Source organism: Rhinoraja longicauda, chromosome 12 (genome assembly GCF_053455715.1).
Source record: "Rhinoraja longicauda isolate Sanriku21f chromosome 12, sRhiLon1.1, whole genome shotgun sequence".
Lineage (NCBI taxonomy): Eukaryota > Metazoa > Chordata > Chondrichthyes > Rajiformes > Arhynchobatidae > Rhinoraja > Rhinoraja longicauda.
The window spans coordinates 2,644,589-2,716,677 of NC_135964.1; the positions used below are offsets into that span (position 1 = coordinate 2,644,589).

The 72,089-nt window shown below is 45.3% G+C and overlaps 1 protein-coding gene across 1 annotated transcript; it reads right to left on the bottom strand.

Moving 5' to 3' along the window:
* Window positions 1-33,702: 33,702 nt before the first annotated feature.
* tmem47 (transmembrane protein 47) lies at window positions 33,703-58,633 on the bottom strand. Its single transcript, XM_078408881.1, has 2 exons — window positions 58,450-58,633; window positions 33,703-34,840 (listed from the first exon to the last, which is right to left on the bottom strand). The coding sequence occupies exons 1-2, from the start codon at window positions 58,616-58,618 to the stop codon at window positions 34,662-34,664; spliced, it is 348 nt and encodes a 115-aa protein (XP_078265007.1). The 5' UTR covers window positions 58,619-58,633; the 3' UTR covers window positions 33,703-34,661.
* Between the last annotated feature and the right edge of the window lie 13,456 nt (window positions 58,634-72,089).

Consider the following 72,089-nt stretch of genomic DNA (forward strand, 5'->3'; position numbering starts at 1 on the left):
CGAGGGCCAATTTCCACAATGTTTGACTCTATGACTCTATGACATCCATCACCAGACAAACATTAAAGCACAATGCAAAAGTTCATTCTTGCACCAATCTAAGCCATCCGCTAATGCCATCATCTTCTCACCCCATGCCACCCTTTCTCACTTCACAGTTTTATACACAAGACATTATATTCCTCTTTGGCCTCATGTCATCTTGCATCTTCTCATCTTCCATTACGTGCAAGAGGTTCAATAGCCTTACAGATGTTTTCTGAATGTTCACTCAGTAAATCTCAACATGTTCCTGAAGGACTGAAATTGTGAAATGCAAAGAAGAAAAAAAAGGCAATGAAGAATATTTGCAGCAGTAGTATTCTCACCAAAGGAGAGCCAAGGGCATGATTTGTCCAAACAGAACTTTGAGGAAGAAGCTGGAGTCTGATCTTGGTGTGAAATCTGATGTTACTCATCCCTCGGCCTTATAAGCATTGCTTTTTTGTAGACAAAAAGGTACTGGTACACATGTAATAATTCAGGTGATACTGTTGGCTGTTGTTCATTTAACCTTTTAGAGGTGCCAGTGTAGCTTTCTGGTGTGCAATGCCAAAAGAACAGCACTGCCGATAGTTCACATTCACAAATAGGACATCAGATAGGGTATTAAAGAATGGATGACTTCCATCTGTTAACATGGTACTGTACACCTTTTCCCATCTTTAGTTGGTGCTTCAGAAGTGGACACTCGCCTAAAGGTGCACCATTGTGCTTTCCATCAGGAAGCAGTCACCAGATGAGTCAAAGTGATCATGCCCTTCATGGGGTAGTCAACTAGAGGAGTGAAAATACATCACCAGTGTGCAACAACAGGTAATGCCGTCCACTTCTGGCCAACTTGCACAATCCTCATTTTAATCATTCCACCAACGCAGTTATGCCTTCATCAGTCTAGAAAATGAAAGCTGGAAAATGTAGGTATTGACCAAATTCGTGTTCACCGGATCAAGTCAACATCAGTAAGTTTTGATAATATTCTTGAGATTCACTTTGGAATGCAAAAGATGTATGATGTAAGTATTACAGCCACAATTATTGTGGCTGTAATACTTATACACGCTGAACTGCTCTTTCTTTACTTGCTTACATCAAATGTAGGACATTCAAACAATAACATTTAACATTTTGGGGTGGGGTGGGGTGGGGTGGGGTGGGGTGGGGTGGGGTGGGGTGCGGTGGGATGGGGTGGGGTGGGCGGGGGGAAAAGGTAAGAGAACAGAAGTGGATCTTTTTCCCTGGGGACAATCCTGAGATGCAAACTCAATCCAGCAACTGGGGACAATCCTGAGATGCAAACTCAACCTAGCTACTGTGCTGAGATGGATTTCTTCAAACTGAAAGAACGTGTGGAACTGCCCAAATCACCAGGACCTGGATTCAATGCAAAGAAAGAGTGACACACGCACCCTACTGGCTTCTTTTGTTTTTGTCTCTCATTGGCAGTTTAGTTTAGTTTAGTTAATTAAGAGATACAGCACGGAAACAGGCCCTTCGGCCCACCAAGTCCGCACCAACCAACGATCCCCGCACCTTAACACACACCAGGGGCAATTTTCACTTATACCAAGCCAATTAACCTACAAACCTGTATGTCTTTGGAATGTGGGAGGAAACCGAAGATCTTGGAGAAAACCCATGCAGGTCATGGGGAGAATGTGCAAACTCCATACAGATAGCACCCGTAGTCAGGATCAAACCTGGGTCTCTGGTGCTGTAAGGCAGCAACTCTACCGCAGCGCCACCATTCCCCCCCTACCGCTGCGCCACCGTGCCACCCAAGTTTCTTGGAACTCTGCTGCCAAAGTTGGCATGATCCATTCCCCATGCTGTAAGCTAGGCAAGAAGCTTTCCTTCATGGAATCACCAGGCACTCACCTGCTGCTAATGTTCTCATAGCAAATGAAAACAGGAATCTTAGTTTATCTGCTGGCAGGTGGAAGACCTTGCACTTGCCTCTTCAGTACTCCAGATTTTTTTCACATTGGCAGTTCTCTTGTAAACTGATGCTTCCTCATCCATTTCCAAGCATGCTGTCTGTCTCTCCCCTTCTGCTTAGAAAAGTCTTGGCTAAAAAATAAACCAAATAATATCTTAAAACATCTTTGAAATTCATCATGTCTGTTTCTAGTCTGTAACCAATGGCAATGCTATGAAATTATTCTTAATGTAATATATATTTAAATATGTGAGGAAGTGTTTTGAACAGAATATTTCCATGAAGCTCCTATTTCTCTGTGCACTGTTCTTTTATCACATTCATGATCTCCAACAACACATTTGTCTTGTACTATCACAATGTTCCCAGAATCTGAATAATTAGCACCAGTAGAACAAATTATCATGATGTCTAACATTTTAACAGCGATTTTAATTAATTTTAAAAATATGTTTTGGCATGATTTTACATAAAGCGTGAATTATTCCCAACATTCATCGACTTAGATCAATACTCCAGCTTTGATATCTAAGTTCTTGTGCAATGTCGGGTAAGAATGTTCATAATATTTCTCTTGGTGTCAAAATATTCCCAAAACGAATGTAATCATCAGCTTTCTCCTTGGATGCAGAGGAAGTGAACACTGGCAGTGGGATTTGCACTTATTTGTTTAATCAGTTCTTGTCTCCAAAGTTGCGGGAAGTACAAGCTAGCAAACAACAGAGCAGCAAGGACAACATGACCACTTGCATCTTGGCAAGCAACCTACAGACAGTGAATCTCTTTAATCATTAAAAACAGAAGTCTGAGAAATTACCAAGAAGAAACTCTGAGGAGAGAATATGAGCACATTGAAAGCAGTAAAGAAAAGGACGGATTGAGTTGACAGAGAAAAAGCAGCCCATAAAACTTTAAATCTGGCAAATGTCCTAATTATATATTTGTGTGGAATATAAAGGGACACATTCTTCCCTTGCACGAGATTACAGAGAAGTCATTAAGAGCATTTATTCACAAAGTGCTGGAGTAACTCAGCAGGTCGGGCAGCATCTCGGGAGAGAAGGAATGGGTGACATTTCGGGTCCTTGCCCCGGGGAAACGTCACCCATTCCTTCTCTCCCGAGATGCTACCTGACCTGCTGAGTTACTCCAGCACTTTGTGAATAAATACCTTCAATTTGTACCAGCATCTGCAGTTATTTTCTTATACTACTTATGTCATTAAGAGCACATTGCCACTGATTTTTTTGTTGATATTAATGGAAAATTGGTGTATAAAAACCGAAAGCTCATGGAAACTCATCAATGAAGAGAAAATGTTAGATGTGTTGTATAGCATAATGGTGAATAATGGTGGATAAGAGCTGGGTGAGATACAGCCCAGAATGATGCAGGGAACAAGGAAGGAGATAGCAGGGGCCCTCATGGAGATTTTGTATCTCAGCCACAGGTGAGGTGCCAGAAGACTGGAGGATAGTCCCTTTATTTAAGAAAGACAGTAGGGATAAGCCAGGTAACAACAGCCTGCAATCCTTACACCAATGGTAAGGAAATTATTGGAAAAAAACTCTAAGTGACAGGATTGATGTACATTTGGTATTGATAAAGGTTTATTATTGGCATGAGTAATGTGATACAGTGAAACATTTTGTATGCTGCTATCCAGTAATATTTGTACTATGTGTTAGTGCAGTCAAGCCATACATAAGTACAAGGGATAGTACAAGGAGAATAATACCAGAGAGCAGTGCCATGGCATTACAGGTGCTCCTCAACTTATGATGGGGTCACGTTCCGAGAAACCCATCAGAAAATGAAAATATCGTAAGTGGAAATGCATTTAATACACCTGATCACGTGGCCGGAAGTGAGTGGCGGCTCGCTACGGGTCGCTGCCGTTTGCACCATCGCAAGTCGAAATATCGTAAGTTGAAGCATCGTAAGCCGCGGAGCATCTGTATAGCGTTACAGTTGCAGAGAGACATTACAGTTACCGTGAAAGCACAGAGAAAAAAACAGTGCAAGGTTAGAAATGAGGCAGGCAGGAAGATCAGGACAACACCCAAAGTTACGAGGGGAGCATTCAGTACTACGAAAACAGCGGGAAACAAATTATTCCCGAATCTAAAAGGCTGAGATCATCAGCATGACTGTAGGCAGGGGAAATCCTGTCTCATTAATCTGATTGGGTTTTTTTGAGGAGGTAACAGAGAAGACTGATGAAGGAAGGCTAGTAGACAGTATCTTTATGGATTTTAGTAAGGCACCAGACAAGGTCTCGCATGGTCGGCTGGTCTATAACTTAAGGCACATGGGATCTGAGGTGAGCTGACACATTGGACCTACTGAGCCAGTTCATCTTGGATCTCATGTGAGAGGAGGCAGAGGATAGTGGTGGAAGGCTATTTTTATGATTGGAAGTCTGTGTCCAGTGGTATACTGCAGAGGTTGGCACTATGACTCGGCTGTTAATGTCGGAGGCAAGTTTAGTACATTTTTTGATGATGTTAAACTGGTGGTGTTGTAGAGAGCAAGGAAAATTGACTAAGGCTACAGCAGGATATATATGAGCTAGAAAATAGGAGAACATTGGAAGATGGAATTTAGTCCCAATATACATGGAATTTACCCCCAACAAAAGTGAACTAATCATTTTGATATGTAAAATAGGAGTTATACAGTATATAAAGAATAATGAGTTTTGAGGCATTTGTTTGAACTTGAGCAGATAGGATGTGTCTATACACTTCAGAATCCATTATGCTACTACCATCAGCAGTTCTATCATCAATGAAGATAAGTGAGCCAGTACCTTCAGCAGCCATACATGCCCAGGCCATAACACCCCCACCACCGTGTTTCACAGATAAGGTGGTATGCATTGGATCTTGGGCTGTTCCTTCTCTCCTCCATACTTTGCTCTTGCCAAGGAGGATAGTAAAAGCTTCTTTAGGTATATGAAGAGGGAAAAAAATAGTTAAGACAAATGTGGGTCCCTTAAAGACAGAAGCAGGTAATTTTATTATGGGGAACAAGGAAATGGCAGACGAGTTGAACAGGTACTTTGGATCTGTCTTCACTAAGGAAGACACCAACAATCTCCCAGATGTACTAGTGGACAGAGGTCCTAGGGTGTCGGAGAAACTGAAGGAAATTCACATTAGGCAGGAAATGGTGTTGGGTAGACTGATGGGACTGAAGGCTGATAAATCCCCAGGGCCTGATGGTCTGCATCCCTGGGTACTTAAGGAAGTGGCTCTAGAAACCGTGGATGCATTGGTGATAATTTTCCAATGTTCTATAGATTCATGATCAGTTCCTGTGGATTAGAGGGTAGCTAATGTTATCCCATTTTTTAAGCAAGGAGGGAGAGAGAAGATTATAGACCAGTTAGCCTGACATCAGTGGTGGGGAATGAATATGAATGAATGAATGAATGAATTATAAGTTTATTGGCCAAATATGCATTTACAAGGAATGTGCCTTGGTGCTCCGCTCACAAATGACAACACAGACAGTTAACATACAGTTAACAATTAAGAATAAGGGATGCTGGAGCTATGATCACATGATCACGTTGAATGGCGGTGCTGGCTCGAAGGGCCGAATGGCCTACTCCTGCACCTATTGTCTATTGGCTATTGTCTATCACTCTGATATAAATTAATCTTCGTCTCAACTGCCCACAAGACCTTTTTCCAGAACTGTGGTTGCTCTTTTAAGTACTTCTTGGCAAACTGTAACCTGGCCATCCTATTTTTGAAGCTAACCAGTGGTTTGCATCTTGCAGTGTAGCCTCTATATTTCTGTTCATGGTCTTCTGCGGACAGTGGTCATTGACAAATCCACGCCTGACTCCTGAAGAATGTTTCTGATCTGTCGGACAGGTGTTTGGGGATTTTTCTTTATTATAGAGAGAATTATTCTGTCATCAGCTGCAGAGGTCTTCCTTGGCCAAAGGCCCCGTTTCTGTCTTCTACAATTCTCTGACTCAATGACGCTCTGAAAGTCACAGAGAGATTCGGCACAGAGTAACATTTTCGCAAAGCTTTCGGCAAAACAGGAGTACATAATAATAAAAAAATAAAATGCTGGAAACCCTCAACAGGTCAGACAGCATCTAGAGAAAGAGGAACAGAATCAGAGTTTCCGATCAACAAGCCATTAAGATAACTAATCTTTTATCTTTGCATAGCAACATGACAGTTCACAAGTATCACAGGAGCTCGTCTTCAGAGTTCCTGAATGATTTACACATACTCTGGGCTCCAGCCCCTGCCACTTTCCCCCCGTGAACAGAATACACAGTGTTTGCACATGCATTAATTTTTCAGAGTCCTCTGGGCAGCTAAGATCCATGACAGGAGATGTAGACAGTGGTAGCAAGGATGCATGCTTCATTGGCTATATACTTTCCATGTTAAGCAACAAAAAACTTCCCAAAAGCCCAAACTGTCTGTGATTTTGTCTGCAGGGCACTCAGACCTTTCACCGATGCTGTCTTGAGTGCATTGTACCTCTGGGGAGGCAAGTGGTTCATAGCTTCCATCCATAAAGATGTGCCCTAGTAACACAAACTATCCTTCAGAAGGGTTGGCATCTTTCCCCTTGAGCATCTTGTACACAGTGTGCATATCGCAACAATACATAAAAGCTCTGAGCCCCGCATTGATGCAGACAGAACAGAATAACAACAGGTAAAAGGCTTGCAAGTTTTTGAAAAAAAAGACCTGCTGTCAATGACACAGTGCATCAAAAGATAAAAGATTAGGGACGTGGAATGAGCAGTTTTCTGTACGTCAAAGAGTTTCAGTTATTATTCATAAGGATTGCACTGCCTGAAAAGGTGGTGGAAGCGCATACAGGAACAATACTCAAAAGGGAATTGGAGAATTGCTTTAGGGGAAAAGATTCATGAGACGATGTAGAAAGAGGAAGGGAAAGGCCAATTGTACGGCTCTCTGAAGGAGATGGCCCTCATGGCTCGGAACCCAGCTATGTAGTTGCTTAGTGTAGGAGAGTGAGCGATCTCATTTATGAATGGGTTACAGGCTGTGGAAAATCTTTGGAGAGTTGGTGGTCCTGCACCAAAGGCAAGTAGCCCAGTTCAGGGTTGAAGATGAGTAAAATGACAGGCTTGAATTGAATGGGGAGATCGGATTTGAATGATTGTATTTACCAAGCCTCCTTTAACTGGGTTCATATGAGGAAGAGGTCTTTTGAGATTGGCACCATTGTTAAGATGCACGCATTAAATGTGATGCCCAGAAAGCCAACATAAATCGAGGGTAACCCGTGGTCAACATAGACCAGTTGTGCTGAAGGGCCTCTTATAGAGTCACAGAGTCAGAGAGTGATACAGTGTGGAAACAGGCTCTTCGGCCCAACTTGCGCACACCGGCCAACATGTCCCAGGTACACTAGACCCACCTCAAGCGTTTGGTCCATATCCCTCCAAACCTGTCCTATCCATGTACCAAATGTTAGCACTATGCTGTCACTATGATGTATCTTTAAAATCAATCAATCAATAAGCCAACATGAACGAAGAATACATGTGTAATCAAACACTGAAATTAATAGCCTGACTACTCTGGGTGGCCAATAGCTTAGTACTCTTGTCAAGGCGTCTGAAACAAATAGCACTGCTAACAAATGCTGGATTTGTTCGTCAGTATTTTCTCCTGTAACTTCTACAATATTATATGTTTTAAAGAACATAGTGAATAATTCCAGGGAAATGATAAACAAGAATGAAAAAAGGAAGGAAAAAGGGGGACCCTTAGCAGATTATTCCTTATCCCACAAGATTGTACAACTACACTGACAAAATAAAAGGGCAATGGGTAATGTAGGGAGAGAGTAGTTGCCATGCTGTGGGGAAATAAAAACTCTTTAGACAATGAGTACCAAGGGTAATATGTCTGATTTTTGTAACATTTGGGACTCAACTGAACCAGTAGCTTGGTTAATGCTATGTTGTTATAGTCAATCACAACATAATTTTTGCACCAAGCTGAAAGTAATACTCACCCCTCACAGTAATATATCACAAAAACCACCTTGCCATGTCATTGCAAGTGAAATTGGCCTATAAATCAGATGGTCGAACATCAGTCCACTTTTCACTAAAGTTAGAGCAGATGTAAAAACCTATTTCAAATCTGTTACAGTTGAAGGCCACTTTCAACCCATTATTTGCCCTTACTTTGTACGAAAAAATCTTAATTGTGTAAATCCAAAAATAAAAATATGACATTCAGAGATTAACATAGAAACATAGAAACATAGAAAATAGGAGGAGGCCATTCGGCCCTTCGAGCCACCACCGCCATTCATTGTGATCATGGCTGATCATCTACAGTCAATAACCCGTGCCTGCCTTCTCCCCATATCCCTTCATTCCACTAGCCCCTAGAGCTCCATCTAACTCTTTTTTTAAATCCATCCAATGCATTGGCTTCCACTGCCCTCTGTGGCAGAGAATTCCACAAATTCACATCTCTCTGGGTGAAAAAGTTTCTTCTCACCTCAGTTTTAAATGGCCTACCCTTTATTCTTAGACTGTGGCCCCTGGTTCTGGACTCCCCCAACATTGGGAACATTTCTCCTGCATCTAGTTTGTCTAGTCCTTTTATAATTTTATACGTCTCTATAAGATCCCCTCTCATCCTTCTAAACTCCAGTGAATACAAGTTTAGTCTTTCCAATAATTCCTCATACGACAATCCCTCCATCCCAGGGATTAACCTCATGAACCTACGCTGTACTGCCTCAATAGCAAGGACGTCCTTCCTCAAATTAGGAGACCAAAATTACAAACAATACTCCAGATGTGGTCTCACCAGGGCCCTGTACAACTGTATTGATGTTACTTGTTCATACAAAGACATTTGGGAATGTATTTCTCCAATTCAAACTTTACAATGAAAACTGCATTTCCTTTCATTACACTGCCATTCACAATAAAGCCTGAATCAGTCTGTCTTTATGTTGCAAAGTATTAATTTCTGTCGTCAAAAATCTCACAAAAAGAGAAGAGCGGTCAATACATCTGTGACAAACTTTCCATCAATGAGTTAATGTAGCTTTACTGTGAATGATGGTTATAAATAAAATGATTTATTCATAAAATGCAAATTGCACATTTTATTAATTCTATTTTAAGGGGTTGGAGACGTTAGAGGCAGGAAGCATGTTCCCAATGTTGGGGGAGTCCAGAACCAGGGGCCACAGTTTAAGAATAAGGTGTAGGCCATTTAGAACGGAGATGAGGAAAAACCTTTTTAGTCAGAGAGTTGTAAATCTGTGTAATTCTCTGCCTCAGAAGGCAGTGGAGGCCAATTCTCTGCATGCATTCGAGAGTGAGCTAGATAGAGCTCTTAAAGATAGCAGAGTCAGGGGGTATGGGGAGAAAGCAGGAACGGGGTACTGATTGAGAATGATCAGCCATGATCACATTGAATGGTGGTGTTGGCTCGAAGGGCTGAATGGCCTCCTCCTGCACCTATTGTCTATTAAAACATGCAGCTTGCAGGTACTATCACGTATTCAAAGATTTTAAAGGAATTCAGTTCTACTTTTTCAAACAAGAAATGCTTTCCAGCAATGCTGATTGCTCTTCATGAATATTGATGCAGGTGATGTGGGTATTGTAGGCATGGCAGTAGCTTACTACCTATAGTAAACTTGCGTCTTGGAGCTATAGAGAGTTGTAGAATTAGACAATGTGGAAACAGGCCTTCAGCCCACTGAGTCACATTGACCATTTGGCACCCACTTGCATTAATCTGTATCTTTCCCATTTTATTAATCCCGCATTTCCATCACTCCCACCACCTCAGATTCTACCACTCACCTGCACTCGAGGGAGAGTTACTATGGCCAATTCACCCACCAGCCTGCATGTTTTTAGGATGTGTTAGGAAACTAGAGAACCTGGAAGAAAGCCATGAGATCACTGAGATAATGTGCAACCTGCATACAGACAGTGCCGGAGGTCAGGATTGAACCTTGGTCACTGGAGTCATGAGGTAGAAGCTACACTAGCTGTGCCACTGTGGTGCCACTTCATAGTGCTCCAGTACGTGGTACTGGATGGTTCCCTCAGTTTTATACTCATTGGACTGAATCAAGTTGGCGGACAGATATGGATTGCAAAGGTTAGTGCTGAATGACAGGTTTCTAACTCTGTCGCTCGACTCACCATTGAGCAGAGACTTGCTGAAGAGGAGGTTCCGATGCACTTTGTGGCTGACCCTCAATACAAGGGCGGCACGGTGGCACAGCAGTAGAGTTCCTGCCTTACAGTGCTTGCAGCGCCGGAGACCCGGGTTCGATCCCAACTACGGGTGCTGTTTGTACGGTTTGTACGTTCTACCCACGACCACGTGGGTTTTCTCTGAGATCTTCTGTTTCCTCCCACATTCCAAAGACGTACAGGGTTGAGGCTAATTGGCTTGGTGTATGTGTAAATTGTGTAGGATAGTGTTAATGTGCGGGGGTCGCTGGTGGGTGCGGTCTCGGTGGAACACAGGGCCTGTTTCCGCGCTGTATCTCTCAAACTAAAACTAAATAACACCTGCATGGACTGGCAGGTGAAAGGCAATCCTTTCAGTGGGAGTCGCTGACTCTGTGAGGAAGATACGGGCAGGGAAGGTCTTCACTTTACCAGATTGATCCCTGGGATGGCAGGACTTTCATATGAAGAAAGACTGGATAGACTCGGCTTGTACTCGCTGGAATTTAGAAGATTGAGGGGGGATCTTATAGAAACTTATAAAATTCTTAAGGGGTTGGACAGGCTAGATGCAGGAAGATTGTTCTCGATGTTGGGGAAGTCCAGAACAAGGGGTCACAGTTTAAGGATAAGGGGGAAGTCTTTTAGGACCGAGATGAGAACGTTTTTTTTTCACACAGAGAGTGGTGAATCTGTGGAATTCTCTGCCACAGAAGGTAGTTGAGGTCAGTTCATTGGCTATATTTAAGAGGGAGTTAGATGTGGCCCTTGTGGCTAAAGGGATCAGGGGGTATGGAGAGAAGGCAGGTACGGGATACTGAGTTGGATGATCAGCCATGATCATATTGAATGGCGGTGCAGGCTCGAAGGGCCGAATGGCCTACTCCTGCACCTATTTTCTATGTTTCTATGTTTCTACTTATTCTGTTCAATTTTTCAATATGTTTTTAATTTGTCAGTTTTAATTCATTTTGAATTAATTCATGATATTTATGTTTTTGAATATTTGAAATGTCTATTTTTAAATTTTTATAAATATATTTGATTGCCTCTAAGTGTGAAATTCACAAAATGGTTAAACTATCTTTGATGTGTGGTCCTTTGCAACTGGACACGATGTGAGTGAGTGTTTGTCGACTCTGGGGAAGTATTCTCTGAGGTTCCAGTATCTGTTTAAGATTCAAACGCATTGTTATTGATCTGGAGTCGCAGACTGGGTAAGGGTGACATGATCGCCTCCACATCCCCCCCCAGGACATTGTGTGAATCAGTGGGGTTTCATGACGATCTGGTAGTTTCATGGGCATGGTGGTGAGTACTAGTTCCATGTTCAGCAGCAATCCAGCCCAACTTAATTGAACAAATCTAACTCTCCCAGATGGTTGGAGGGAATTTGAACACTCGCATCACTCCATCAATAGTCCAGGAACATAACCACACAGTTAGTTGTAACAGAGTCTCAGTGAGAACAGAATATTTCAGGCTTTCGAAGATCATTCTCATTGTAGCAGGGGATGGGGTTCCATTACTTTATCTCCCTTTTAGGCTTTTCTGCGTGATATTGACTCACTGGTATGCAATAAGGCACCCTTCATGAATATAACAATAAGAACTTGTGACAATTATTTTAAATGCAATTGTACCTGCAGCTTAGTTTAGTTTAGTTGAGGAATACAGGCCCTTCGATCCACCGGGTCCGCACCGACCAGCGGTCCCTGCACATTCACGCTATCCTACACACACTAGGGACAATTTACACTTATACCAATCCAAATAACCCACAAACCTGCACGTCTTTAGTGTGTGGGAGAAAACCGGAGATCTCGGAGAAAACCCACGTGGTCATGGGGAGAACGTACAAACTCCGTACAGACAGCACCCGTAGTCGGGACAGGGTGCAAGCACTGTAAGGCAGCAACTCTACTGCTGCTCCAAATATATATATTTTGCAGTTATTTTACTTTTTAATCTTACATCCAATTAAAACAATATTTCACTCTATTGGCCGAGCTGGTTTAAAATGCTGGCATCCATAACAAACTTCCTTCCTTTCTTAACTGAGAGATGCATAGGAGCATGGTTTTTCAGTTCAAGAATATGTGTCAGTGGAGCCTATCAGCTTGACTGAAAAGTCACAAAATGAATTTATTTTAGCTGGAGCAGGAAACTGTTAATTTGTAGTGAGTCCAAACGAGCGGTATTATCCAAATACTTTATTGGTATAAAATCCATGACAAACGCAACGCACTTCTTCTTGGACTACACTAACTTCGCTCACTAATCTAATCTCTATCTACAGTTTGGCGCCAGGCATTTAAATACCCCGCGCTCCCTCACCCCGTGACCGTAAACCAATCCGAGGGTTCTACTACCTGGCCAATCCCTATGTCCCTACATGACCCCCCCCAGAACCCTCGAAACCATACCTCACGGGCGCCCGAACCTCCCGCCCAGAACGTGTACGGAGGGGGGAAACCGATACCCCCAGCGTGACAGGAGGCGGGGTGGACGCTGCCGCTGGAGGCGATGGGGGGTCCACTGGAGCGGAGGGTGTAGGTGACAGGGGCACTTGATCAACAACGGCAGCCCGGGCCCAACCATAGGCGGCGGAGGCCCAAGAGGTGGTAAACTGGGCGCCGCTGGCGGGACCAGTCGAGCAGCCACAGGCCGGCCCCGGCGCGGCGGCTGAGCCACCGACACGGGGAGGTCCTGGTCCAAATGGGCCGGCTTGAGACGGGACACTGAAACAAGCTCCTGACGATTTCCTACCTGCAAGGTGAAGGTTACAGTCCCTCTTTTGAGCACCTGGAACGGGCCCTGGTAAACCGGCTGGAGAGGGGGACGGTGGCAATCTTTCCGAAGAAACACGAAATCACAGCTCCGCAATTCCGACGGAACGTGAACTGCTGTGCTTCCGTGACTGGAGGTCGGGACTGGAGCCAGAGAACCCACCCGTTCCCGGAGGGAGCCCAATACTGACGTGACGGATGGCGGCAAGGCGGGAGTGGAAGGGAGAATGTCACCCGGCACCCGCAGGGGCGAACCGTAGACGAGCTCGGCCGAAGATGTGCCCAGCTCAGCCCGCGGGGCCGTACGAATGCCGAGGAGGACCCACGGCAGCTGGTCAGCCCAATCGTAGCCAGTCAGGCGGGCACAGAGGGACGGCCTTCAGCTGCCGATGGCTTGGGGATGATAGGCGGTGGTCTGCTGTAATCAAGAACCATACAGCTGTGCCAGCGCGGCCCAGAGGGACGAGGTGAACTGGGCCCCCCGATCCGTAGTGATGATAGCCGGGACCCCGAAACGGGCCACCCAATGCCAGGGGTCGCCGTGCACAGGAGGCCGCCGAGGTGTCCGACAACGGGAGCGCCTCCGGCCAACGAGTGAACCGATCAACCACCGTCAGTAGGTGAGTGTAACCCCTAGAATAGGGCAATGGACCCACCAAATCCACATGAATGTGGAAAAAACGGACGGGGGGAACCTCAAATCTCTGGTATGGTGGCTGGACATGACAATGGACTTTGGAGGTCTGGCACGGAATGCAGGCGCGTGCCCAGGCTGCCACCTGCTTCCGCAGGCCATGCCAGATAAACCGGTCAGCCACCATGGCTGAAGTTGCCCTGATGGACGGATGTGCCAGGCCATGAATGGCCTCAAAAACCTTACGCCGCAGAGCAGCAGGCACCACCGGGCGAGGGCGTGGGAGGGAAACGTCACACCACAACTTGGTACCTGTGGGGCCACACGCCACCTGCTCTAAACGCAGTCCCGAGGTTGTGGAGGCGTACACCGCGGCAGTCCCTTCTAGGCGCTGAGCCTCCGCTAGCTCCTGGAAATCCACCTGTTTACCAACCACGGCTATGGAGGGAATGGCCGGCCGGGACAGGGCATCAGCAACGGCATTCAGCCTACCCGCAATATGACGGACATCGGTCGTAAACTCCGAAATCAGGGTTAGGTGCCGCTGCTGGCGAGCCGACCACGGATCAGAAACCTTAGCAAAAGCGAATGTCAGAGGTTTGTGATCCGTGTAGGCCACGAAAGAACGGCCTTCTAAAAAATAACGGAAGTGGCGGACTGCTAAATAAAGGGCCAGGAGCTCCCTATCGAATGCACTGTACTTGAGCTCCGCTCGAGAGAGCTGCCTGCTGAAAAATGCCAGAGGCTGCCAATTACCGTCGACCTGCTGCTCCAAAACCCCACCCACCGCCACGTCTGAGGCATCCACCGTCAGAGCTGTGGGGGCGGAGGAGCGCGGGTGCACCAGCATGGTGGCGTTGGCGAGGGCCTGTTTGACCGCAACAAAAGCCGTCTCCGCAGCTACGGACCATACCAACTCAGCGGGGTTACCCGCGAGACATTGAAAAAGGAGGCGCATAACCCGAGCTGCTGCAGGCACGAACCGATGATAGAAATTGACCATGCCCACGAATTCCTGCAAGCCCTTGATGGTAGTCGGGCGGGGGAAAGAGCGGACCGCGTCCACCTTAGCTGGTAAAGGAGTGGCACCGGCCGGAGTAACCCGGTGACCCAAAAAATCCACCGCGGACAGGCCGAATTGGCACTTGTCCGGATGGAGAATCAGGCCATGGTCTTGCAGCCTCTGGAACACCGTGCGGAGGTGGACCAAGTGCTCCTGGACCGAACGGCTGGCAATCAAAATATCGTCAAGATAAATAAAGACAAACGGCAACCCTCGACCCACCCGGTCCATCAGACTCTGGAATGCCTGAGCTGCATTTTTAAGGCCGAAAGGCATACGCAACCACTCAAACAGTCCGAACGGGGTGATGGTCACTGTTTTTGGAATGTCCGGCGGGTGGACCGGGATCTGATGGTATCCTCGCACCAAATCAATTTTTGAAAATATTGTCGCCCCCTCCAGGCTAGCTGAAAAGTCCTGAATGTGTGGAATCGGATAGCGGTCCGGCCGTGTTGCCGCGTTGAGTCGACGGAAGTCACCACATGGTCTCCACCCCCCAGACGCTTTGGAAACCATGTGCAAAGGGGAGGCCCACGGACTACTCGAAGGCCGAATAATTCCCAACCTCTCCAAGTTTAGGAACTCCTCTCGCGCCCTGGCCAGCTTGTCGGGTGGGAGGCGCCGTGCCCGGGCAAAAACCGGCGGCCCCTCGGTTGGGATGAAATGGACGACCCCGTGCTTCTCCGAAGGTGAATCAAAACGCTGGACGAGGAGCTGCGGGAAGTCGGCTAGGACCGCATCGAACTGACCGGGAGCCGTGGTAATGGATTGGATAACTAGGCTGGGTGGGGCGGCGCTTGTAGAAGCCTCTGGTCCAGTACCCCGAGGCCGTACATCAGCCGAGGGCTGCAGGCCCCTCCCTCGGACGTCTGCGACCAAAGAAAACGCCCATAGAAAATCTGCACCCAATATGGCCTGGCCCACATCCGCAACGATGAATTCCCAACGGTAAGTCCTGGACTCGAAGGACAGGGACATAGTCCTTTTACCGTATGTACGGATGGTGCTACCATTCACTGCAATTAGGGGCGGGCCCTTTTCCCCCACTCGAACTTCACAGTCATAGGGGGGCACAATACTTACGACCGCTCCCGTATCCACTAGGAAAACGATCCCGGTACTCTGATCCGTAGCGTAGAGGCGGTGGTTACGGCCAACCGAGACTGCCTCTACAGTCGATCGGCCCAGGCGTTTCCCGGAAACGAACATGGGGATCTACAGCTTCGTGCCTCGCTGCCCCCCCGCCGATGGAAAGAGCACCAGCCACGCCTATCCGGCTCTGTTGGTCGAGCCCGGCGGGCCGACTGCGAAATAGCGGCCGATGCGTCGCTCTCCCGGCCGCACCCCCGACTGCCGCTGGGCCTCGAGACCCAGTTAACGGAGCCGTCTCGGGCGTTGCGTTCCCTAACGAGCGTGTCGGCCTTCTCGGCGAACGCTACCGGATCTTCAAAAGGGACGTCCGCCAACACCAACCTGACGTCCCCAGGTAGCTTCTCCCGAAAGGCCGCTTCAAATATCATGCACGGCTGATGGTCGCCCGCCAAAGTCAGCATCTCGGACATTAACTCCGACGGCAGCCGCTGCCCCAGGTCCGGCAAATGGAGGAGCTTCAGAGCCCGCTGGCTCTGGGCCCAGCCGAAGGTCCGCAGCAGGAGCTTCTTGAGCCCCACGTACTGGTTCGTTTGGGGTGGACTGGTCAGGTATCGGCTGACCCGCGCAGCCACCTCCGCCTGCAGACAGCTCACCAGGTGGTGGAACTTCTCCTGGTCTTCCTCCACCTTTTTAAGATGGAACTGTGATTCTGCCTGCACAAACCACAGGTGCGGCTGATGGGCCCAGAACGGCGGTAGATGAATCTCGCCCGCGCTCGCTCCCGCCTGCGACATGCTGCTGCTTGCTTCTTACGTTCGAGGTCACCAATGTAGTGAGTCCAAACGAGTGGTATTATCCAAATACTTTATTGGTATAAAACCCGTGACAAACGCAACGCACTTCTTCTTGGACTACACTAACTTCGCTCACTAATCTAATCTCTATCTACAGTTTGGCGCCAGGCATTTAAATACCCCGCGCTCCCTCACCCCGTGACCGTAAACCAATCCGAGGGTTCTACTACCTGGCCAATCCCTATGTCCCTACAAATTCATCATAAACACACAGAGATGAAAATCCATAAAGACTGTCATGAAGATGTTTGTAAATCAGAAGAATGAAAAATTTGTCTGCAGGAAATATCATAAGACCATAAGATCGTGACAGGAGTAGAATTAGGCCATTCGACCCATCAAGTCTACTCTGCCATTCAATCATGGCTGACCTATTACTCCCACCTAACCCCATTCTCCTGCCTTCTCTCCATAACCTCTGAAAACTGGACTAATCAAGAATCTATCTATCTCTACCTTAAATATATCCATTGACTTGGCCTCCACAGCCTTCTGTGGCGAACAATTCCACAGAGCCACCACCCTCTGATTCAAGAAATTTCTCCTCATCTCCTTCCTAGAAGAACATCCTTTAATTCTGAGGCTATGACTTCTAGTCCTAGACTCTCCCACTGGTGGAAACATCCTCTCCGGGCTTTTCACTATTCTGTACGTTTCAATGAGGTCCCCCTCCCCCCCCTCATTCTTCTAAATTCCAACGAGTATAGGCCCAGTGCCATCAAACTCTCAATTTAAAGAAAAGTATGAATTAATTAATTTATCTGATTCCCCTGGGAGCAGAGCAGTTGTGAATGCTTGGTAATAAGAGGAGCAGGAGCAGTGGCTCGGCAAGCATTCAGAAGCTGCCACAGAACTATAGACAATAGACAATAGGTGCAGGAGTAGGCCATTCGGCCCTTCGAGCCAGCACTGCCATTCACCATGATCAAGGCTGATCATTCACAATCAGTACGCCGTTTCTGCCTTCTCCCCATATCCCCTGACTCCGCTATCATAAAGAGCTCTATCTAACTCTCTCTTGAAAGCATTCAGAGAATTGGCCTCCACTGCCTTCTGAGGCAGAGAATTCCACAGCTTCACAATTCTCTGAGTGAAAAAGCTCCGGCCTACCCCTTATTCTTAAACTGTGGCCCCTGGTTTGGGACTCCCACAACATCGAGAACATGTTTCCTGCCTCTAGCGTGTCCAATCCCTTAATAATCTTATATGTTTCAATAAGATCCCCTCCCGTCCTTCTAAATTCCAGTGTATACAAGCCCAGTCGCTCCAGTCTTTCAACGTACGACAGTCCCGCCATTCCGGGAATTAACCTCGTGAACCGACGCTGCACTCCTTCAATAGCAAGAATGTCCTTCCTCAAGTATAGAGACCAAAACTGCACACAATACTCCAGGTGCGGTCTCACTAGGGCCCTGTACAACTGCAGAAGGACCTCTTTGCTCCTATACTCAACTCCTTTTGTTATGAAGGCCAACATTCCATTGGCTTTCTTCACTGCCTGCTGTACCTGCATGCTTCCTTTCAGTGACTGATGCACTAGGACACCCAGATCTCATTGTACGTCCCCTTTTCCTAACTTGACACCATTCAGATAATAATCTGCCTTCCTATTCTTACCACCAAAGTGGTAACCTCTTCATTGGATATAGGGCCCTGGTGAGACCACATCTGGAGTATTGTGTGTATTTTTGGTCTCCTAATTTGAGGAAGGACATCCTTGCTATTGAGGTAGTGCAGCGTAGGTTCGCGAGGTTTATCGTTGGGATGGCGGGACTGTCATATGAGGAAAGATTGGAAAGACTGGGCTTGTATTCACTGGAGTTCAGAAGAATGAGAGGGGATCTTATAGAGACATATAAAATTATAAAAGGACTGGACAAGCTAGTTGCAGGAAAAATGTTCCCAATGTTGGGGGAGTCCAGAACCAGGGGCCACAGTCTAAGAATAAAGGGGAGGCCATTTAAACCTGAGGTGAGAAGAAACTTTTTCACCCAGAGAGTTGTGAATTTGTGGGATTCTCTGCCACAGAAGGCAGAGGAGGCCAATTCACTGGATACATTTAAAAGAGAGTTAGAGCTCTAGGGGCTAGTGGAATAAAGGGATATGGGGAGAAGGTAGGCACGGGTTATTGATTATAGATGATCAGCCATGATCACGTTGAATGGTGGTGCTGGCTCGAAGGGCCGAATGGCCTCCTCCTGCACCCATTTTCTATGTTTTACTATGTTTCTATGATAGGTGAATGTGCCGATGTCTCTATCTGTGTGTGTATGAAAGGTCCTGAAGCATTGATCAGCAGCTCACAGAGAAACAATGTGTGAAGAAGCTTACATGCCCCCATCAGAATGCAGCAGCTGTCAGTAGCCTCCATCTGCACAGCCTGGCCTTCCATCTGCCACTGGGCTGCCCTTGGACAACACTATTGTTTTCTTGAAGGATTTTGCATCGGGTTCTATTCAGGGCAGAGTGGGCGTTTGGAGCAGCAAAGACTGTGGTGGTGTGTGGGAGGTGGGGGTTGCAGGCATGGCACAGATTACCCAGAGGTTCTGCCCACTCAATGGCATGATATCAGCACACACAAAATGTACAGGTGAGTCCAGACCTCCAGGCAGCCACCATTGTACATCAATCCACACCTCTGTGCTTCTTGAATGAATGAATGAATGAATGAATGAATAAGTTTATTGGCCAAGTATGTGCAGATACAAGGAATGTGCCTTGGTGTTCCACTCACAAATGACAACACAAACATACAGTTAACAATTAAGAATAAAGCATAACCACATCAAAACAATAAGGATACAACATTATGGTCTAAACATGTGGGTGAAAATAAACCAGAGCAAAAAAGAGACTACAGACTTTGGTTATTGAGTAGAACTACCACTCGTGGAAAAAAGTTGTTTTTATGTCCGGCTGTGGCTGCTTTGACAGTCCGGAGTCGCCTTCCAGAGGGAAGTGCTTTAAAGAGTTTGTGGCCAGGGTGAGAGGGGTCAGAGATGATCTTGCCTGCTCGCTTCCTGGCCCTTGCAGTGTACAGTTCGTCAATGGGGGGAAGGTTGCAGCCAACAACCTTCTCAGCTGTGCGAACGATCCGTTGCAGCCTCCGGATGTCGTGCTTGGTGGCTGAGCCAAACCAGACCATGATGGAGAAGGTGAGGACGCACTCAATGATAGCAGTATAGAATTGGACCATCATTGCCTGTGGCAGATTGTGTTTCCTCTGTTGGGCCTTTTTGACTGTGGAGTCGATGGTGGCCCACCCTGGAGATGATGGTTCCAAGGAACTTAAATGACTCCACAGATGTGACTATGGTGTTGTTGATGGTGAGTGGGGGGAGGGGAGGGGGATCTCTTCGAAAATCTACAATTAGTTCCACTGTCTTAAGAGCATTGAGCTGCAGGTTCTTGCGATGGCACCAGGAGTTAGATAGAGCTCTAGGGGCTAGTGGAATCAAGGGATAAGGGGAGAAGGCAGGCACGGGTTATTGATTGCAGACAATCAGCCATGCTCACAATGAATGGCGGTACTGGCTCGAAGGGCCGAATGGCCTCCTCCTGCACCTATTTTCTATGTTTCTAGGACGTCAGCTGTGCCACTTCCCGTCTGTGGGCAGATTCCTTCCCATCCTGGATCAGTCCAATCAGGGTAGTGTCATCCGCAAACTTGAGGAGCTTGACAGAGGAGTCTGTGGAGGTGCAGTCGTTGGTGTAGAGAGAGTAAAGGAGAGGGGAGAGTACGCAGCCTTGCGGTGCTCCTATGCTGAGGGTCTGCAGGTCTGAGATGTGCTTTCCCAGCCTCACATGCTGCTTCCTGTCCGTCAGGAAGTTGATGATCCACTGACAGAGGGGTTCAGGCACAGTCAGCTGGGAGAGTTTGTAGTGTAGTAGCTCTGGCACAATGGTGTTAAATGCAGAGCTAAAGTCCACAAACAGAATCCTGGCATAGGTCCCCTTGTGGTCTAGGTGCTGGAGGATGAAGTGCAGGCCTAGGTTGACTGCATCATCCACCGATCTATTGGCCCTGTATGCAAACTGCAGGGGGTCCAGAAGGTACAGGGACAATAGTGGAGACTTTGAAGCAGGCAGGGACAGTGCAGGTTTGCAGGGACTGGTTGAAAATGTCTGTGTAGACCGGTGCCAGTTGTTCGGCACAGAGCTTGAGGGTAGAGGGGGAAACATTGTCCGATCCTGGAGATTTCTGGCTTTTCTGTCTCCTGAATAGCCTCTCACCTCCTCAATGTCTATTGTTGGTGATGGTGAAGTGGGCAGACTGATGTTGGGCAGTGGATGAGGGCCCAGTCTGGAGTCAGGCTGTGAGTATGTGCACATTGGTGATTGCAGAGCAAGGACATTAGTGAAAGGATGGATGTCAGGGGGCTGAGCGTGTCTGGTCTTGCTGTAAGTACAGGTGCTCCTCAACTTACAATGGGCTTACGTTCCGATAAGCCCATCGCAAACCGAAAATATCGTGCGTGGAAATGCATTTAATGCACCTGATGATGTGGCCGGAAGCGAGCTGCGGGTCGCTGCCGGTGCCCAGCGTTTGTAAAGTCGAAATATCGTAAGTCAAAGCATCGTTAGTCGGGGGAGCATCTGTAACAACATCCATCTGGCACCCATGGATTTCAGCTGAAAACGTGGGTGGGCCCTAGGATAGTAGTCACGGAAGCTGCTGGTTTACTGAGGCGGTGGTCCATGTTCCACACTGAGTGCATTGTGGGCCACCCGGCTGTGGTCTGCTGCGTCCTGTGTCACCTCATGGTTCGGCAAGGAACCATCACTGGACGTCTGCAGCTGCAGAGAAAACCACATGCAAAGGGTAGGAGTCGAGGTGACGAGAGACGGGCATGCCAGGCAGCCAGAAGCTGCTCAGCTGCAGATCAAAGGCCAATCCTCCCAAGAACAGGAAAACAAAAATGTGCACATCATCACAGATTTAACAGTCATTCAACACCATTTCATCTGAACCACCCATTCTGGAAGGAAAACACTTTCCCACCATCTTTAGATTCACACATTTTTTTCCTTAGTACCTAATCAGATATACAGCACTTTGGTCAACGTGGGTTGTTTTTAAATGTGCTATACAAATAAAATTGACTTGACTTGACTTGACATTACGGTGTTCCTGCAGATCAATAGTCAATAGTCAATTTATTTGTCACATACACATAAATATGCAGTGAAATGAAAAATTACCCGCAGTTCAACAATAAGATCAATAAAAATAAGCAATAAAAATATGCAATACACATACAATCATAAACCAAACAAAAGAAACATCCATCACAGTGAGTCTCCTCCAGTCCCCTCCTCACTGTGATGGAAGGCCACAATGTCTTTTCTCTTCCCCTGCCGTCTTCTCCCGCGGTCAGGGTGTTGGAGTTGCCACCATGAAACCATGAGAGAACTGGTATGAACTTTGGAGTAAATTAGTGGAGCTGACGGCACAGAACTCCATGCAGGGCTCTGGTCTCTGGATCACACACAAAGCTAAACTGCTTGGCAGATCGGAATGCTGCTCAGGGTGGAATGAAATTCTTCCTCATTCACAGACATGTGTAGCAGAACCTTAGGTGTAGTTGCACAGCACGGCTGCTGTGGCTTGTCATGTTGTTGGTTGGACCTCTGACATCTGCACCTTCACCTGCCTGGGCAGAAATAGGATTCATCCGAGTTCTTTGGCAAAGAATGGCTTACCTTGCAACAGTACCCTGTTCCTGATTACAATTGGCTGGTGCACCCTCTCCACTGAGTGAAGACTACACTGCTGCATCCTATCAAAGGGTCTTTGACAGCCCCTTCCAAACTAAACCACCCATCTGGAATGCAACTTGTTTGCCGAGAAATTGAAATTCACCCTTCTTTGTGCTCTAAACTTGCTGTTGCATTTAGCACCCTCTCAACCTGCTGCCCATGCAGAGTTGTTAACTTTGGGCAAAAGTCAGCATTGAAAACGGCACCCTGCTATTTCCAAGCTTCTCCACGTTTGCGGATGACACAAAGCTGGGTGGCAGTGTGAACTACGAGGAGGATGCTATGAGGCTGCAGGGTGACTTGGACAGGTTGCGTGAGTGGGCTGATGCACGGCAGATGCAGTACAATGTGGATAAATGTGAGGTTATCAAACATAATGTTTAGCACTACACGCTACCAATCCCAGCTGTGGAAACATTGGTAAAGTTGGCTCGTTGTAGGACATTGATTTTTTTAATTCTTGATTTTAAACCATGTATTGTGCTTTTGTGTGTAGTTTATTCGATGTAATGTTTTGTCTTTTATCTGGATCCTGAGTCTGTGATAAAAGTAAAGTAAGTAAGTAAGTGAGTTTGGTGGCAAGAACAAGAAGGCAGATTATTATCTGAATGGTAGACACTAAATGCTGGAGTAACTCAGCGGGACAGGCAGTATCTCTGGGGAGAAGGAATGGTGTCAGATTAGGAAAAGAGGAGGTGCTGCGAGACCTGGGTGTCCTTGAACATCAGTCACTGAAAGTAAGCATGCAGGTACAGCAGGCAGTGCAGAAAGCTAATGGCATGTTAGCGTTCATAGCGAGAGGATTTGAGTATAGGTGCAAGGAGGTCGTACTGCAGTCATACAGAGCCCTGGAGAGACCACACCTGGAGTATTGTGTGCAGTTTTGGTCTCCTAATTTGAGAAAGGACATTCTTGCTATTGAGGGAGTGCAACGTCGGTTCACTAGGTTAATTCCCGGGATGGCGGGATTGACATATGATGAAAGAATGAAGCAACTGGGCTTGTATTCACTGGAATTTAGAAGGATAAGAGGGGATCTCATTGAAACATATAAAATTCTTAAGGGCTTGGACACGCTAGATGCAGAAAAAATGTTCCCCATGTTGGGAGAGTCCAGAACCAGGGGTCACAGTTTAAGAATAAGGGGTAGGCCATTTAGGACTGAAAACCTTTTTCACCCAGAGTTGTGAATCTGTAGAATTCTCTGCCACAGAAGGCAGTGGAGGCCAATTCTCTGGATGTTTTCAAGAGAGAGTTAGATATAGCTCTTAGGGCTAACGGAATCAAGTGATATGAGGAAAATTCAGGAACGGGGTACTGATTTTGGATGATCAGCCTTGATCATATTGAATGGCAGTGCTGGCTCAAAGGGCCGAATGGCCTGCTCCTGCACCTATTGTCTATGTTTCTATGTTTTGAACCATGAATTAACAAGGTTAAGCAGGAGCTGTGGGCAGGACTTCGAGCCACCACGTCATTGCTGGGCTGACGGATGGGAAACGACATAGGACAAAGTGCGGCCACAAGTTTCTGTGGAGTTGAGGGAAAATGTAGGGGAGAGGGGATGTGACACTCTTCCGTCTGTCAGGGCACCCCATTCCGATGATGAACTTTGCCCTGGTCCACTGCAAGGTGCAGGCAGGGCAATCAAAGGGCCAGTGATTGCTAAGTGTAGCTCACCACTGATAGTGGAAAAGGCTGTGATCAGTGAAGGAAGCTGCAGTGAATAATTTAACATAATCCTGGGCAGAGAAAAGTGTGACTGGGCGATGCTGCCAACAAGGCATTGATATCACCGTGTAGATCTGTCAATCAACTTCTCCTTCCTGGGCCCCATGCAAAGTGCTCATTGTTGTTTTGTGAGGGGACCTGCAAAAGGTCATAAATTGATTAGAAAATCCTGGCAGAGGGGAAAAAGAACGGTGGGTGACTGATACTGAGTGAAACTCAGCCACACTGAAGGAATTACACATTCAAAGCACAGGCCAATTTGCTGATGTCTCCACGTCTGATCGAACATGTGGCAAACTGTTTTAATGATTTACACGACACAAACATGGAACAGTAAAGCACAGAACACGTCCCTTCAGCCTAATCTCTGCCTGTATATGATCCATGTCCTTTCATTCCCTGCATTTCCATCTGCCTATCTAACAGTCCCGATCTCCACCATCACATCTGTTCCCAACCGTGGCAATGTGTTCCAGGCATTCACAACTCTCTGTAGAAAAAAAACTTGCACAGCACATCTTTTAAAAACTTTTCTCCTCTGACCTTAAAAGCCCCCGAGCCTTTGAAATTTTTACTCTGGGCAAAAGGTTCTCATCGTCTATCCTATCTACGCCTCTCATAACTTTATATACTTTTATCAGGTCTCCCCTCGACCTCCGTGTTCCAGAGAAAACAATCCAAGTTTGTCCAATCTCTCCTTATGGTTAATACCCTCTTATCCAGGTAATTTCCCGCTAAACCTGGTTGCACCCTCTCCAAGGCCTCCACACCCTTCGTGTAAGGGGGTGTCCAGAACCACACAATATAAATGTGGCCTGATTCATATGTCCCGACCGATGAAAGCAAGCATACCATAGGCCTTCTTTACCACTTACTGTATTTGTGTGTAGAAATGCTTCAGTGTTATTATGTTGGAACTAGGGTGAAGAGATCCTCTCTTCAACTCGCTCCTTTGACGTGGCATTGTCAAATCTTAACGGCTCACGTTGTCGACCTTCCTGTGGTGAGCCCTGTCAACTGACCTCAGTCAGGCGAACGACAACAAACAGAGACAGCGGAAGCAGAAGCAGCTTCATAACTTCTGCTGCCTCAAACGCAAGAAGAAGAAGTCAAATCTTAGACAGTGAATAGCAGTGCTCAGGAGAGCATTGTAGAACAGAGAAACCTTGCAATAAAGGTACATAGAAAGTGGCCACACAGGTAGCCAGGGTAGCGGAGAAGGCCTTTGGAATGTTTGTCTTCATCAATCAGGACGTTCCGTAGAGGAAATGGGGCGCCATGTTGCGACAGTATAAGGTATTGATGAGGCCACACGATGAATATTTGGTGCAGTTCTGGTCACCCAGCTGTTGGAAAGATGTCACTAAGCTGGGAAAGGTGCAGAAAAAATCCACAAGGATGTTACCAGGACTGGAAAGCTTGAGTGACAAGGAGAGACTGGACATGCTGCAAAGGCTGGGTTTTCCCTGGAGCGTAGGAGGTTGAAGGCTGATCTTTTTAAGCGATATAAAATCAGAAGGGGCATAGATAAGGTGGATAGTCACAGTCCTTTTCCCAGAGTAGGTGAGTCTAAAACTAGAGGGCATACATTTTAGGTCAGAGATGGAAGGGTTAAACGGGACCTAAAAAACATTTTTTTCCACACGGGGGTGATGGATATTTGCCAAAACTGTCAACCACAGTCCCTGTAATGAGTTGCCTCAGGAAGCTGTAGCGTTGGGCACAATGTTATCATGAATAGGAAGGTTTGAGAGGAATGTTGGTCAAATGTAGGCAAATGAGTCGCTCAGATAGATGTCTTGGTCTGCATGGACAGGTCGGGATGAAGGGTGTGTTTCTGTGCTCAACAACTCTACAATTTTATGATTTGATACATCGGACATGTTGCCATTCAAGAGAGATGTCGCAGAATCTAGCACAGAAGCAACTCTGAAAAATACTGAAACATTGGACCTCTTGGGCAGCAGTGGAGAGAAACTGACACTTCAACATCACCATGACATTTCTGCCGATCAAAAGACAGAAAAAGAACGAGGTGTTTACCATTTACATATGCCCAATAAAATGGGGGAGGGGCAGTTTCGGGGGGGGGGGGGGGGGGGGGGGGGTCTGTCAGTTTGAAACCCACAAGAAAACAGGAGCAGGAATATCCCAACTGACCCCTCAAGCTGACCCCACTAATCTGTCCCAGGCTTCACTCTTGTCGGTGTCAGTTTCCCTTGGCTCCGAATTCCCTTAGCTTCCAAAAGATTATCTTACCACCTCTTTAAATACTTCCGTTAATATAGCTGCCTCCAGGGTGAGAGAATTCTAGAGATTCACCTCTGGCTCCTTTAAGCGAAATCTTCTCAAGCTAGGTAATCAAACTTGGCCTGGGGTTTTGGTCACACAGCCAGAATGGAAGTGCTGGCAGCTACCACAGCTACATTGCACTGAGGGAAATTGCAGTCACAATTCACAATTGCAGTCTTCCAATGTGCAGTCTGACCTTAAAACTATGCCTTCTAGTATTTGACTTTTCCACCCTGGAACTAAAGTTCAGACTGTCTCTCATATCTATACCTCCTCCCAATGTGGAAATATAAAATATCGGAGGACATAAGCGGGGAAAAGTTAGAAGAAGGTTTGTGAGGGAAGTTGTTTACACATGGAGTAGTAGGTGCGTGGAGATTGCTGCCTGGGGAGCTGGTGGAAGCAGGTATGTTTGTGGCATTGAGACAGCCACATGAATATGCAGGGAATGAAGAGATCTAGATCATGTTCAGGCAGATGACATTAGTTTAATTTGGCATCATTGTGGGATGAAGGGCCTGTTCCTATGCTAGACTATTCTGTGTTATTCAGCATCAGAGATAATCTGGCCATTGCCCTCAACCCCCCTTATCCCCCCTCCTCCCCTCCCCCCCCCCCACCCACTCACCCACTCCACCCCCCCTCAACCCCCCTTATCCCCCCTCCCCTCCCCCTGCCCCCCCCACCCACTCACCCACTCCACCCCCCCTCAACCCCCCTTATCCCCCCCTCCCCCCACCCACTCACCCACTCCACCCCCCCTCAACCCCCCTTATCCCCCCCTCCCCCCACCCACTCACCCACTCCATCCCCCCTCAACCCCCCTATCCCCCCCTCCCCCCCACCCACTCACCCATTCCACCCCCCCTCAACCCCCCTTATCCCCCCCCTCCCCCCACCCACTCACCCATTCCACCCCCCCTCAACCCCCCATCCCCCCTCAACCCCCCTTATCCCCCCTCCCCTCCCCCTGCCCCCCCCACCCACTCCACCCCCCCTCAACCCCCCTTATCCCCCCCTCCCCCCACCCACTCACCCACTCCATCCCCCCTCAACCCCCCTATCCCCCCCTCCCCCCACCCACTCACCCATTCCACCCCCCCTCAACCCCCCTTATCCCCCCCCTCCCCCCACCCACTCACCCACTCCATCCCCCCTCAACCCCCCTATCCCCCCTCAACCCCCCTATCCCCCCCTCCCCCCCGCCCACTTACCCATTCCACCCCCCTCAACCCCCCTTATCCCCCCTCCCCTCCCCTCCACCTGCCCCCCCCCACCCACTCACCCACTCCACCCCCCCTCAACCCCCCTATCCCCCCCTCCCCCCCACCCACTCACCCATTCCACCCCCCCTCAACCCCCCTATCCCCCCTCAACCCCCCTATCCCCCCCTCCCCCCCTCCCCCCCGCCCACTTACCCATTCCACCCCCCTCAACCCCCCTTATCCCCCCTCCCCTCCCCTCCCCCTGCCCCCCCCCACCCACTCACCCACTCCATCCCCCCTCAACCCCCTATCCCCCCCTCCCCCCCACCCACTCACCCATTCCACCCCCCCTCAACCCCCCTTATCCCCCCCTCCCCCCACCCACTCACCCACTCCACCCCCCCTCAACCCCCCTTATCCCCCCTCCTCCCCTCCCCCACCCACTCACCCACTCCATCCCCCTCAACCCCCCTTATCCCCCCCCTCCCCTCCCCCCCACCCACTCACCCACTCCATCCCCCCCTCAACCCCCCTTATCCCCCCCCTCCCCCACCCACTCACCCACTCCATCCCCCCTCAACTCCCTTTATCCCCCTCCTCCCCTCCCCCACCCACTCACCCACTCCATCCCCCCTCAACCCCCCTTATCCCCCCCTCCCCCACCCACTCACCCACTCCATCCCCCCTCAACCCCCCTTATCCCCCCCCTCCCCCACCCACTCACCCACTCCATCCCCCCTCAACTCCCTTTATCCCCCCTCCTCCCCTCCCCCACCCACTGACCCACTCCATCCCCCCTCAACCCCCCTTATCCCCCCCTCCCCCACCCACTCACCCACTCCATCCCCCCTCAACTCCCTTTATCCCCCCTCCTCCCCTCCCCCACCCACTCACCCACTCCATCCCCCCTCAATCCTCCTTATCCCCCCCCTCCCCCACCCACTCACCCACTCCATCCCCCCTCAACCCCCTTTATCCCCCCTCCTCCCCTCCCCCCCACCCACTCACCCACTCCATCCCCGCTCAATCCCCCTGCAAACTCCATCCAAGCAGCACCGAGGGCAGGCTCGAACCCGAGTCTCTGGCGTTGTGAGGCAGCAGCTCTCCCAGCTGGGCCACTGTGCTGCTCATAACTAATGACAGGATATTTGGGAATCTGAAAGAAAATATGTTTTTGGTTTAAACTTAAGGGGTTGGATCATGCTTTACATGGCTCTCTGTCAAAACTGTCAACCAGGCATTTACCAACCAGGACAACTGTCCTCCACATTTACCTGGGTTGGATGTAGAGGGCCCACCTCACAATCATTCCACCCAATCTACATGATCCAATCATCAGCCCAACCACAGGCTTCATGATGCAGAAGGCCCTGGAAATATCCGTGAAGTTTCTTACAGCATGTGGAACTGGGGTCGAAGTTTGGCCCGCTGTGAAAGGTACAAATGATTTTATTAGTGTTAAACCATAGCCATTGCCAAATCCCAGTGAGACAAGGCCCAATATTTTAAATATGATCCTTCATCAGAACTGCATGAAAGATGAATGGCACCAGAAATCCAAGCCCTATTGTCCCAGGAGACCAACTGCAAACAGTTTATTTATATTAGATGTCCAGAGGTGGTATTTTAAACTCTCACCGTGAAAGTCATTACTGAAGGTGCAAATAACATAGATTTATTGACCTTATGCACCTTAAGGGTCTACATAATGAGGTGCTTGGAAACGGAAACATGTTTTTAAATGAAAAGGCACATTTAAGTAGTGTCAGCACCACAGATGCACGTATCTTGCATGCAGATGACTTTTACATGGATTTTTCATCTCTTGCAGTAGATTTATTCATTCTATACATCTCTTTGGCGAAATAAATAGATGTATAAGTTCATTTTGGATTAATAAGTGTTGAAATCAACTACCATGACTGAACTTTATTATTGATAGGATACCTTGAGAAGATATTCCTGAAAAATTGTTTCTTCTTTGCATTTATATTCTGAATAATAATATATTCATTGACATTGAATACCTGTACTTTATTCTAAAGTGCTTCCAAATTAGTACCTGTGTTAAATTCATTATTTGGAACCTGCCTATCAAGGCAAAGCCAGTCATTATTAGCACACACAAATGTTTGCATTGAGCTTTGAAAAGTGTTGATTCTCAACTGTATTAATCGACATTATTTTGCAATCTTTTTTATTGGCTTCTGAGAAATATTGTAACTGTATAGTACTCTGTAGCTTAAATACACGAGGGGTGCAATTAAATTAAAATTCAATCACGATCTGAAATAGTTAATAGCAATTAACGGTCAATGAATTCAAAGAGAGAGCTGTAATGACCAGAATACCACTATAAAAAGGGCTAAATGTAAAAACACAGATTTTTCCATAAAAATCAGATCAGATTAAATTTGAAATTAAATTGTTATGTCATGGTTACATTTTCATGACTAACATTCATTGTTGATTCAACTTAAGATGCTTCATGACTTTCTCAGAAACATTTACTTTCCAAACCTTTTGTTCGCAACTCAACCATTCAATTTCAAATTTGTGAATTTTGTATACCTACAGTAAATTGTTGGCTTAGTTTAGAGTTTAGAGATACAGCGCAGAAACAGGCCCTTCTGCCCACCGGGTCCGCGCCAACCAGCGATCCCCGCACATCCTACACACACTAGGGACAATTTTAACATTTACCAAGCCAATTAACCTACAAACCTGTACATCTTTGGAGTGTGGGAGGAAACCGAAGATCTCGGAAAAACCCCACACTCCGTACAGACAGCACCTGTAGCTGGGATTGAACCTGGGTCTCCGGCGCTGCATTCGCTGTAAGGCAGCAACTCTACCACTGTGCCACCGTGACCGCCGATTAGAAATGGTATATTTTTGTGTAGCTATTGTTGATAATGGTATATACTTCATATCTAAACCAATGGCTCATTTATGCAATAGATTAACTCTGGTGAAAACTACTGTGCTCATAATGTAGACACAAGGAACTGTGGAGGCTGGTTTAGAACAAACACTCAAACTGCTAGAATAACTCAGCATGTCATGCAGGATCTCTAGAGAAAATGAATAGGCGATGTTTCAGGATTGGTCTCTTCTTCAGTCTAAATAATGGTCCCGACCCAAACCGTATCCATCTCCTCCACAGATGCCTGACCCGCTGAGTTACTCCAGCACTTTGTGTGTTTATCGTTCACTTCGGTATTTCTTAATTTAACCAAATACACAAAGTGATAAAGTGTGGAAACAGGCCCTTCGGCCCAACTTGCCAACATGTCCCAGCTCCACTCGTCCCACCTACCAGCACCTGTCCATATCCCTCCAAATCTGTCCTTTCCATGTACCTGTTTAACTGTTTCTTAAATGTTGGGATAGTCCCTGCCTCAACTACCTCCTTTGGCAGCTTTTTATTTCACAAAATGCTGGAGTAACTCAGCGGGTCAGGCAGCATCTCAGGAGAGAAGGAATGGGTGACGTTTCGGGTCGAGACCCTTCTTCAAACTGATGTCAGGTGGGCGGGACAAAGGAAGGAGATAGGTGGTGACAGGAAGGTAGTGGGAGAACTGGGAAGGGGGAGGGGAAGAGAGAGACAGAGGAACTATCTAAAGTTGGAGAAGTCAATGTTCATACCGCTGTTCAATACACCCACCCCTCAGAAAATGTTACCCCTCAGATTCTTAGAAACATAGACATAGAAAATAGGTGCAGGAGGAAGCCATTCGGCCCTTCGAACCAGCACCGCCATTCATTGTGATCATGGCTGATCATCTACAATCAGTAACCGTGCCTGCCTTCTCCCCATATCCCTTGATTCCGCTTGCCCCTAGTGCTCTATCTAACTCTCTTTTAAATTCATCCAGTGAATTGGCCTCCACTACCTTCTGTGGCAAAGAATTGCACAAATTCACAACTCTGGGTGAAAAAGTTCCTTATTAAATCTTTTCCCCTTTCACCTTAAACCTGTGTCCTCTGGTCCTCAACTCACCTACTCTGGGTAAAAGACTCTGTGCATCTACCTGATCTATTTTTGTCATGATCTTATACACCTCTATAAGATCATGCCTCAATTTAAGAGCATAAATGTATTTGAGTTATATAGTTTACTAAAAATATATAGCTTGTTCCCCCTTTCAATAGACAATAGACAATAGGTGCAGGAGTAGGCCATTCGGCCCTTCGAGCCAGCACCACCATTCAATGTGATCATGGCTGATCATTCTCAATCAGTACCCTGTTCCTGCCTTCTCCCCATACTCCTTTCAACTGATAATGATGACTGAAATCTAAGAGGGACAGTTGACAACTTATTAAATATATGGGTGTTGTTTGGGGCACTGATATGGGAAAGGCAAGTATTACATCAAGTATTACAACGATTAGCTTTACAAAAAGGTCATGCGAGACTTTGATGCATCTACACTTAGTAAAGAATGTTGACCTTTTGAAATACCATTCTTATTAAAAAGAGAAACTAAAGAGTCATGCCAAAGTGCTTTAGAAAATTGCAAACTTAAAAGGGGGCATGACTGAAGGTTTTTAAGAGAGGATTGGATTCAATCCAGCTGGATTGTTATTTGAGATCAATAGGGATGGTAATACTGACGAACATGCAGATAAAATCCTGACAGACTCAGATTAGATGCTGAGAAATATTTCATTTCACAGAGAGACAGTTCTGGAACAAATTACAATAATAATAATTTTAATAATAATAACAATAATAATAATAATAATTTTATTTGTCATATGTAGGTTGGCACAGGGTCAACGATACAATGAAATGTATTTGACAAGACAACGGGTCACCTCAGCAGTAATATTCCAAGGATAAATAAGATTAAAAAATGACATTAGTAAGGTAAAAAGACAATATTAAAATAATCAACATATATGATGTGAAATGTGTTTATGAGTTCAGAAGTCTGATGGCCTGATGGTAGAAACTTAAGTCTAGTGGTACGCGCAGCCATACAGACTCATGTATTAACTATACTTCTTGATAAGAAAACTCAATAATGATAGGCCACTTCCAGTGTACAAGGTATGGCAATAATAGGGCAAAATATTTTTTTATGGAGCTTTCAAGGGTTATGAAAGAGGTCCCAGAGTGTTAAGCATTTTTGATTAAGGAGTTGGCAGATGGCTTAATAATCTTGACTTATTCTCCTTTTGATCTGCCCATGAGGTACATATTAGGTTTTGCTCTGTAGCTATAACTTTTTTACACACAAATATGAGACCTAATAGTTGTTCAAATGCTGATTGCAATAAAATACTGCTAGGGATATGGCCAACAACAATATTATGATATCATTGCAGGCAAGTAAACCACTGCAGTTATCTATATACTAAAACCCTCGTTTGTTTGTTTGTTTGTTCCTGAACTACAGCCAAAACGGTACATGATAGCGCGACAATTTTAGGCCCACCTTACTCACCGTCGTCCCTTTGGTGCTATTGGAAGAAGTTTCATTGAAATCGGTGTTATATTTTTAAAGTTATTCACATTTTAAAGCTTAAATCTATCTCCTATGGAGGGAGAGGGGAAGAGGGGAAAGGGGAGGGGGGAGAGAGGGAGGGGGGAGGAGAGGGTGCTGCACCAATGCAGGAGAGGTTTGGGCCCAACAGGTCCACTTGGTCTAGTCATATCTTAAAACACTATTATTGGTTGGATTGTTGGAGGCAATGCACCTGCCAAAGAAATGCTTTCTTAGACCATCTTTACAGCAATGCAGAAGTGTAGGAAAAATATTGAAAAGAACATTTAACTTACTCTGGAATATCCACCCAAGGGCAGCAATGGTTCTTACCTAATGCATTCGCAAAGCCTGTGCGGTGAAATGTCAAGTTTATTTATCATGTAGAAATAATAAAATGGAAAAATTAAGGTACCCGGTCCTTTTATTCTGAACAGCTCTACTCATTCATTGTACTTTTGCCTTGTACAGCTAAGGTTTCACCTCCTTTCCTTCCCAAGTTATTGTCTTTGTTGCTAAATATACTCAAGCATTATCGTAGGTGTACAGAGAAGGAAAGATACAGCGAAAGAAGGAAATAACAAATTGCTGGAAATATGGAATTTATTTTAGATATAAGTCAAAATAACTTTTTGGGCACAGTATAAGGAATAGTATACATCATACAGGAAACAGTGTGCAGAGGTCTATATAAAAATACAGTAGTTGCTCAAATAAATTAGAATGTTTACAATAGCATATAAGGTCTTTTCTAGATTCTCAACTCAATAAAAAGCTCATCTGTAACTCTATATCTAGTGGGTATCTAAGTACACAGACATTTGCTATGCTTTTAAAAAAAAGATATTTCATAAAATTCCTCTGTAGGCATAGGAAAATGATAAAGAAAATGCTGCAGTTTTAATTGAATGATGCAAATGGAACTTCAGTACAACTTTACAACAGTGTTATGTTCCCAGTTCTCTGAAATAATTAGAGACAGGAGTAATATATTTCTATTCTGCATCAGGATGGTGGAATTTTACAAAAGATGTTGCTGAGCTTTTGAAAATGGATGCAAAGCATGCACTTTTTCTTGATTTACGACAGAATAATCAGCAGTTAACATACTCCATCCAATTACAAGATGAGGCATTAATTCTCAACTTCAATATCGGAAACACATGTCCATCATACTCAGGGCCAGTTCTATTCCAGCAGCAAACTGAATTGAACATTCTCGCAAGAGTAGTTTTGATTCATATTCTTCACTGCACACCAAGTTTTTTCCCGCGATTCTTCCCAGCTGATATGAAACTATCAGAATTTTGCATTCCAACACACTGTATGGGAAACTGCCAATATACAAAATGTCAGCCATGACTTTTTCCAGAGTTCCATATTTATGGTGCAGGAGTTAAAGCATTTATCTTCATTACAGCCAAAGTGGATAGTGCATTGAGAGAACAGGTTAAAATACCACATTTCAACTTAGAGAGCAGAACATTAGCAAAAGTGGCGAGCCTATGTTCGGTGGAATTAGTTCTTCTCTAGTAGTAGTCATCATAGTTCTTTGGGTTTAAGCAGTAAAGTACTGCTCCCCCAAGTGAGAAAATGGTGGCTCCCCAGGCAATGCCATAACCCCAGTTGAACTCATGATATGTTCGCATCGTAGCTGTTTCCACAAATTTGATCGGGTACAAAACGAGTCCACAAACTTGGAGAACGACTGTGAAGGAAAACATGTGATTAAAACATGTGCTTCTTTGACAACAAAAGTAAACTCTGAAAACATTTATGATTGCAGGTTCTTAGTCCTCCAGTCATGTCCAATCTGCCTCACACCTTTCCTTTGCAGTAGTAATTAAATGAGTAAATATTTCAATATTGCAAACATAATTAAAATTGCAAACTGGAAATTAAAGTGCAAAACACTGCAAAGGGTGGAAATCATAAACAAATGCATACAATGTTGGAGTTACTCAGCACATCAATCTGTGGAGAGAAAAAAAACCAGAGTTAATGTTTCTGGAGAGGTTAGCTGACTTGTTGGATATTTTTAACATTTTCCAAAAAAAAATTATTAACCCTTCTTTCAGTCCCTTCATTGAATGCTAGAAGTACATCATACAAAACGATTTAAAAAAACGTGCAGCCCATATTCTTTTTTAATATTTATAGTTATTTATCAAAAACACATCGAAGACTTTGCACTGCGTCGCCTATCCTGCACAGGTCATTCCCAAAACGTCTCCTACCTCCACCCATCTGGGCAGCAATGCTTCCAAAATGAATTGTTTTCCAAGGCAGAGATATATCACCATAAAGCTGCAGCCATACCCTTGCCTGGATACCGCTGCCTGCTGAAGCAAGGATCACAGTCATCCTGAACTTCTCAACCTCACGATTATTCCAGGCGGCAGCTGATAAATGACACATGCCACAGTCCACAGGTCACTGCTGCAAATGGAGTCTCGTAGATCTTTACTATTTAAGGAGACTGGAGTTATATTCTCCTGAGGAAACAATGGCCCATATTGTGTCTTTGCAGATTTGTCCAGTTGGGAAGCTTCCTGGAGAGTCAGTGCAATGCAGTGCTACCATGTGGCACTCCACGGACATACCTGAATATCTTCCTGAAAAGAAAGGCTCCCATTTACTGATCACATTGTTGAAAGTGATAACTGGCAAAAATTTTCATGTTCAGCTCCAATTATCCAGGAGCTTTGCCTGATGTGTTCATCCTGAGGTAGTTTGCTTTGGACCCCATATTCCAACAAATGCGTAAATGGTCTGAAGAAGGGTCTCGACCCGGAACGACACCTTTTCCTTTTTTCCAGACATGCTGCCTGACCTGAGGAGTTACTCCAGCATTTTGCGTGTATCCTTGTTGTAAACCAGCATCTGCATTTCCTTCCTACACATTCAAACAAATCCAATCCACTGGCTTTCTCCAAAGATGCTGCCGAACCAGCATTTTTAGTCTTTTTTTGTAAACCAACATCTGCAGTTCCTTTTTTCTACTTGCTTGCTCACTAGGCATTCAGGGTACGTCCCTCAGCCCAACTATATTAGTCGGAGGTCTATGACTAGTGGAGATCCACAAAGATTTGTGCTGGGCCCACCTGTTGTTTGTGATATATAAATGACTTGGACGTAAACATAAATGGGTTGGTTAGTAAGTTTGCAGATGAGACCACATTTACCAGGGTCACGGACTGTGAGGAAGGCTATCAAAGTATACAGTGGGATATAGATCATCTACAGAAATTGGCGTAGAAATGGCAGATGAAGTTTAATTCAAGCAAGTATAGAAACATAGAAACATAGAAAATAGGTGCAGGAGTAGGCCATTCGGCCCTTCGAGCCTGCACCACCATTCAATATGATCATGGCTGATCATCCAGCTCAGTAACCTGTACCTGCCTTCTCTCCATACCCCCTGATCCCTTTAGCCACAAGGGCCACATCTAACTCCCTCTTAAATATAGCCAATGAACTGGCCTCAACTACCTTCTGTGGCAGAGAATTCCACAGACTCACCACTCTCTGTGTGAAGAAATGTTTTCTCATCTCGGTCCTAAAAGACTTCCCCGTTATCGTTAAGCTGTGACCCCTGGTTCTGGACTTCCCCAACATTGGGAACAATCTTCCTGCATCTAGCCTCTCCAACCCCTTAAGAATTTTATATGTTTCAATAAGATCCCCCCTCAGTCTTCTAAATTCCAGCGAGTATAAGCCTAGTCTATCCAGTCTTTCTTCATATGAAAGTCCTGCCATCCCAGGGATCAATCTGGTGAACCTTCTCTGTACTCCCTCTAAGGCTAGAATGTCTTTCCTCAGATTAGGAGACCAAAACTGTACACAATACTCCAGGTGTGGTCTCACCAAGGCCCTGTACAACTGCAGCAGAACCTCCCTGCTCCCATACTCAAGTATAAGGTGTTGCACTTTGGGAGGTCAAACGCAAAGGGAAAATATACAATTAATAGCAAGACCCTTACAGCATTGGTGGGCAGCGGAATCTTGGAGTTGAAGGCCATAACTCCCTGAAAATGGCAACAAAGAAATAGATTGGTAAAGGAGGCATGTGTGTCAGGGTGTATGTGTGTCAGGGTGTTGAGTACAAGAGTCAGGAGTCATGATGCAGCCTAATGTGACTTTTATAAGGCCACATTTGGAGTATTGATCTCAGTTTTGGTTGTCATAATATGAAAGGATGAGCAGGCTTTAGTGAAGAGGTGGTTTACAGAATGATACCTGGATTATGGGGTATTTGCAGATCAGAGTGGTTGGACAGACTTGGATTTGTTTCTTGGAATGTTGCAAATTGAGGGGATACCTGATCGAAGTATAAAAGAATTATGAAAGGCACAGATAGGGTAGACGGTCAGAACCTTTCTCCCAGGATGGATATGTAAAATCTGAGAGGACATAGCTTTATAACAGTATAACAGAGCTTTATTTGTCATTCGGTACCGAGGTACCGAACGAAACTACATAGCAGTCATAAAAAAAGAACACAAGACACATGACCCCAACACAAACGTCCATCACAGTGACTCCAAACACCCCCTCACTGTGATGGAGGCAACAAAACTTCCACTCTCTTCCCCACGCCCACGGACAGACAGCTCGTCCCCGACCGACCCGCACAGTCCCCGCAAGGGGATGGAAGTCCCCGCGGCCAAATCGCACCGGGCGCTGAAACGTCTCGCGGCCGAGCCGGGCGATGAAAGGCCCCGCGATCAAGCCTTACGCAGCTAAGTCCCGTGGCCGAGTCGCACCGGGCAATGTTAAGTCCCGCGGCCGAGCCGCACCAGCGATGAAAAGTCCCGCGGCCGAGCTGCACCGGGCGATGTAAAGTCCCACGGCCAAGCCGCACCGGGCGATGTAAAGTCCCGCGGCCAAGCCGCACCGGGCGATGTTAGGCCCCGCAGCCGAGCCGCACCCCGCGCTGTGAGGACTCAATCCCCCTTACCCCCCTCCTCCCCCCACTGACCCACTCCATCCCCCTACGCACCTCCACTTGCACCTCCCCTGCCCCCACCCCCACTTTCCCCAGCCCTGCCTCCACCCCACCCGTATTCCCCCCACCCCCTCCCTTCACCCCCACTCGAACCCCACCCTCCCTGCCCGCACCCCAATCACCCCCCCATCCCAATCTTCCCTCCCCCCACCCCCACTCTCACTCTCCCCCACCCCCCTTTCCCTCCCTGCCCTTTCCCCCACCACCCTTTTCCCCCCACTCTCTACTCCCCCACCCCCTTCCCCCCACTCTCCCCTCATCCACACCCCCACTGGCCCACTTCCCCTCCACCTCCCTTCCCCCTCCCCTGCCCCCCACCCCCACTGTCCCCTTGTGTGCGGTGATGGTGCGGGGCGCTGGGCCCGGGCGGGAGCGGGGACTCGAGGACGCCGTGGGTTAAACAGATGGAAGGGAAGGATGAGTGGACCATCAGACCGATCACCTCCCTCCTGCTCGGAGTGTCCCCCGGGTGTGGGAGAGTGGGGAGAGTGAGGGGAGAGGGGAGAGAGGAGTGGGGCGGGCGGTGGCCTTGCTAACGGCGTCCATCTTGTTCGGATGAGTGAGGGGAGAGGTTACTGATTGTAGATGATCAGCCATGATCACAATGAATGGCAGTGCTGGCTCGAAGGGCCAAATGGCCTCCTCCTGCACCTATTTTCTACGTTTTTATGTTTCTCTTCTTCCTTGTAACCAACACACCTCCCACAGTAAGCACTGTGGTTTCTTTTTATGAATAATCGAGATCCTTCCTAGCCAAGGTCTGACTGAAAAATGGTCCTATTAACCTCTGTTAAACATTCTGTATCTTAGCCCATAAGTCTCATTTCAGTCCAAATTACTTGTCCAGATCGATTGAGGCTGTGCATAATTCACCATATTAAATTTAGCCAAAGATATGCCTAAAATTCATACATTCACCATTGTCGGAAGACCAGATTTTATCTCCATCAAAGTTTTAATTGTACCTTATTCCCGAGGTCCACTTACATTTTCCATGCATGTCTTAAGCACTGCACTTCTAAACCCCACTCACTACCTTCAATAACCTTGATTTGCTAGTGATCTGGGTCAGTTCAAACTTTGCTTCCTCACGTACATGGATTTATCCTTTCCTCCATCATTCATAAGTTCACAAGTGATTGTAGCAGAATTAGGCCAATCGGCCCATCAAAACTACTCCACCATTCAATCATGGCTGAACTCTCTTTCCCACTTAACCCCATTCTCCTGCCTTCTCCCCATAAGCCCTGACGCCTTTACTAATCAAGAATATATCTATCTCTTCCTTAGAAATATCCATTGACTTAGCCTCCACAGCCTTCTGTGGCAATAATTCCACAGATTCACCACCCTCTGACTAAAGAAATTCCTCCTCATCATATTCCTAAAGGATCATCCTTTTATTCTGAGGCTATGACCTCTGGTCCTAGACTCTCCCACTAGTGGAAACATCCTCTCCACATGCACTCCATTCAGGCCTTTCACTATTCGGTACGTTTCAATGAGGTTCCCCCCATCCTTCAAAACTCCAGCGAGTAGAGGCCCAGTGCCTTCAAACCCTCATCATATGTTAACTCCATTAATCCCATCTATCCCAACATCACAGCATGCAAGTGCTTCACTGTCCCATCTCCCTGTTTTCTCTTTCCATCTGCACACTGAGATTCCTCAGCCTTCAGTGGTCTTGGTGATCAATAGTAAAACCTTTCACAAAGCAATTCACCTTTACATCTTCCCACATCTCCTAATACCTCTTCAAAACCACACCTTCAGTCATGTCGACCAAATCCTCTCACACCCCCTGGAGGCCGAGTTTTGTGCAGGTGAACCATGTGATGATTTAATATTTCGGAGATGTTACGTAAATAATGGCCTTGCGTTAGAGACTTGCAGACGACAGCAGTGAAAATACATAAAGGCTTACATTTATGAAGCATTGAAAAATCCTTATCCACAAATGTGTATGTTTATATTTAATATTAATCTGTACAAAATAACAAAAGTCTACATGTATTAAGCAGTGAAGAAAAGTATGAAGAAGGGGCCTGACCCAAAACATCACCTGTCTATATTCCCAATCTCGTTGTACCCCTGTACAATGACAATAAAGATATATTGTAAAGATGCTGCCTGACCCGCTTAATTACTCCAGCACCTTGTGTTCTATTGAGAGGTGGTTGTTTTCAAAGGACCTGTCTTTACTTCTGCATTAGTCCTCTTTGCCCAGAATGTGCAATCACCACAGCGAGGTTGTTAATGCTCACTATTATGTTTAAAACTTTAAAACAGCAACTTCTGAAGCTTGCTTGTGTGATTAAGTGTAAACATTTAGAAGGTGCTGATGCTTTTAAATGTGCAGCTAAACTCTTCTGCAATGTAGGCAGTAAGCCTGAGCAAATAACAAACTTTTCTAGAGTAAGAAAATCCTGTAAATGTTGCCATGATAAAACATTTGGTTTAACACAGTTATTGCTGAACAATCAATCTAGGCTTTAAACTAGATTTTATATGTCAAGTCTAATTCATATGCATAAATATTTGAAAGCTACATGATTTAAAAATTGATTAAAATTGTATTTCCCATTTTAGAATGTAAACTGCTTTTCCTGCTAATACAATTTCATAGATATGTTCCAACTATTACTTAATTCTTGATAAAATTCTGTTTAAAAAATGTTTTTGCTTCCTGGTTTGATGTCTGGACGATACGTCCATGTGATTGGCTGCGCAGTTTGTTAATTGCGTCACTTTTAGTTTAGTTTAGAGATACAGCTCGGAAACAGACCCCTCAGCAACGCCCACCATCGACCACATATTCACCATACCTCTCTGCTATCCCACTTTTCTCATCCACTCCCTGCACATGAGGGCCAATTTACAGAGGCCAATCAACATACAAAATCACAGGTCTTTGGGATGTGGGAGGAAGGTGGTGCACTCGGTGAAAGCCCACAAGGTCACAGAGAGAACGTACAAATCCACACGGACAACAAAGAAAATAGGTGCAGGAGGAGGCCATTTGGCCCTTCGAACCAGCACCGCCATTCATTGTGATCATGGCTGATCATCCACAATCAGTAACCTGTGCCTGCCTTCTCCCCATAACCCTTGATTCCACTAGCCCCTAGAGCTCTATCTAACTCTCTCTTAAATTCATTTAAACAACCAAGGTCAGGATTGAACCTGGATCTCTGGCACTGTGAGGCGGCAGCTCTACCAGCTCCGCAATGTGCCGCCTCTTTGATGAATACCAGAGATGCCTCCAGTAAAGTGGAACTCCACATCATGGTGATCAGTGGGTCTTTGAGCCCAGTAGGGTTTACTGTCGTTTTGCTGCTGGCCAGAAAATCCTGGCCTGTGTGGCACGATTGAAGTGACGTGCATTCAGGACTGTGGAACAAATTAACCCCACCACCGCAGCCCAGTTGTCCCGTACCACCCATTGTTGGCAAGTCTTTAACTATACATGGACTTTCAACCATCACGAGGCAGCAACCCCTTATAATTGCTCCAAACCACTTGTGGTGGATGCTTTGACTCACTGATTTTGCACCCAGCCCTTGAATATCATTTTCAATCTCCCCCTGTCCCCCTTCCAATCTGCAAGGCCTGATCTCTTTCTGACACTCCAGGCACCAGGCCATGATGTTGGTGATTTCACTCCCCGTAGCCAGTTACATGGTCAGTATTTCTGCAGACCCAGGTGTTGAAGTTAAAGGAGGAATCTACGTGATAGTCCACTTCAGATTGATACCAGCCTCATGCACAGGACGGAGTGATTGGGATCTGAGTGGACAGTGGGCTGTGTGGCTGGACACACACACCATACCGCCATACACGCCAGTGATGTTCAGGCACAAGTTCTGGAACAATCAATACACGAGGAGACTGTGAGAAGGCAACTGATGAGCAAAGGGGAAAAGAAGGCAAAATCTGTTCAGACAGTAAGTTGCAGGGACTTTGCATGGACATAGATCTCACCAATGTATGAACATTATGACCTAGAATTAACCATTTAGCCACAGGAGCCTCCACGACTGAATGACATCTTCCAACATATTTTTCTCTTATCCCTTGACTTGCATCCCTAAAATAAAGACACCATATCGCATAAAAATAGTCACAATCTATTAATAACCATGGCGATTTTATAAATATAAATTGTAATTTGTTTCATGGAGTCTTGGAGAAAAGTGCAAAAATATTATTCTCCTGGATATAATAAAATATTGAAAGTTGATTCTCGAGCTCTGTAACCTTAATCATGCGGGTTAATTCCAGAGTTAAAATCAGAAGTTATTTTCCTCATCGTATAAGAAAATAACTGCAGATGCTGGTACAAATCGAAGGTATTTATTCACAAAATGCTGGAGTAACTCAGCAGGTCAGGCAGCATCTCGGGAGAGAAGGAATGGGTGACGTTTCGGGTCGAGACCCTTCGAAGGGTCTCGACCCGAAACGTCACCCATTCCTTCTCTCCTGAGATGCTGCCTGACCTGCTGAGTTACTCCAGCATTTTGTGAATACATGACTCATCGTATGGTCATTTTCCCTTGAATGCAGTTGATAACGTGGCTTAAACAAAAATAAATAAGATGTTTCCCCGGGTACCATGTTACATTACAAGGAGGGACAGTGGGAGGTGGAGAACCTTGTGTTGATGCTAGTATCAATCTGGAGTGAACTAATCACATACATTCCTCCTGTAATCTAACACCTGAGTCTTCAGAAACAACACGATCTGTCCCATACCAGTTTAGAGTAGAACCTAGACAGAATCCTGACTGACCAGCTGCTGCAAGCCCAGCTGTTCTGTCCATACACATGCTCGTAGCTGTTTGAGAGAGTGCATCAAGGCTGCTGATTACTCAATGCGGCAACTCATCGAACATGCGTAAACTCATTAGGATGCTCCTCAACCTCTCAGTCATATTTTCAGCAGTGCCATTTTACCGTGAAACAGTGACTGAGAAGGGAAAGTGGAATTACAAGATCCATGCATTAAACTGAATAGGTTCAAACTGAGTGCATATTCAGCTATTATTATCAGGCTCATGGCTCCACATTTATTATATCACTATTCAAAACTCAGCATCCAAGGTTAACATATTCAATCTTAAAAGGAATGTGAACCATGATTCAACCCGTTTCTTTGAACTTGAAGATTTCAAAGATAGAAACTTTCAGAGGTACAACAAAGAAGTACTCAGGGGCACAGGCCTAGAATTTTCTGCCAACCCCTGTCTTGGTGTCAGAGCCATTCCCCGATTAAACAGAGGTGAAAGGTCTGACCCAATTCAAAAGATGAATTCCTCAGTGCAATTGCTGGGAAAAAGCCCTTCCACATCCTTCAAGGAGTCCAACATTCAATTGCAGCATTGAAAAGGTGAAGGGTGGTGAGTGAGTTTAGGATTTCAGCATTCACATCTGCAAGCATGGGAATTGCAAATCTGGTGGCACTTTAACAGAGGCGTGCCATCAATTCAATGCAACAGCTGGGCCATATTACTGCAGAGGACTGAAGTGACATGGACTCAGTGCTGTGGAACAAATTGAACCTCACCACTTCAGATTTAGTTTAAGGCATGCTGATCCAGTGAAATATATTTTATTCACCTTGCCCCGCAAATTTTCTTGAAATAACCATTCACTGACAAATTACAAATTATGTCTGCTTTTTGCAGATCAGCACAATGCTCTACGCAATTTAGACTCATTGGTATGGTCTAGTGGGATCTCTGAGCTACCATGGCAGTTCACAGTTTCTAATTTGTCAGTGATTCACGTTTGCTGCAGGACGTGAATGGTACTGGTACTCAGCAAAGTCACTTATTTTTATAGTATAATTGAAACTTTATTTATAAAACAGGACATATCCTTAAGCCAATTTATTGATTGAAAGGTTTATAGTTATCATCCTAAATGCGACAAATGTTTTGTACAACGGGATTGTGAAACTATTACTTTGAGCAAAGGGTACCCAAACTTTAAGGCATGACATATTATATGATCATTTAGTTTCTGTCTATCAACCATTAGACCTAAATCTGAAAGGTTCGACCTGAAACTATGTTTATTCTCCTCCACCGATGCTGCATGAACTGTTGAGTTCCTCCATCACTTATTTTTTAAATGGAAATTCTGGGTAATCATTTATTGAAAAAAATATTTTTTTAAACTATCTAACTCTTGAAAATAACTCACTCATCTATCCATTCATTATTGTTAGAAAATGGCTGTGTATGTAGTTCCACTGAGAAGCTGATCGTCCATCTGTTGTCACTCGAGATTTAGTGATGTCAACTGATCCTTGAGTATTGGCCAATTAATAGGCATGTTACATGTGGAATGGAGTGGACGTTATAGTTTCCATCGTGTTCTAGTGAAATGTTGAGGAGAACCTTGACATGACTGACAATAGACAATAGACAATAGGTGCAGGAGGAGGCCATTCGGCCCTTCGAGCCAGCACCGCCATTCAAGCCATTCAATGTGATCATGGCTGATCATTCTCAATCAGTACCCATTCCTGCCTTCTCCCCATACCCCCTGACTCCGCTGCATTTAACTTGACATATAATACAAAACTTTATAACATGCATTTATTTTGGTGTGTGCTGGCTAGGTAATTGAAGTTCAGTTCTTTATCAACAACTGACAGCTCATTGCGTTGAGGTGAATCATTAAGCAATACTAGAATGATAAAACTGTGACTGGAACAGTGGAAAATAATCTGTCAACTATCATTTTCAATTTCTTCCACAGTTGAATATATATTTTGAGCTGATGGTACCATTTTGTAGGATTTCTTACTGTTAAAGGGGTTGATGTTTGCACTAAAGATACGTGGATAAAATCTTTTCTTTACAATCGTACACTGACAATCCAAGAGAGGAGGAGAAAATGGCTTTTCCAATCATCTATACAACTGAGATTAAAAGAAAGACTTCAAGGAAGACTGGCAAATAAATTATTAAAAGAAGCATTTGGCATCTGACACTTCAGAAGATCATAGTGAAACACGTTTCTTTTAATGTTATGTGGAACTCGAACTGCAAAATAATTATTTATTTTGGACGTAAGTTTTCACTTACACAGCTACGTATGAAGCATCAGCAAGCTTTGATCTACATCATAAACTGTACCATTAATACCAGACTACCAGCACAGGAAACCACAGACCATAGAAATTTTGGGAAAAAAGGGAAAATTGGCTGTCAATTTAACACTTAAGCAATATCTTTCTCTTTCTTTGAATAGATTCGAATTATTTTTTGGTGCCTCAATATTTCCCTGAAAGGGTGTCAATATTTTTAGAGATCCCTCTAAAACCCTATTACAGAGAAGAGTTTGAAAATCACCAAGGCAAAAAGTATAGATTCCTGAAATGTTTAATTTACGAAATAAAGCAGTGCTTCACGCGAGATAAAACTTTGCCTCACAGAAAACCTTACTGGAGCCAAAAGCAATCTTTTTCATTGAGAATATTATACATTACTACATTTGCCACTATGCTCCATTTTCCCCCATGATAGGACATTAATATTCTGAAAGGTTAGTAAATCTTTTTTAAACAAATGTATCTATTTCAAATGTAATGAACACTGGCACTTAAACAAAATGTGCTAAATTACCCTGGGTGACATAGAATGAAAAGCTATGGGGCTGAACTAATAAATTATTAAACATATAATTGTAAGCTACTGTATCTTTTCAGGCACAGACAACTAGCATGAATAATGGCAAGGAAAGGGAGGAGCAGCAAATTTGAAAGATCATAGTTGGAGAGTGGTCTACCTTTGAACCGTTCCTCTGACTGGCACAGTACGAAAATAACTGCAGATGCTGGTACAAATCGAAGGTATTTATTTCACAAAATGCTGGAGTAACTCAGCAGGTCAGGCAGCATCTCAGGAATTCCTTCTCTCCTGAGATGCTGCCTGACCTGCTGAGTTACTCCAGCATTTTGTGAAATAAGTACCTCTGACTGGCACTGTAGGTGCTAGAGAAGAAATCATCTGAGTAATTGTTTAGTTTGGAGATACAGGATTGAAACAGGCTCTTAGGGGCCCATCGATTCCACTCCAACCATTCACACCCATTCACACTAGTTCGATGCTATCCTAACTTCCCACTCCATACATACTAGGAGCAATTTACCTACAAACCTGCAAGCCTTTGGGATGTGGAAGGAAACTGGAGCACCCGGAGAAAACCGACATGATCACAGGTAGAATGTGCAAACTCTGCACAGGCAATATCATCATATCTATCATATCATATATATACAGCCGGAAACAGGCCTTTTCGGCCCTCCAAGTCCGTGCCGCCCAGCAATCCCCGTACATTAACACTATCCTACACCCACTAGGGACAATTTTTACATTTACCCAGCCAATTAACCTACATACCTGTACGTCTTTGGAGTGTGGGAGGATCAAACCCAGATCTCTAGTCTGTGAAGCAGTAGCTCTACCAGCTGCACCACTGGCATATACATTTTCAGCCTTTCACTTCTCATTGCCAATTTGTCAAAATAGCTTTGCATCCCTGAGGTAATTGGGGAATTTTTTTTGTAACTTGTGAAGTGTCATCTGCTGCATTGATAGGTTAGAAGCAAATTACGATTGTTTAAAAGATTAAAAAATGATTGATGTTTCCTGACTCGAATAACGCAAGTGAGAATTAATCATGATCTAACCATGTGCCGACTAGCCCTCCAATATACATTCCTTTTGCAACTGGACAGCTCACAATGTTATCACAACCTTGCCACGGCAGTCATCTTGTGAGGCAGAATGGTTCATTAGAAGCATCTAGGCTTGGGTGGGAGAACACGAGGACTAAGCTATGGATAACCTTGATGACTTCTCACAGCTTGTGTTGTCAAATGCCCTTTCAACTATCTTTAATTCACTCTGATTATAAGGTTATCAGAAATACTAGTAATATATTTACTTACACGATATAATATTTATTTTTTAATTGCAAATAAAATATAAACATTTAAAATACGTACAAATATACCTAGGGACAATTTTTCCATGCATAGGATGGTGCATATTTAGAACGATTGCCACAAGAAGTGGTAGAGGCAGGTAAAATGATGACATTCAAAAGATGTTTGGACAAGCCCATGGATAAGATAGGTCTGGAGGATCAGGACCTGGGGCAAACACATGGGATTAGCTTGGTTGGACAATTTGGTGCGTACGGACTAGTTGAAGCAAAAGACCCGTGTCTGAGCCATATAGCTCTGTGACTCTAGATTAAACTGCTGACAATGAACTGAAAACATAAATATGAAGTGCAATGACAAAAAAGGAAAACGTTTCGTCTTTGTCATGAGGATTTTCAACCTCTGAATGAGGCTACGGAGGGCTTCTGCGGCATAAAGCTTAGGGGATGCCAAGTGTATTTGACCTCTCAGCTTGGAACCATCAACAACTGTTCATGGGCTCTGTGACACGTCCGGTAGTGGCAGGCCAGATACCCACGCTTCCGACCCCCAACACCTGTGCAATGTGAATCCATGAAAGTGACCCACAGGAAAGACATAGCTGCCATAGTCAGTGATCCGGCCCACTGACTACAATCTACAATTTGGTCACGATACTTCTCATAACTTTGCTACCATTACCAATTTATCCACGGGTTTTTTTTTTAACGTATATTGCAATCCAATTCAAATTCTGCATATTTCCCTTCACAAGTGCAAACCGCTTTAATATATAAAACTTAGATCTATTTCCATTACAAGCAAATTGCTGCATCGCTGATAGGCAATTTGAAAACCGCATTGGCAGCAAAACGTAATCTCTCATCCAGAAAAGAAATTGGTCATTAAATAGCTGAGTAATGAATTATTCACCTCCCTGTACATGTCAGTCACTGAAACTGATCCCGTCACTTCAGACAGCTGCTTGCTCAGGTGCTCCTGCAGTACAGTTGAATACTTTTTAATACAAACTATATGAATAGGTTCTGTTAGAATTTACAGGCAGTACCAAGTCAGTGAAAAGGAAAACACAGCCTCATTCAAGGGAGAAATGAGCAAACATTGGAATTAAAGGGATTGCAAAGATATGATTGTTTTCATGTCATTTTACCTTCCTTAATAATAAATAAGTCAATCAACTAAATCAAACAATATGGAACAATTGCACAAAGAGGTAGCTGCATCAAAATAGCAGGGCCCATTTCAGGAATTATTAATAAAAGTAAAGAAAATATCAGATTGAAACAAACAAAGTGAAGCTCGAAACGAAATGTGATAGCAGATTTCAATAAATAATGCAAAGCTGGAATATTGGAGAAGGCCAAGCATTGCAGAAAGGGAATGTAAAGGACCAAATTGCAAACATACTTGCAATGTTGTTTCAAAAAGTGTAACCAAAAGCAAAAATGCAAGTGAAAAATAAATACAATAAAATGGTGAGCGAATGGAATTTTAAACACTTGGGTAAAACGTGGAGTGTCCAGATACTCAGGAAATCCATATGAAAGGTCAAAAGCATTAGCTAAATGCTGTAATTGACTGCTTTTGGGCAAGAGGGAGTAGACATTATGGCCAAGCAAGCAAACATATTTAACCTATCCAAACAGATCTCACAATCAGCTGCACCTCATCCATTGATCCGAACCTCAATGATGCCAACCTGTCCCTGAAAGTCCAGTCTTTGCCAATTCCAACCCCAATCATTCCCTAATCCAAACACCAATCTAAATCCTGAGGAGCACACTCACTCTCAAACCCAGATCGCTATCTTCAATGATCATCCAATTACTCCCTGTCTGAAATCCTAAATTCCCAACCTCTTATTGAAATCTCAATCCAATTCCTGAAGATCCCAACTCCGTATGTTATGTACATCCCTAAGCCAAACCAAACGTCTCCAATCACTCCCTGACCTAAATACTGTCCCAAACCCAGAATATCCAAACCTCAAAGATTGTATTCATGCTTCATCAGAAGATCCTGATCACTTTTAACCAAAACTCAAGAGGCTGCATTTGCTCCTTAACACAAACAATCATGCCATTCACAACTTGTACACAAATCCTAAATGTACCTGTTTATTTTCAATTAAACCCAGATGATTCCAATCTCACCCACCACCATCCTGAAAGATCACAGTCCTGATCCATATTCCAAAGACCCTGATAGCTTCCAACATTTAGAGAGCCAGTCAAATTGGTTGGCTGCAAGGCATAAGCCTTTTGGAAATGTTCAAAACAATAAATTTTGATTGCCGAAGAGGATCCTAACTGCAAACATTTCCACCCATAACAATCCTACATCCACACTTTCAGAGTTTAATATTCTGGGTCAGTGTTATTATGGAGGCATTTAGCATCTAAAATTTAAAAAGATTAAAGAAATACTCAAATAAATTAAAATAAATCGTAAGAGTTCCTTTCTTTTAAAATTAAAATGTGACATCAGATTAATCAGCGTGACAAAAGAATGTTTCTGCTGCCTTCGTGGGTCTATCGCTTAACACAGCCTGGATTAACAACATAATCACTTCACTCCTTGAAGGCAGTAAAGGTCCTGTATCAAATAAGTTTTGACACAAAATTGCCCGGGATCTGACACAAAACTGTAATTTCACTCACGATTTGACACAAAACGATAATTTGCTTAAAACGGACAAAATTGGTCTTGCTACTGTTGAGTATTTCTGAGATTAGACTTAAAGCCGGAGTCTTGAAGCAGAATAAATTTAAGAGATTCAAAACATTTGCGGAAAATAAATCTCACCAGTTTTATATCCCGTTGTAAAAATTAACCTTTTGACAGACAAATGACTGCATGGAGTTCAAGTGATCCAAGATTTGTTTCAGCGTATTTATTGATGTGCTCCCAGCATAACAATGCCTCTCATACTGATCGTCATATTGTTTAGACATCAGTGAGATTTACTGGTTAACACAGGCAACATAATGTTAATCTCAACAATTAGGATCTAACAGGTCATTGCACGTTGCATACCTTCCTCACTGTCCTTGTTCCAGGAATTGGTCTGTTTACTTCCGAACACTACTAATGCCTAACCATCTATTGCTCTGTGATGGCTAAGGGCTTGTTTCAGTATTTGGGAGACTTTGACGCACTGAGAGCTTGCCCTTGCACATGCTTGAATAATCTTTTAGTTGCTTAAACTCCACAGATTCAGGTGACATTTGTCCCATAACTTAAGTCATTGTCTCTTTTTTCTATGTTGTTTTACATTCCTTACACACTTTTCCTTTTACTCTCTTTAGTTCACTTTACTTTGACATATCAGTATTATAAAATGTCTCCTTTCTCCCTCTCCCTCTCCCTTTTTTTTTTTTTTTTTTTTCATTTTCAAAGACTTTATTCAGCACATTCACATGATACATCACATCAAAACCACATTCAGGGGTTACAAGTCATCAAATAATCATTATAATACAATGTTGCCTTCATTATTTACAATGCTCTCAACCCCCCGCGGTGACCAGCGCCCACGGAAGGCCTCCATAGTCCCCGTGGTCTCCGCGTGTTCCCTCTCTAGGGTCACGCGCGCACGGACGTAGGCCCGGAAAAGGGGAAGGCAGCCGACTCTGGCAAGACCATCGACCGCCCGCTGCCTGGACCCGCGAATGGCCAACTTGGCCAGGCCCAAGAGCAAACCGACAGGGAGGTCCCACCCCCCCGAAAGACCCTCCCCACCCCCTGCCTTGTGTCCAAACACTAGAATCGTAGGACTAAAGTGTAACCAGAACTTGAGGAACAACCCCTTCAGATATTGGTACAGGGGCAGTAACCTCTCACATTCCATATAGACATGGAACACGGTCTCTTCGTCACCGCAGAAAATACAGGCGGTCGGCGAGCCCGTGAACCGGCTCAACAGTTTATTACACACCACCGCTCTGTGCAACACTCTCCACCCCAGGTCCCCGATGTAAAGGGGAACAACTCCCTTATAGAGAGCCCCCCACTGAGGACCGTCCCCGTCTTCAGGTGGTAACACAGACCGCCAAGATGTATCAGGGCGGTGTACGAAAACAAGGAGGTGTAGAATGTGCAGGAGCATTCTGTACAGTGTGCGTCTCTTCGCATCACGAAACAGCACGCTGGGCATCTCGGAAAGGCGGCTCAGGTTGTGTGGAGCCGGCGCCCGGGAGAGATCCCGGAGCCTAGGCCCGATGAGCAAATCTGACGGAGCGGGGGTAAGCTCAGTCAGAACTACTCTAGGCACACGCCTCTCCTCGACACCCGCCATGACAGGGTGAGGACCAGCTGCTCCCGCAGCCACGACGTCCCCCTCCCTTTGTGGAGCAACACGTCGGCTGAAAACAACCAAATTCCTCACTCTAAGCACGTCCCGATAGAAACTAGGCAGACCCCGTAAGGCGGGTCGACTGATGCCCGCCACCGGCAGCCGCGAAACCCCCCGTAGGCAACAACCCCGACGAAAAAAATACGTGGCCAGAGCGTGCCACCTGGGGGGGTTCTCCGTGTACATATACCTCCGCAGAGTCCTGAGACGGAGAGCCGCCACCTGGGTACGCACGCATACCAAGGATTGGCCGCCCTCCTCCAACGGGAGACTCAGGACTGCTGCGGTAACCCAATGCTTCCTATTTCCCCAGAAGAAGTCCACCAGCTTCTTCTGTAAAGTAGTTGCAAAGATGGAGGGCGGGACAAGAGTAGCCAGCCGGTACCACAACATGGAGGCCACCAGCTGGTTTATGACCAGCACCCTCCCCTGAAAGGAAAGGACTCCAAGCAGGCCTGACCAGCGTCCCAGCCGGGCGACGATTTTCATCTCCAGCTCCTGCCAGTTCGCCGGCCAGGCATCCTCAGTGGGACTCAGGTACACCCCCAGATAGAGGAGGTGCGTGGTGCTCCACGCATACATCGCCATCTCCTCCGGCAGGGAGTCTACCTGCCACTGACCCACTAATAGTCCAGAGCATTTACTCCAATTAATCCTGGCGGATGATGCAGCCGAGAAAGTCCTCTGGCAGTCACGCATCCTCCGCAGGTCACCAGGGTCAGTGAACGTAAGGAGCACATCATCGGCATAGGCTGAAAGAACCACTTCCACCCCCGGACCTGGTAGAGCCAGGCCTGTCAGCTTCCTCCGAAGAAGACACAGGAATGGCTCTACACAGACCGAGTACAACTGACCGGACATGGGGCACCCCTGACGAACCCCCCTCCCAAAATGAATGGGAGCCAACAACACCCCATTAACCTTCACAAGACACTCCGCTGCAGCGTACAAGAGCCGGACCCTGGCTACAAAATGCGGTCCAAATCCGAACGCTTGCAGCGTCCCGAATAGGTAGTCGTGGTCTACCCTGTCAAAAGCCTTCTCCTGATCAAGAGACAGGAAGGCTACTGACTGACCAGTGCCCTGAGATAGATAAATCAGGTCCCTAACCAGGTGGATGTTATCCTGAATGGACCGACCAGGGACTGTATAGGACTGGTCAGGGTGAATCAGTTGAGACAGCACAGAGCCTAGGCGATTTGCCATCGCCCGTGCAAAGATTTTGTACTCTGTACAGAGGAGAGAGACCGGGCGCCAGTTCTTCAACAGGCGGAGTTCACCCTTCTTGGGCAGCAGGACAACGACTGCTCTGCGCCACGAGAGGGGCATCTCCCCGGTCGCCAGGCTCTCCCCCAGAACCTTCATATAATCATCCCCCAGGACATCCCAGAAGGCTCTAACAAATTCTACCGTCAACCCATCCAGCCCAGGGGACTTGCCCCTCCTGAGCTGGTGCAGGGCACGTGTCAACTCCTCCAGTGATAAGGAGTCATCCAGAAGATCGAACGCTTCCCTATCTACAGTCGGTAGACCCTCCCACAGGACCCGCTGAGCCTCCCCGCTGCAACCATCTGCGGAGAACAGGGTCCCATAAAAGGACCGGACTAAAGCACTGATCCTCTCTGGATCTGTGACAGAGGAGCCATCATCCGCGAGCAGCTCCACGAGCTGTTTGCGGGCTCCCCGCCCCTTCTCCAGAGAGAAAAAGAAAGGTGACGCTCGGTCCAAATCGTGCAGCATTTGGACCCGCGACCTCACGTAAGCTCCTCGGGACCGCTCAAGCAGCAGGTCCCTCAAGGCTTCCTTCTTCCCCTGAAACTCTCCCCATTCACAGGAGTCCTCACCAATCCGACCCAGGCGAGACTCCGCCCCCGATAGCTCCCTCTCGAGCCTCTCAACCGCTGAGTCCCGCCTTCCGGTCGACCCCCACGTATATTCCTTACAAAAGAGGCGGATGTGAGCTTTCCCCACATCCCACCACTGCCTAAGTGAAGAAAAGCTCCCCTGCCTCTCTCTCCACTTCACCCAACTCCGTCTGAATGACTCCCGGAAACACCGATCCTCCAGCAGCTTGTTATTGAAATGCCAGTAAGCAGACCCAGCCCGCGTGCGCCCCGGATTGAAGTCCATGCGCACCAGACAGTGGTCCGAGCATGGCACCAGCCGCATTGAGGCCGCTGAGACACGGGAGACAAACGCACCGGAGATATACATTCGATCAATGCGGGAACCGCCCCCCTCAGACCTCCGCGAGAATGCGTTTGAGTCAGGGTGGAGGTTCCGCCATGCATCCACTAGCTCAAAAGAATCAAGCAAGCCTCTCAGTTTCTTTGCTACAGCGGGGGCACACTGAGTACCAGAACGATCTCGCACCTCAAGTGTGCAGTTGAAATCTCCCCCCAGAAAGACACACTCTCCTCTTTCAATAGTGCTCAACAGAGCAGTCACCTCCTGAAGTAGGCAGGCCTGCATCGTGCCGCTGCTGGGGGCATACACGTTAATAAAATGCAACGGCATGCCATCCAGACTCACAGCCAGATAGAGCAAACGACCTGGCACCACTTCCTGCACCTTCAGGATCTCTGGCTGAAAAGTCGGGGCCAACAGAAAAGCCACCCCGCTCGAGTTTGTGCTGAGGTGGCTCATGTAAACCCCCCCTTCCCACTCCAGTCGCCAGGTGGGTTCGTCACCGACAACAGTGTGCGTCTCTTGCAGAAAACACACCGCGTATTTCCCCTCTCTCAGGACTTGTAAATGCTGAAATCTGCGAAAGCTCGCTCTACTGCCATTTAAATTTAATGTAACTACTGTGAATTTGCAAACACGTTGGAATTATTTCCTCACATTGCTCTTGGTCGCAGAACCATCCTCCTTGAGGAACTTTGAGAATTCCCCAAGCTGATGCCTCACAGACGCAGGAATATCACTATCCTTGCTGCCAAGGATGCTATCAAGATCCTCAATAAATCCTGGCAGCTCTCCCCACCGCCTCTTCGCTGTTTCAACTTTAGTCTTGTGACTTTTAGATGTTTTGAGAAAGTCCTGAATCTCACGGATAAGGGTTGCGTTAAACACAGCCCTGAAGTCTGGGCGCCCCGCCAACCCACTCACACCTGGAGCAGCAGCCTCCTCTGCACATCGCTCAAGGCCAGTGTCAGAGTCTGTGGGACTACAGCTTGCTGAAAGCTCACCCACCCCACTGCACAGGCCGAGCCCATCGCTCTCCCCCTCCTCCGGCATGACACCACCCCCAGGATCCATGCCGAGGGAGGGTCCCGATGCCTCTGACAGCAACAAGCTGTCCGGTAAAAGGCTAGGCTCCTGCACTCTCCCATCACACCCCACCTCTGGGTCTGGGGAAGAAAAAACAGCAGGCACCCCCGGGGTCCCAGGTGTTCTTGGAGTCTCCCCTACTACCTCAACCGATGAGGCATCACTCCCCTCATCACTTCCACTGGTTCTAATACAGAGCTCAGAGTGGAACGTTTGATCTCCCGCTCCTCCCCCCTCAGGCTGACTCTGCTCATCCCCCATCCCAGGGAGCACATTTCCAGGGGAGTCAAACCCATCAACCGGCGTGCCATCACCCTCAGAAGGCCCCTGAAACGAGGGGACCTCCTCCGACCCAGCGGACACACTCCCAGGGGCATCAACCCCGCTACCCGATGAGATGACTCCCTCGGAAGGCCCCAGAGATGAGGGGGCCGCCACCAACCCAGAGGACACGGTTTCAGGGGAGGCGATCCCAGTAACACCTGCAGAAGGTCCCTGAAACAGAGGCTCATCCTCCGGCCCACAAGTCACCAGTCCGTGGTCACCGCTCTCGACAGGGGTGGAAGGTCTCGAAATATCCGTCCCCCTTAATTTGGGCCCACGCTCATGCTCTTCCTCGCTTTCCGACAGCCTTCTTTTTGTCCCGGTGACCGGGGGAGGTGCGGTGACCTCCATAGAGGAAGGGTCCTCCACCTCCGCACCACCCGCTGCCCCCTTTCTACTCCCATGTTTGCTCCCCCCTGCCCCCTTCCGGTTCACCTCAGCTCCTTGCTGAGCCAAACCAGGTGCGCCCTGGACTTCACTGGGCCCACTGGGCAGGAGCCCATCTGCTGTTGATTGATTCCCTTGGAGGGGCTTATCCTTCTTCTTATCCTTATTCTTAGTCTTCCCCTTCTGCGTCACCCAACCTCCCTCCCCCCCTTCACCCTTCCCCTGCGCCTCGCCATCTACCACCTCCACAGGTTCAGGGTATGGGGGGGGGGGGGCCCTCACTGCTCCGGGTCACCAAGGTAGTACTTGCAGCCTCTGATGGGTTGGCAGTGCCATCCCGGGTTACCGAGACGGAGCCAGCAGCCCCAGCCGAGTCAGCAGTTCCACCCCGGGCTACCGAGGCTTGGAGGGCCGCCCCGGATGGGCCAGCACTGCATTCCTGGGCCCCTGCGTTAGAATTTCTCGCAGTGGCCCGGCTCCTGGGACACTCTCTACGGAGATGTCCAAACTCCTTGCACGCGTGACACTGTGCCTCTCCCCAGCTCCAATACACGCGATTGGAGAGACCCTTATGCTCCACAGCGAAACTCCCCTCGGCACCCAACCCCACTTCCACCTTCATAAACACGCGCCTCTTAAAGCTCAGCACCCCTTTCTCATACGGGTCATTCCCGGGGTGCATGAGCCTAGTAAGTTTAGACCGCACCTCCCCAATCTTCATCAAGTGTGGAAGGATTTTTGCATCCCGGAGAAACGTGGGACAATTCCGTAGGAGAACCGATTTTACATTGGACACCCACGGTTCCACCTGTAGATGGACCCCCTCCACCGTGAGCCCCTTCTCCAACACTTGGGCCACATCCTTCCGGGACTTCAGTATCAACTGAACCTTCCCTCCTGCACTCTCGGAAGAGGCAATGACATCCCTCTTGAACAGATCATGCAAGCCCTTTGCAATTGCAGCCCTGCTCCACGTGAACCCGGTTTGAACCGAGATCCCGTAAATATCCCAGTCCAAGTCAACATGAGGCTCATCCACGAGTGGCCTCGAGGCCGCCGTCGAAGCCGCCACTGCGTAGCTCTGAACCTTAGGCCGAGCCCCCGCCTTCATGACAGTGGCACACCTCAGCTCCAGGGACAGCAGCACCTCAGCTCAAAAGCGATCCTCAGAGACAGTCACAGTCTGAATGAGCAGCAGAAGCAGTTTCCTCCCGCCAGAGAAAGGAAAGTCCCCAAGCTCACCTCCACAGTCCAGAGCAGCTTTTGGATGGCTCTTCAAAGCCCTGACAGAAGCAAAAGATACCCTCTTCACGTTAAGCCCAGGCAACAGCACTGTGCAAAACGGTATTGGGGCAGAGAGTCGGTGCTATAAATGTCAAAGACACCGAAATCATTCCTACCCACGATCTCCAGGCACTCTTGGCAATCCGCCAGCCACGGCTGCTCCCACCGCGGTGCAGAGGAACTCAGGAATTCCACACGAAATGGAGAAATCCTTAAACAAAGGAAAGTTTCCACAGTCCGACGTTCGGTCAAACTATGAAATCTCACTGCAACTGTTCCTCCTCCTTCGACAAGAACCTTGAAAGGTTGCTTCAAAACTTCTCAGTCGCCGGAGCAGAGAAAAACACGACCTCTCTCTCTCTCTCTCTCTCTCTCTCTCTCTCTCTCTCTCTCTCTCTCTCTCTCTCTCTCTCTCTCTCTCTCTCTCTCTCTCTCTCTCCCTCCCTCTCCCTCCCTCTCTCTCCTTCCCCCCCCCCCTCCCCCAACCCTTTGCATGATTTCACTATCTTTCATCATCTGTTATTCCTTACTTGCCATATAATGGCTGGGTGTTCGACATTTGGCTTCCTATTGTTCTCCTTCTCTGACTTGCAAGCCCACGTGGGCATGGTCATTGTTTTCTTTTGCCAATTATTGCTGAAGAACAACAATATAATCTTGCAGCTTTCGAAGGGACTTTCAACGTTGCCCTGAATGTATTGCCTAGTGATAATATTTTAACTGAGAAAATGTGAACCTTAAGGAAAATGTGTGAAACTTCTCAACAAAATGTTTGTTGAGCTCTGAATGGTTTCAAAGGCCACTTTAGAAACATGGAATGCTTGCCCATTTTAAGAGCCCTGCTGATATGTAGCAAAACGGTGGTTGGGTTTATTTCTACAAAGCAAACAAATAATGAATTCCACACATGTAATAGTTTAACAATTATCCAACTATGCAACACAAATTTATTCAACAGTTTTGCCACAGGCATAAAATAATGGCCACTGGAATAAGCAAATATGTTTGCTTTGATTTCTCTTGGGTTCATGTCCATGATACATTTTGCATAATCTGCAAAGTTTGAATACTGGATTCAAGGGCATATGTCAACATGCCCCAGGAGTTGTTTCAGATACACAGGGGGGGCCCAGAAAATCCAGCGGACTGAAGAAGGGTCTCGACCCGAAACGTCACCCATCCCTTCTCTCCAGAGATGCTGCCTGTCCCGCTGAGTTACTCCAGCATTTTGTCTACCTACAATTTAAACCAGCATCTACAGTTCTTACTTACACATCTAGACTGGAAAACTAGAGAGGAAGTATTCAGTGCAAGGGGTTGAGGGAAGGGCAGGGCATAAACGGGCAAGTGATAGGTGGATACAGGCTAGCGGGGGTTGATTCACAAGTAATTCACAGGAAGGGGGAGGAAAGGGAAAAGATTAATTAAGATTAATTCTCTGAATGCATTCAAGAGAAAGCTAGATAGAGCTCTTAAGGATAGCGGAGTCAGGGGGTATGGGGAGAAGGCAGGAATGGGGTACTGATTGAGAATGATCAGCCATGATCACATTGAATGGTGGTGCTGGCTCGAAGGGCCGAATGACCTACTCCTGCACCTATTTTCTATGTTTGTTGATGAAATAAGCGTTGCACGTAAATTATAATGTTTTCATTGAACTCCTTTCTCCCTTTTACACAACACAAATGATTCATTGACATATCATTTAGATGTTTTTAAACAAATTACCTGCAGAAAATAACAGGATGGCCACAGGTTTGTAGAACTTTCGTCGGGTCCCCTGACATATTGAGATCAAAGCCACCAGAAAGGCAACAAGAATGATGGCAGCTCCAGTCAGAAGCAAGGCAACTGTGGCAATTTCCCAGTCTGTAACATAGAAGATAAACAGTACCATCTGAGAGTCCCAAAGACACGGTTAATTGTCTGAGATAAACCCACACCATTCACTAAAATGAATGCACAAATTTGGATACATGGAAAAACAAACATATGCTACACTGTTAATCTGTTACATTTGAACAGCAGGTTTAAGACTGTAATGTGCAAAATATAGTGCAGTAGGACTGTCAATGTCACACACGACAAACAGGATCCCCCTCCGCCTATAAATGCTTCTTCTCTTTCCCATGGATTTTCAATTCATTGCCTGCATATAACTCCAGAGGTAATCTGTCACACGTAGAGGGAAACATATACCCATTCCCCAAATTCAAAGTTTTGGGTTGTAGTCCACCAATGCAGATCACGTTCGCAATCTAATAAATATTCAGCAGGTTAAACAGATACGTACATTCCTGTACGTGTATAATATGCTTGATTTGAAGCTCTCCAGCTAGAGAGTCCTGCTGGGAAAAGCTGGAGAGTGTAGGACTAGAGGTCATCGCCTCAGAATTAAAGGACGTTCTTTTAGTAAGTAGATGAGGAGGAATTTCTTTAGTCAGAAGGTGGTGAATCTGTGGAATTCTTTGTCACAGAAGGCTGGAGGCCAAATCAATGGATATATTTCAGGCAGAGATAGATAGATTCTTGATTAGTGCAGGTGTCAGAGGTTATGGGGAGAAGGCAGGAGAATGGGGTGAGGAGAGAGAGATAGATCAGCCATGAGTGAATGTCAGAGTAGACTTGATGGACTAATTCTGCACCGATCACTTATGATCTCCAAAAGAGGTAAAGTTAAAATGATTAAAAACGCCCAAGATATCATCATACTAGTCAGATGATAGTCACTGATTAACCCAACCACAAAATCAGCCGCAAGCGAGAGGCAAGGTGCTTCACAGGAGTGGACCAAATCTGGTATTACTAATTCAGAAAGTATCCAATTTACGCTAACTTATAAAAATGCATGAAACTAGTTATCAGCTGTTTCGTGTGATCTGTCTGAAGCAGAGAGGATGCTTTAAGTCTTCCCCTTTATGAAATGACTATTTTCACTCCTCAGATGTGCTTTAATGAACATTTGGAAAATGTCAGTTTTATCATATCATATCATATATATACAGCGCGGAAACAGGCCTTTTCGGCCCACCAAGTCCGCGCCGCCCAGCGATCCCCGCACATTAACACTATCCTACACCCACTAGGGACAATTTTTTACATTTACCCAGCCAATTAACCTACAAACCTGTACGTCTTTGGAGTGTGGGAGGAAACCGAAGATCTCGGAGAAAACCCATGCAGGTCACGGGGAGAACGTACAAACTCCTTACAGTGCAGCACCCGTAGTCAGGATCGAACCTGAGTCTCCGGCGCTGCATTCGCTGTAAAGCAGCAACTCTACCGCTGCGCTACCGTGCCGCCCGTTTCCATAATTTTTATTTCCATAATGAACAACTCACCGAGGAAATGACAGCAACACATCTCTGAAATAGATATTTTCAACACGATTTTTCAACATGTCGGCAGCTAATCCAGAAATCAATTCCCCATTTTTAACAGACAAATTGCTTGACGATTAAAAAATTAGGTGTAATCAGCATATGAAATAAAACAAATGTGAACAGTTAATTTGCACATTTATAACATTTTACTGCACTTTGTTAAAAAATAATGGGAGGAGATTGAGTGGGGGTGCAACAATGTAAATTGATCTTTACTCTGACACAGGGAGCAATAGCTAGAGATGAGACACCATATCTTTCTTGCTAATCTTTTCCACTAGCAAACAAATGTGTCAAATGCAGGATTGGTTTAATCAGAAATCCTTGCAAACAGCCTTGTGTGATGGTCACAGAAGAATAGTAGGCATTTAAGAGAATTTATTGGATAACTCTGCACAGCTGCATGAATGAAAGGTACATCACTGCCTGATTGTTCGTGTAGTAGCCTTCTGCAACTCAAGAGACAGATAATGCTCATTGTTTCGTATACCGAGTTCATGTTCTGCACTGAATCAGGGGAAAAAACAGCTTGGTCGTAAGGTGTTTGTTTAGAAAACAAGATATTATGGTGCCTTTTTAACTTTAAAATATCCCAGGGCTTTTCATTGTCAATGGAGTTCAATTTAAACATAGATACTTGTTGTAATGTATGGAAAATTGGCAGCTAATTGGCATTCAGTGACCAGCGAACCTAGTATTAATGAAGCAGGTGAAAATGGTAAGCATTGTCCAGGGCTCCAAAGAGAATTTTTTGTTGAAGTTCTTCTTTAGCAAATGCTGTGGGACATTTCGAGTTAACTTGAAAGCACAGTCTCAAAACAGTGTAACCAAATGATACTTTTATCACTAAACAAATGGTCACCCTGGAAAATATACTCAAGTCAAGGCAGTCGAATTTCAATCCATAACTTGCCTCCATGAAGATAAGCAGATGTTGCCACTAAACTCAGATTCCCATTAGAGTACATGCTAAATAACCAAACCATTACCATCTCACTCCACAAGTTCTTTCAGAGTGGGTTTGGCAAACTTTTAACAGCAAATTGTTTACACTCTTGGCCTGAGCAAAATGTTTTAATTGGCATGGAAATAAAAACAAGGGAGAAAGTGAAATGAAGAAATCAAAAATGTATTAAACAGTTATTCTTGTCAGAATAACTTTGGAGGTAGAAGGGGCTTTTCTGCTCATCATACCCATGCCAGCCAATAAAAGATATTTATACAGATCCCTGGCTCCTGGTTCATTATCCAAGGCTCCTCACGTGAAAAACCAGGAGGTTTTAGACATTATAGTTTCATGTGGTAATTAACTTGTGGTAACTGAAAGTACAATCTTCAGTTCCTGCTGAGATACTCAATATGTAGATCTGATTGTTACAAAGACCATTTTGATACCATTCTGGGAAGTAATTTCATTGACTTCTTCCCAACAGATGGCCTATTCAAATCCACTATTAATGATTATTTGAGCATAAAACATTGGCGTGGAATTTCGAGATATTGTAAGCCACCTATATTTACCATTCCTGAACCATTGGGTTCATGCCTACCCCGACAGCATTTGGCAGATTCAAAACTGTGCGTTACCATGCTTTAACATGCCAATGAATTTTCTATATTCCTCTGTCCCACTCTTTCCCCTCCCCTTCCCAGTTGTCTCACTCATCTTCCTGTCTCCTACTACATCCTATCTTTGTCCCGCCCCCTCCCCTGACATCAGTCCGAAGAAGGGTCTCGACCTGAAACGTCACCCATTCCTCTCGAGATGCTGCCTGACTCGCTGAGTTACTCCAGCATTTTGTGTCTACCTTTTATATTCCTATGCTATTTCAGAAATGTTTTTAATTGACATATTTGCAGGGAGACACATAACTGTTAAATGTTCTGAACTGACATTGGCCTCAGAATCTGAGCATATTGCTTCAAAATACATGTCAACTGGATGATGTGTTTATTTCCTCTCAAAAGAGGCCGACTAATGTAAGCAAAGGTATAATGACCCTAAGATTTCCAAATTTAAAGCCATTAACCAATTTGAGAAATCAGTCCAAGATTCATTTAGTTTACCAATGATTGGCTTGAGAGAGCTTGTGCAGCCAAGGGTTCGGACACTAAAATATTGAATCCAGTTATTTTCTCCTGAAGAACCATTTTAATCATATGGATAATGAGCACCAGGTGAAAGTCCAAGATTACAAATAAGGAAGAGCAAGGAAAAGTGATGTAAGCAGGTATTTGCCAATAATTCCAGCCAGACACCTTTCTTAAATGGATCAATGGATCAATTCCTTAGTTAGCTTGACTTCAGAAGACAATTGATTGAAGAACAAAAGGTTCTCATGTCATCCTTTGGGGCAGCTTGAACATGCCACAACCCCTATCGATGAATGTGTATTACATCTCTGCCCTAAGGAGTTACAGGCTCATGATGTAACTATCTAGGCTAGCATTTCAGAGCGGTACTGATGGATTGCTATACCATTGGAGGTGCTATCTTTCAGATCCTTAGACAGGTGCATGGAAAGGACAGGTTTAGAGGGATACGGGCCAAGTGCAGACAGATAGGACTGGTGTAGATGGGACATGTGTTGGCAAGTTGGGCCGAAGGGCCTGTTTCCACACTGTAAGTCTCTATGACTCTCTGCGATGCTCAACCAATACCTCGTTACACTCTTTTAAATGGTCACTCAACATTCCATTGCTTTATTTTGAATAAAAGCAGGTGTTGTGGCCAATATTTATCCATTAATCAATACTGCTACTTCAGTCTGAAGAAGGGTCTCGGCCCGAAACTTCACCCATTCCTTCTCTTCTGAGATGCTGAGTAACTGCAGCATTTTGTGTCTACCTTCAATTTGAACCAGCATCTGCAGTTATATTCCTTCAATACTGCTACTTTGGCCATTGGTACCATGCCCTTTGTGGGAACTTGTTTTATTCAAAATTACTGCCACGTTCCCTACATTACAACAGTGCCATATTTCAATAAGACATAATGAGCGTAATTGTGAAGACTGCATTTTATTTCAATAATTCCTTACTTTCTAAAGGAATCCAATACAAAGTAAATGTTTGCCTTACAGACAATTTCAGAATAACCTTATCTTAATGAGGATTCTTCTTCTAATACTGTAATTGGAGTTACTGATATTTTGGTCCCTGTAAACTTGGCAGGGTTGACTTTAGAGATAAAAAGACACAAAAATGCTGGAGTAACTCAGCGGGACAGGCAGCATCTCTGGAGAGAAGGAATGGGTGACATTTCGGGTCGAGACCCTTCTCACCCTGAAACACCACCCATTCCTTCTCTCCAGAGATGCTGCCTGTCCCGCTGAGTTACCCCAGCGTTTTGTGTCTATCTTCGATGTAAATCAGCATCTGCAGTTAGTTCCTTCCTACACACTTGACTCTGGAGACTTTAGGATGGGATTGGCAGTGAAATGTCATCATACAAACTCTAAATACTTTTGACTAGGTGCCTGGCAGCTGTGATGTGGTAAGATGGATAGAAAGATCTAGCTGACTCAAACTGATCCATTCAAACAAGCCTATTTAGGGACAACTGTTGCTAAGCTTTTACAATCTAGCTGAGCTTTCAAACAGTGCAGGCAAATGTAACTTCTGTACAATGAAAGCATATATATACAGCCGGAAACAGGCCTTTTCGGCCCACATTGAGAATAGCAGATACTAAATTGTATTATGACAACGATAACAATCTGGAAAACATTGGTGTTCATAGAGGTCACAAGGTTTGTGTGAGTAGTCCCAAGGGTACCATCCACTGTACTCAGGAACATTTTGCCCTTATTTCTCCTTCAACTTATGCCACCTTTTCACACGAGAAGTGATAAGTGTGTCGCCAGTTCAGGACAAAGCATCTGTCATTGGCCTGACACTGTTGTGCACAGCAGGTGCTCTGTCACATGCTTTCTGCTGTGGCATGGGCGAATTCAGTGCCATATAACCTCATTGCATTGATGATTTTTATATTCAAGGGAGGACACTTCCTTGTTCAAGCAGCTATCTGCTGGGTCAATCGGGAACATATGGCACAGCTCAGTGAGAACGTCTCTTACGAGGTGAAAGACAGCAAAGACAGCTCTTTTTTTGCCATGCCAATTTAAGATTACCAGGGTCTGTCAGAACAACTCCCAAGGTGGTGGATTTAGGCGGCGTAAATCATCAGGCATCATTTCACCTGCATCTGTTAACCCTTGCAACTTGCCTTGCTGAATTAAATCAAGCACAACAGTGGAATTCCAGCACACACCCATGCTAAATTGCTCACAGCAACAATTGTGAGAAAAAGCTAACATTCAAATATAGGAACAATCGACAATGACAGAAGTAAATGTTAGGAGCTAAATGGAATTACATGTCAAACCTGCGTCCAAGAAAGCAAGCTTTAATTAATCTTTATTAACACAAACGTATTTGTGGGGATTAATTATCCGCTATTCCTGGCTAGTTTTTTTTTTAAACTGAATCAGACCTCACCACACTACAGTGCATTCAGAAAGTATTCCGACCACTTTTTCCAAATTTTGTTATATTACAGCCTTATTTTAAAATGGATTAAATTATTTTCTTTTATCATCAATCTACACACAATACCCCATAATAAAAAAGTAAAAACAGGTGTTTAGAAATTTTTGCAAAGTAATTAAAAAGAAATAACTGAAATATCACATTTACATAAGTATTCAGACCTTTTACTCAGTACTTTGTTGAGGCACCTTTGGCAGCAATTACAGCCTCAAGTCCTTTTGGGTATGACTCTACAAGCTTGGCATACCTGTATTTGGGTAATTTCTCCCATTCATCACTGCAGACCCTCTCAAGCTCTGTCAGGTTGGATGGGGAGCGTCGATGCACAGCTATTATCAGGTCCCTCCAGAGATGTTCGATCGGGTTCAAGTCCGGGCTCTGGCTGGGCCACTCAAGGACATTCACAGACTTGTCATAAAGCCACTCCTGTGTTGTCTTGGCTGTATGCTTAGGATTGTTTTCCTTTTGGAAGGTGAACCTCCGCCCCAGTCTGAGGTCCAGCACACTCTGGAGCAGGTTTTCATCTCTGTACTTTGCTCCATTCCTCTTTCCCATGATCTTGACTAGTCTCCCAGTTCTTGCCGCTGAAAAACATTCCCACAGCATGATGCTGCCACCACCATGCTTCACCGTAGGTATGGTATTGGCCAGGTGATGAGCTGTGCCACTTGGCATTCAGGCCAAAGAGTTCAATCTTGGTTTCATCAGACCAGAGATTCTTGTTTCTCATGCCTTAGGTGCCTTTTGGCAAACTCCAAGTGGGCTGTCATGTGCCTTTTACTGAGGAATGGCTTCCATCTGGCCACTCTAGCATAAAGGCCTGATTGGTGGAGTGCTGCAGATATAGTTGTCCTTCTGGAAGATTCTCCCATCTTCACAGAGGAACTCTGGAGCTCTGACAGAGTGACCATCAGGTTCTTGGTCACCTCCCTGACCAAGGCCCTTCTCCCCCGATTGCTCAGTTTGGCCGGGCAGCCAGCTCTATGAAGAGTCCTGGTGGTTCCAAAGTTCTTCCATTTAAGAATGACGGAGGCCACTGTGCTCTTCGGGACCTGCAATGCTGCAAAAATTGTTTTATACCCTTCCCCAGATCTGTGTCTCGACACAATCCTGTCTCGGAGGTCTACGGACAATTCCTTTGTCTTCATGACGTGGTTTTTGCTCTGACGTGCACTGTTAACTGTGGGACCTTATATAGGCAGGTGTGTGCCTTTCCAAATCACGTCCAATCAATTTTATTGGTGGACTCTAATCAAGTTGTAGAAACATCTCAAGGATAATCAATGGAAACAGGATGAACCTAACTCAATTTTGTGTGTCATAGCAAAGTGTCTGAATACTAATGTAAATGCGATATTTCAGATATTTATTTTTAATTACTCTCCAAAAATTTCTAAACACCTGTTTTTGCTTCTTCATTCTGGGGTATTGTGTGTAGAATGATGATAAAAAATTTTTTTTAATCCATTTTAAAATAAGGCTGTAACGTAACATAATGTGGAAAACGTGAAGGGGTCTGGATACTTTCTGAATGCACTGTATGTACATTTCTCACTAACATCATTCCTTCTCTTCAAGGAGCCCTGTGCTAGGAACTGTTCAAAATGTAAAAGTCTATCTCTTTGAAATTATTGCTGGATCTCTGTTAATCACTGGATAAAACCCACTGTAACCATCTGTACTGCTGCCGTAAGCAATATTTCCATTTGATGCCATCAAATGGCATTGTTAAGGAGAAATATGGGTGAAATGTTCTTGAGTACAGTGGATGGTTCTCCTGGGACTCCTTATATAAATCCTGAGACCTCTCTGAACACCAATATCTTCCAGATCATATAATTGTCTGGATAAATCTTTTGTTTGTTTATTTATTTTTATGTTTTGTTTACTCTGTAAAGCGTCTTTGAGTTTCCAGAAAAGCGCTATATAAATTAAATGTATTATTATTATTATTATTATTATTATTATTATTGTCATAATACAATTCAGTACCTGTTATTCTCAATGCTTTCATTATACAGAAGTTACATTTGCCTACACTGTTTGAAAGCTCAGCTGGATTGTAAAAGCTTAGCAACAGTTGTCCCTAAATGGGCACGCTTGAATGGATCAGTTTGAGTCAGCTTGATCTTTCTATCCATCTTACCTGATCACAGCTGCCAGGCACCTATTCAAAAGTATTTAGAATTTGTATGATATTTCACTGCCAATCCCATCCTAAAGTCTCCAGAGTCAAGTGTGCAGGAAGGAACTGCAGATGCTGGTTTACACCAAAGATAGACACAAAATGCTGGAGTAACACAGCAGGACAGGCAACACCACCGGAGAAAATGAATAGGTGACGTTTTGGGTCTCAAGAAGGGCGTTGACCCAAAACGTCACTCATTCCGTTTCTCCAGAGATGCTGCCTGACCCACTGATTTACTCTAGCATCTTATGTCTATCTTTGGATTATTGCTCCTTCCGATTGTTCTCTTCTGTTATACCCATTAACTCAATAATTTGTATGTGCTCCACAGACCCAGCAATAAACTGAATTGTAATATTTCTTATTTCAGTGCCACAATCTCAATAACATAGACTCATTTAAAATATTTTAATGAAAATGTAATTTTTGGTGATTCCAATGAGCATCTGTCCATTGCAGAAATGGCATGACAAGCCAAAATCCTTCCTGGCACACCTGGACAATGATTTCAAAATTATACCTGCCAATAGAAAGCTGCACACTCTTGTTTGTATAGAGTGCCTCTCTTTATTTTACATGCATTCTGCAGTCTAACTTCAGGTCCAATGTATCAAAAAGCCTGACTATGGAAAAGTACTGTTCATTGTACGATTAAGAATGTTTTATTGTCAATCTCCATCACAGTGTCTCTCTGTGGATAGTAATCAGTGGCAAATTATTTCAAAGATTTATGTTCTATAAACATAAACCGAGTTCAACTCACTGAATGGCCAATGATAAGAAACCTCTCTAAAATGTGGAATGGATTTAATTCCTGCTCTCAATAGACAATAGGTGCAGGAGGAGGCCATTCAGCCCTTCGAGCCAACACCGCCATTCAATGTGATCATGGCTGATCATTCTCAATCAGTACCCCGTTCCTGCCTTCTCCCCATACCCCCTGACTCCGCTATCCTTAAGAGCTCTATCTAGCTCTCTCTTGAATGCATTCAGAGAATTGGCGTCCACTGCCTTCTGAGGCAGAGAATTCCACAGATTCACAACTCTCTGACTGAAAACGTTTTTCCTCATCTCAGTTCTAAATAGCCTAAGGGTATTCTTAAACTGTGGCCCCTTGTTCTGGACTCCCCCAACATTGGGAACAATGTGTCCAACCCCTTAATAATCTTATACGTTTCGATAAGATCTCCTCTCATCCTTCTAAATTCCAATGTATACAAGCCTTCTCGATTGATCAAAACACTATGACCTAGTATAGCACAGTGTCCACAGTTAATTTTATTATAATCACTATCCCAATACAACTCAGCAAGAAAAAATAAAAGGACATATAATTTTAATGAACTTTTAAAATTAAAATAAGATTTCTGGACATCATTTCAGCAACAGAAATCTAGGAATTTTCCACCAAACATAACAGCAAAAATGTCAGGAACAGGGACCATTTTCAGAAGCTGACTGCTAGCTAGAGTTCAATAACCTTGGCTCACTTCAGTCTGGAGGCATTTTGAATGCATTTTTTCTACTTATAAGCCACACAACTGTGTGAGAAGCATCACAACACAAGAGACTCTAGATGCACACGGTCTCTTGCCCAGAGTAGGTGAATCAAGGACCAGAGGACATAGGTTTAAGGTGAAGGGGTAAAGAGTTCATAGGAATCTGAGGGATAACTTTTTCACACAAGAGGGTGGTAGGTGTATGGAACATGCTGCCAGAGGAGGTAGTTGAGGCTGGGACTATTCCAACGTTTAAGAAACAGTTAGACAGGTATGTGGATAGGACAGGTTTGGTGGATATGGACCAAATGCAGGCAGGTGGGACTAGTGTAGATGTGACATGTTAGCCGGTGTAGGCAAGTTGGGCCGATGGGCCTGTTTCCACACTGTATCGCTCTATGACTCTATGACAAGAATATCTTTGAAAAGCAGCCCGATTATTGCTTTAAAAGAAGACACCTGTAAAAATGGGAAAAGGGGAATGCAAATTGCTTTCTTCTTCCTTGCAGCCAGTTAACAGTTGTCACAAATCATCCTGCCAGTGTTTTCCTTTCATTCCCCCAGCAATTGAATGTTTTTTAATCTAGTAGAAGTAGATTATTCATATTTTACAAATAGGCACCATTAACCTGTCAATTGTTCAGCGTTGTGAGACTTGTATTGTCAAACAAGAGACTTCATACAAATAATGAACAGAGCTAGTTAAATGGCAAGTCTCCTTGGAAACCATAATCTGCACCACTCTTAACTGAACTCCACATTGTCTGATGCACAGCCTGGGAAAGGTCCAGGGGCCTCACAATTGTTCACCCGTGCTGCATAGGTTCACTAGGTTAAGTCCCGGAATGGCGGGACTGTCATATGTTGAAAGACTGGAGTGACTAGGCTTGTATACACTGGAATTTAGAATGATGAGAGGAGATCTTTTCGAAACCGTATAAGATTATTAAGGGGTTGGACACGTTAGAGGCAGGAAACATGTTCCCAATGTAGGGGGAGTCCAGAACAAGGGGTCACAGTTTAAGAATAAGGCGGTAGGCCATTTAGAACAGAGATGAGGAAAAACTTTTTCAGTCAGAGAGTTGTGAATCTGTGGAATTCTCTGCCTCAGAAGGCAGTGGAGGCCAATTCTCTGAATGCATTCAAGAGAGAGCTAGATAGAGCTCTTAAGGATAGCGGAGTCAGGGGGTATGGGGAGAAGGCAGGAACGGGGTACTGATTGAGAATGATCAGCCATGATCACATTGAATGGCGATGCTGGCTCGAAGGGCCGAATGGCCTACTCCTGCACCTATTGTCTATTGTCTATCCCAGGAGGTGAGGTTGTAAACAGGAGGGGAGGGTAAATGGACCATTCATATACAAAATGAATTGACATCTTTCTGAGGGACCTTTACTGCTGATCTGTCTGTTACCTGCTGCAGTTGTACAGGGCATTGGTGAGACCACACCTGGAGTATTGCATACAGTTTTGGTCTCCTAATCTGAGGAAAGACATTCTTGCCATAGAGGGAGTACAGAGAAGGTTCACCAGATTGATTCCTGGGATGGCAGGACCTTCATATGAAGAAAGACTGGATAGACTCGGCTTGTACTCGCTGGAATTTAGAAGACTGAGGGTGGATCTTATCGAAACTTACAAAATTCTTAAGGGGTTGGACACACTAGATGCAGGAAGATTGTTCCCGGTGTTGGGGAAGTTCAGAACAAGGGTCACAGTTTAAGGATAAGGGGGAAGTCTTTTAGGACCGAGATGAGAACTTTTTTTTCACACAGAGAGTGGTGAATCTGTGGAATTCTCTGCCACAGAAGGTAGTTGAGGCCAGTTCATTGGCTATATTTAAGAGGGAGTTAGATGTGGCCCTTGTGGCTAAAGGGATCAGGGGGTCTGGAGAGAAGGCAGGTACAGGATACTGAGTTGGATGATCAGCCATGATCATATTGAATGGCGGTGCAGGCTCGAAGGGCCGAATGGCCTACTCCTGCACCTATTTTCTATGTTTCTATGTGTTTCTACCTCTGATTAATGAATAGCTACCAATAAAACTGTTGATGAAGGCAGTTCATTAAACATCTGTGCAAAGTGAAAATGAAAACGGAAGAAAATGCAGCTATTGAATTCCTCTGAAGAAGAATTTATTTTCAGAGACTAGCTGACAATTCACTTTAATAAGGACATAAAATATAAAATAAATATCAAATATGCATGTAAAACAGAGAGTGCAGCAGTGGATTCGTTATGAACGACAATCTGCAATGATTATCAGCAATTGGTTTCAGCATTCGTGCTTTCTCTTTTCCTGAATTTCAGTCAATCACTCAATATTTCTCTGAAGTTGTTATTATCCTGCAAACTACAAAAATAAAAGAGAGGTAGAGCCTTCGTCTTTACAAGTTAAGATATTTTTTAAAGTTGCACTTTTGTTTTGACGAATAAGGTTGAGATTCAAGAAAAAGTGGCAGAATAGCAAAAGATGTCTTTGCATTCTGCTGCCCTCCAGTTCCAAGCCCATTTTAGCAGACCAGTTCACATCAGACTGAGTTACCAAAGCAGTAAGTATAAACCTTGCCGGACTGTTTAGTTTCTTTTTTTTTGGTGGGGGGGGTGCAGTTCGTTTTCAGTCTGATCTGTTTTTTCTTCCGTCTCTATTCTACTCAAGTTATTCTTTATTTTATTGCTTTGCCCTCACTATTTCACTCCACGATTCTCGTTTTTTTCTCAATCTCTACTTTGAATTTAGTGTGCATGTTAGATGTGACCATTGCTCACGTATTCTGTTCTCACATTCTTCAAGCCACGTCGTATGCACTACGCGCACTATCTGAGTATCCCTTCCAATCTCTTTATTCACAAAATGCTGGAGTAACTCAGCAGGTCAGACAACATCTCGGGAGAGAAGGAATGGGTTTCTTATATCCCTTCCAATCTCTGTGCTCTATTATTCTCCATCTCACTGTTGTATTCAAGCCATTCACAGTCTGTGTGCTTTCTGCCTGTTTCTTTTCCCCCCTCAATCTCTAATCTCTTCCCAGATATTTCCAAGCTCAATGTTAAATTTCACATTTGCGCAGCTATCGAGTTAATACAAGGTTTATGGGAGTATGATAATATCCGTGCATTTATACCTATTTTCTCTCGACCCGTTATTGTTTCTGTTGGTATTTAGTAATTTCCACATTTTGTTAGACTCTTATTGACTGCCATAAGACATAATGGAAGGTATCACAAAATGCTGGAGTAACTCAGCAGGTCAAGCAGCATCTAGGAGAGAGGGAATGGGTGATGTTTCGGGTCGAGACCCTTCTTAAATAAGACATGATATTTGCTTAACTGAAAATAAAAGTTTCACTCCTGAGACGTTAACTGTGTCGCTTTCCTCAGTTGCTGCCGTACCTGCTGTGTGCTTCCGGCATTCACCATTGTTTAATCAATATTTTTCCCTTTGGTCTGTTGGCACGATGCCCCGAATACAACTCTGTCACCACGGTTCTTCCATCTCAAGACCACATTTTGTCAGTCTAATTTCTTAACACCTGTCTAATTACGTCTCAATGTACTCATTCCTCATTATTTGCCCATCGACGAGCAACATATCTGATTTCTGTCTAATTTCTGTTACGATTCAGTCTGTTTTCTTCCGAAACTAACTTGACATTTTACTTGTTTGCAATATTGCCTGCAAATAACTTGCCTTGTACATCTGTCTCTGTAACGCTTCTCGCTGCCAACATCTAACAAGTTGAAAT

Excerpts from the sequence above, each read along its gene's own strand:
- tmem47 (XM_078408881.1), bottom strand. The coding sequence starts at position 58,618 with ATGGTACTGTTTATCTTCTATGTTACAGACTGGGAAATTGCCACAGTT. Across the intron at positions 34,841-58,449 it reads CATCCTGTTATTTTCTGCAG|TCGTTCTCCAAGTTTGTGGA; the intron begins GTAATTTGTTTA and ends TTTCCTTCACAG.